We start from the raw sequence: 72,089 nt of genomic DNA on the forward strand, positions 1-72,089 counted from the left end.
ACCTCGACTAAAAATCAGGGGGCGCAAACCCGGACTCAAGAGACGAAAACGCGAATCGCCGATCGTCAGCGTTGCCGGCTCGACGCACTGACAAGGCCACCGTGAGCCTCTTCCACCAAACGTAGGAGAAGAATCATCACAGAAGCTGGAGGCGAGAGAAGCAAATACATAAATATCTCTCGCTCTCTCTCACAAAAAGACAAAGATCTCCCCACGTGTAGCCTGTAACAGATTGTTGGGGCAAGCGCTGTTAGCGAGCACTTATTAAGGCCAGAACGGCACACGAGCGGGTTGGGCGGCCAGCACCACGGCCGGTCGCCTTTGTCTCCCCAGTGGCGATGTTTACACACAGCACCAGGTACGCATTGGAGGCTGAGTCGACCTAGGGGAGGCCCAGGTGCCGGTTCAGATAATCGTCACTGATTTTGGCTGTGAGCGGGAATCGAACCCGGGTCGCCAGGATCGTAGCGCAGCGTAGCGCTAACCGCTACACCACCGCTCCTCGCACGCACACAGACAGACACAGACAGACAGACACACAGACACGTGTGCTCTGATGTACACAAACACACACACGCAGCAGTAACCACACTTGCGCTCCGAACCCGGCGAGCTGAGATTCGATTCGCAGCCACGGCTAACATCAGTGGCGAACGAAATCTGAACACGGTGCTGGACCCCCCCCCCCCCGTCACCAAACCTGCGCTGACCAGCGTGGTGAAGTATGGTCAAACACCCCCCACCCACCCCATCCTCACCCCCCACCCACCCCATCCTCACCCCCCACCCACCCCATCCTCACCCCCCACCCACCCCATTATCACCCCCCACCCACCCCATCCTCACCCCCCACCCACCCCATCCTCACCCCCCACCCATGACCGACACACAGCGTGGGGGGGGGGTACATTTTCATCCAGCAGTGAATTTTCGAAAAGGCTCTGTCTAACAAAGGCACATACCGATAGTCACGAACGCGTGAAGGCGCACGCACACACGCACACACGTGCAGTGGTGTCCCACAACAAGCGGCGCGTACGTTCGCGCAAGACGCTGCTGCCGCTGCTGCTGCTACGTGCGGGACTGTGGCTCCGAGACGAACCTCACAACAATCACCAGACGCCGTTGTGTCGAAGTGGTCCGCTCCTGCCAGCAGCCGCCACTGCCGCTATTGCTGGTGGTGCTGCTGGTGGTGGTGCTGGTGGTGGTGCTGCTGGTGGTGCTGGTGGTGGTGCTGGTGGTGGTGGTGGTTCTCCGTGGTAGGTGACGTGGGGTTGAGAGCGAACGAGCCGATCCGAGCACGCGCACGCGGCGCGCACGGCGTCGTGACATCGACCGCGCTTGTTAAAGGGGCCGCGCGCTGCTTCCGTGAGCGGCTCCACAGTGACGTCAGCACCAGGAGGCCCTCACCCCCCTCACCCCCCTACCCTCCCTCCACGCCATCGCAAATGGTCTCGTGAAATTTTTTTATGGAATTTGCCTTGCGACAAAAAAATGTAATCCACCGAACGTTGCAGGAACCTCCTGAAAGTGTATTAATTAATGAGAAAAAATAAACTTTGATTCGTATTTATGCACATATAACACCTCACCCACCCCTGCCCGCCGCCGCAACTTCGTTTTAAAAATACATTTGTTCAGTTGATATGTAATAATATATTTATACATATAGCGTCGTTAATGCGAAACTGCATCTCCCAGCGATGTACATCAAGAAAATAAAAAATAATATAAATAAATAAATAATAAATATTGCCCTTTGCAAAAAGCACAGCACACCCAAACCAAAGTCTGCGCAATTTAAGGTCATCGTCAACAAACCGGTTTTGAAATGTATAAATGTACGTCTACCTTCGTTCGCGCCGTACCTAGCCAAGCAATGGGACTTAAGTAGTCGAATAAACGTGGGTCTGGTGCCCACAATATTTGATGGGCACGTCGAACAAAGACGGCGGCCACCGGTGCTTTCAGATGCGCTTCTGCGGCCGTCTGGAACGCTCTTCTACTTCCCGATGTTAGGAATCCACTTGGAGCTACGCACTTTAAAATCATCATCATCATCATCTAGATTGAAAGCTCATTTCTTTCGAACTGCCTTTTTGCGTTTAGTTTGTTATCCTCCACCACCCAGCGCACCTCCGACGAGCAAGACTGGCTATGTGCGCTGTAAAAGAAGTTCAATATATACACATTCATAAAATGATAAAGATGATAATCTTTAGACTGCACAAATCCGATGAACTACGAAGCTCTTGTTACACAGGAGAGAACTCTTAACCTGATACATCAAGGCGACCCTGCAAAATGTGTTTGAACAGGATACACACACGCACACTGACTTGCATGGCTGATGAGACTGAAAATTGAAACCGCAGGTTTTATCGCATCAGCAAAACCCTGCTGGGGAAAGAAATGGTCCCAGAAAGCTGATAGAAGCCGATGGTTGTACAACACAGACTCTGTTGTCTCTTTCACTCTTACCTTTTGGCTTCGATCAACTTCATTCCGTTCACTTTGGTTCAAACCTTTCATTTTAATTCACTTGCTTTGAATTGCACTGCCTTAACCCGGAATCAGAATGTGTATTTATGCTGGAGGAATCCGATGAGCTATAAAGCTCTTTTTCACAGATGTGTGTCTTACAGAGAGTCACGCACAGTGTAGAGTTTGAGACAGTATATACCATTGACGGATACGCCTCTTACCTGAGCGAAATAAACGAGTGGCTGTACATAAATACATATACCCTTGCGTGTTGACAAGTAAAAGTTCACCATTAAACGCTCCGCGGTCTCGGCAAACATTCATTATGAACTCTCACTGGGTTTTTTTTTAAAATGTCGTCTCTGTTTTCAATTCGGGCATAAAACCTTTATGTACGGCTACAAAGCGTAGATTGTTTGGGGAGCTCACGCGGTTCAGGTTATAGTTTGTGCGAATCATTCCCAAAGCAATTGCAAGACTGGTGTGGCATTTCAAATCCAACGCCCTCTGTAAATAGAGAGGGGGAACCCGTTGGGGAAATGTATGCAGGCTGGAAACAAATACTAGATGTAACAGCACGCAAAGAGTTGCGCTGCTGCTCATAAACACAGCAGGAAGGCCACGACTCCCCCGAAATGTTAATTAAATCGCCCGGTATACAGGAGGACGTGGGTTCGATCTCGACCCTGACGCCTGCTGTATATTTGGAGTTTGGGTGTCTCTCTCCTCCGTGATCGCGTGGATTTTTCTCCGGGCCCTCCGGTTTTTGTTCCCCTCCGTTTATAGAAACGTGCGTTTAGAGTGTTTGGCTGCTAGAATTTCCCACGTGATAAGCCACTTCGCTGAGCTGTAAATGTGTGGCCAAGTCGCTTCTTAAAAATAGATATATAGGTCAGCGGACTTTATCTGGTAAAATCAAAATAGTAAAAAAAATATGCCTTGCGTGCGTGCGTGTCGCGTGACCACTGCAATGCGTGTACAGTATAGAGTTCTCAGCCTTGTCGAGACCACCAGCTCAGGAGAATCAACTGCATGCGGGAGTGTGCTGCTCACAAACAGCAGGGGACGCACGATTGCCATCGTGAAAAAGATCTTCATAGCTTATCGGATTCCTCCAGTATAAGTAAATGTTCCGGTTCTGATTCTGCCTGTCACGTGACCTCCACACTGCATTGTTGGCGGTATAAACAATTACAAAGCAATAATGTGCCCGATCATGCAGCTCTTTTGAGCTGTGGGTCTAGATAAGGCGAGCATCATTGTATATGCAGTGTGTGTGTTTGGTGTTTGTCACTGCTAATGTAGTCAAAAGGTGGTCACATCATGCTGAACAAAGTGCCTAGCGATCCATTATGAAACTTATAACGCGCACAAATTGAACTTTAAAGGGACATGAAGAGACGGCGGAAAGAGAGAAAGAGAGAGAGAGAAGTCGTGTGCTTCCGAATACAAGGCTGACATCGACGATGAGAGAACACACAGTACCGTGACTTCATTTGGAACGGCCCGCGGCCACAGCACCACAGCGATCATGGACTTTCACATAGAGACCCGTAAACTCACACAGAGTGCAGTGGTTTTACTACGACGCGGACTGAGAGACTCATGAGACTTACACAGGCACCATTAGATTCACATAAAGTGCCCAGTGGATCACCACTATGTCGTCTCACATACAGACGCACAGACTCAGACAGAGATTCATAGACTCTAGATTTGAAGCTTTCGTGACTGCAAAGATTCATACTCTTAGGTTTTTCGGTAAAGTCACGTAGGTAAAACAGTAAATAATAAATAATACAATTGAAAAATAATAGAAATAAAATAATAAATCACGACGTTTCGTTTTACCGTGACAGTAAATCTAGCTGTGACGGTCTCACCTGATGACGGAGACTTGTGTTGCCTCCGAAACGTCGTGATTTATTATTTTATTTCTATTGTTTTTTCAATTATATTAATTTTTTTACCTACGTGACTTTACCGAAAAACCTAAGAGTATTCATAGACTCCATCATCATCATCATGGCTTGGCTTCGCGAACGAAGATCTTGGAAGGACATCCACATCTTCTGCAAGCACGCTGGTGGCTGGCAAGGCCTATGCGGGACAAGCAGGTCCTGCCACAACGGCTGCAAGTATAGGTCTGATCTGGGATGGGTGCTGAGGGATCATGGTTCTTCCTCCTTCTCCTTTTGTCCTCCATACGGGCCCTGCGGGTATCTTCGAAGAAGGAGGTGGCCTGGTGGACTGTGTGCCGCCAGGAGTTGCGATCAGCTGCTTGTGTTGCCCACTGACGGTGATCGATGCAGCAAGTAGTGAGGGACTTCTTCAGGGAGTCTTTGTATCGCTTTTGTGGTGCCCCTATGTCGCGATGGCCAGAGGACAGTTCCCCATACAGCACAATCTTAGCTAAGCGGTGGTTCTCCATCCTGGCGATGTGCCCTGCCCAACGAAGCTGTATCTTGAGGACCATGGCCTCGATCTTGTTACACAGGAGAGAACTCTTAGACTCGTATAGATACCTACAGATGTATTGAGAGGCCACGGCGGTCCACTGCGACGTGGTCAACGGTCGGGATCGTGTTTCTTTAATCACTTGCAGGGATTTGTACAATTGTAGCAATGTAGCTGGGATCCTCTAGAGGGCGCATTTGCTTTTCCCACAACGGCCAGCCGGTCAAAACATTTTGTCTCATGTTTTCTCATGACATGTCCGAGAAATGCCACTTGCATCTCTCTAATAATTATTGTAGATTTTCTTTTTGTACCTGTTATCCGCATATTGTGTCTGTCCGTGCAATGTTTAACATTCTTATATATATATATATAAAAAATATTTCTGGTGCTTCAAGTTTTCTTTGTATAGGGTCTTTGAAATATTTGAGATTGGAATATTCCTCCAAAGTGCGTCACAGAGTTATTCACGTAACAATAGAAACGTTCCCGTTGCCGATGACCATGCATTAATGTGCAAGCAGCAATGGGAATTGTACAGTCCGTGGTAGCTGACTTGGCAATTGGGTTACAAATAATAACAATACATACTCTTTGTTTTTTTCGGTAAAGTCACGTAAGTAAAAAAGAAAAAGAAAATAAATTAAATCACGACGTTTCGGAGGCAACTACATTATTACAAAATTACTGTGGCGGTGCCACCTGAAGATGGAAGCTTGTGTTGCCTCCGAAACGTCGTGATTTAATTTATTTTTATTAAATTTTTACCTACGCAACTTTATCGAAAAAACCAAAGAGTATGGGACCCTTGCAGTCACGAAAACTTCAAATCTAGAAATAACAATACACTCACAATTCCTTTGCCAATCTACCGCAGGATCAAAGTCTGCCCGCAACTTCGCATCGGCTGGTTGGTCAGTGTGGGCTCGCAGGGACGGCAGTAGGGCGGGCTGCGGGTCAGATATCAGTCGCTACTGGTGCAGTCAACCGTGGCCTGGAATCAAATGGAGTTGGCCACTTAAACACTGCCCTCCGAGGGCAGTTTGCTCACCACTCGGGCCATCTGGCTTGCGTTATCCAGCCAGACTGCGAGTCTGAAAAAATGCGAGCGTTTAGACCGCGGCTGTTCCACGTGTGTGTTTATGTAATAATGTAGTCTACCCGGACTGTGAATTGATGTTTTTTTCTTCTGCGGCCTCGACCAGCCTAATTACGTCGGAGGCTTATGTAAGTAGAAGAGCTCGTAATCTATGGATTCGAGCCACTCCCCCGGCACTTGAAGCATACAAATTTGGCACGCGTTTACCAACAGAAACGCCACTGCCAAGGGCATTTTGTTTTATTCCATTGCAGACTTTCAAATAAACATCCTAGGAGGAGCATCGCGAGTTAGGTTCAAGGACATTTTCCCAAGGCAAACTAGTAAAAGTGGGTATATCAGGCCACACGTCCCCAAGGGCCTCTCTGACATCAGAGCAAGTGGCTTCACAACACAAAAAGGAAATCAACTCTGCCAATATCAGCTTAAAAGAAGGAGGGGGAAAAATGCTACTTGCATATGTTTCCTTTAAAAGGTTAAATTGTTCTTAAACAAATCTGGATATTGTAGAACTGCTATTATTGGAACATGCTCTCATTGAAATGCCTTCATTTGCCTCCACCGTAATTACTGCCAATTGCTCCTCTAAGGAATAACTAAATCGCCGACAGGCTAGAAAACACTTCGCATCACATGGAATGCTGCTAGGAGGAGGAGCTGGCCTGGTGATTCAGGCGTCAGAGCAGGGAGCTGGCACCTCGAGTAAGACCCAGAGGGTTCAAATCCAGGTGGCCACTTGTGATTAAATCTGCTTCTCACATTAAGTGAATCTGATCGTCTCAGCTTGGCCACCGATGACCACACAAAACACCACCCTATTGAACCGTCCTTACGTGGGATTAGCACGCTCGGCTACGTAGGGTGCGAAAAAAGTTCTACGTACACAAACCACGTGTTTCCACTGTGCTTCTTTTCCCAGGATCGCTTTTAGTGTGAAACCTCAACCTTTGACCTTTGCCGCCATGGGGTGACCCTAGCAGGAGCACGAGGCTCCCGACGGCTTTACTTTCGCGATGTTGGGTGCCACGGTGGCAGAGACGTTAACTACCTCGCCTGGTCGGGCTCGATCCCGACCCTGACGCCTGCTCTAGATTTGGAGTTTGCGTGTTCTCCCCGTGGTCACGTGAATTTAGTTTTCGCCTCCACATTGAGAACCGAGTATTTGGCTGCGATACATTTCCACGCTATTAGGGGCCGTCCATAAATGACGTCACGCACCTAGGGGGGGGGGGGTCAGACTTTTGTGACGATGTGTGACAAGGGGGGGGGGGGGGTGAGAAATGTGACGTCACATCAATAAATATAGACAACACGTTCTACTTAATTAGACTTTTAAATACACGTTTTCTCCTACAACATCAGAGTGCAGCGGCACATTAAATACGCACTACAATGACAATAGTTTAAAGCGATTTTAAGCATGTTTTATTTTTTTGGGGGGGGGGGGGGCAGAGCTTTGTGACGTCATATTTGAGGGGGGGGGTCTGACTTTTTGTGACGCCGTGTGACGATGGGGGGGGGGGTCAAAAATCGTCCAAAATCGCGTGACGTCATTTATGGACGGCCCCTTAGCCACTTCGTAGAGCTATCGCTTGTGGCCAGGTCGCTTCTGAAAAAGAGCGATGCGGTACTGTGTAGCTCAGCGTGCCTTACCTGGGTAAAATAAACATCATTAATAGTTAGTTCGTCTTCACCACGATAACGTCGGAGAGGAAGGCCTCTTCACCCGACAAAGCCTCGCGCTCGAGTCGCAAGGCTCTTGTTCAGTAAGGGCCCTGCCGGGCTTTAGCAGTAGGGGGCGACGTCGCTGTCGTGCCAATTGAATAATGTGCAGGTCGCGTTCGGGCGGTGGTCTTCACTCGTTTTTAGGGCCGTGGGGGAGTGTTGAGGGCCGCCACATATTTGAAGCCATTGGGGGTTGACAGCACGACGATGATTGGGGGGGGTCTTTTATTACATTTGTGTATTTGGTATTTATTGGGGGGGGGGGGGCGCACGAAAGGCCACCAGGGGCCGGCAGGGGCCCGCGGGCCTTGCAATGAAGACCGCTTTGTTACAGCATTGGGATGTTTTTGGCCAATACCAGGTGCATTGTTTTTTTAGCTATGAGAGGAAACCGGACAACCCGAAAGAAACCCACGCAGAACAGGAGAGAACGTATAAACTCCACACATCTTCTTGGTTCTTTCGGTAAAGTCACGTAGAACAGACTCTGTCTTCTCGACAGACCTGTTCTCCACCTGAGGACGGCTGCTTGCGTTGTGGCCGAAACGTCGTGAGAATTATTTTATTATGTTTTATTTTTATTATTTTATTATTTCCCTTCTACGTGACTTTACCGAAAGAACCAAGAAGATGAATCCCTGCAGTCACGAAAGATTTAAATCGAAACTCCACACAGCTCGGCGGCCTCGTCAGAAATCGACCTCAGGCCTTTTTGCTGTAATTGGTAATTATTATGTATAAATGACACACCTCAAAATAATAGGTAATTTTTTATCACGTAGGCTTTCGCGACCAATATTATTCATAATCAACGTTTTTGGGTTCGATCGCGTTATTTATAAATGTGTCGTAACCCTCCACCACCCGACACGGCCAATCAGCAAAAAAGTGTCACGTTGACAAAAGACAAATAGTTCACTGCTTTAGCAATTGTAAATGTTGTGGTTTCACGCTTCAACACACCGGTGGGCTAAAGCAGTGAACTATTTGTCTTTTGTCAACGTGACACTTTTTTGCTGATTGGCCGTATCGGGTGTTGGAGGGTCACGACACATTTATAAATAACGCGATCTAACCCAAAAAAGTTGAGTATGAAGGTAATTTTTACGTAACGCACACGAGACACGGTTAATCGGTCATTTGTATCTACATTACTTACGAACAGTATTTTTTGTTACGTGTTTTGCCCATCTCTGTACAGAAGCCTGATGTTTTAGGCACGAGTCACTGCTCGGGATATTTATATTGCACAAGCATCATTTCTCAGACATTTCCTGAAGACAACCCAACGTTTTACGCAACTCGCAGAGAGACTGAATTATTCTCGGAGTCACGGATATCGTTGAGGCGTGTGCGTGGGTGCGCGCCGTCTGCTTCACGTCACAATACGCGACACATCCCGTGACGTCGTTTGGAAAGACGAGGCCATTGTGTGCCACCGTCATGGAGTGGAATATGATGGCAGCCCTCACGCCGACCTACTCTGTTCAGTGTGAAAATCACGACGAATGCTATCAACGCGGGCGACCGAACATCGCTCATCGATCTCCCGGTCTCCAGAGCAACAACAACAACACAAGCCAACTTCTTGGTTCTTTCGGTAAAGTCACGCTGTCTCCCAGACAGACCTGGTCTTCACCTGAGGACGCTATCTCCCCGACAGACCTGGTCTTCACCTGAGGACGGCTGCTTGCGTTGTGGCCGAAACGTCGTGAGAATTAGTTTATTATGTTTTATTATTTTATTACTGCCCTTCTACGTGACTTTACCGAAAGAACCAAGAAGATGAATCCCTGCAGTCACGAAAGCTTTAAATCGAAATAAAATACAATTCTCACAATTTTATTTTATTATGTTTGAGAATTGTATTTTATTATGTTTTATTTTTGTATTTTATTATGATTTATTATTTTATTATTTTATTACTTCCCTTCTACGTGACTTTACCGAAAGAACCAAGAGGATGAATCCCTGCAGTCACGAAAGCTTTAAATCGAAACTCAAGCCAAGCCAACGGTCCTCTTCAGGACCAAACGGCAACGCGCCAGATAGGCCCTGGGACAAGGATCCTCCAATTGAACATTGAGGGACTCTCCCGAGGGGAATTGGTTATCTGGCTTAAGCACGAAAGAAGATGTTCCAAATTGGCCACATTTGAAAAATTATATACACAAATCACTCTATTGGATTTTAAATTTCGATTTAAAGCTTTCGTGACTGCAGGGATTCATATTCTTGGTTCTTTTGGTAAAGTCACGTAGAAGGGAAATAATAAAATAATAAAAATAAAACATGAGAAAATTCTCCCGATGGCTGCTTGCGTTGTGGCCGAAAGGTCGTGAGAATTGTATTGTTTTATTTTTATCACTCTATTGGAATTACGTGGAGCGATCATCACCCTCCACCCCCCCTCTCGCTACTGACAAACTAATGCCCACTTGCAGATCAGTGCTGAGGCATATTATGCCACACAGGGGCAGTTACCACTGGGGATTCCCCTTTCAATGGTTGAGATGAGATGTGATGTAAAGGGCTTTGAGTCACTGGGACATTTCAGAATAGTATTATGATTATGTTGCGAGAATTATCTGCGGGTCGTCCAACGTGCAGTTTATTGGATTTCTTTGTGAACTCACCATGAAATTGGCAACGCTGTACCACCGGCAGACCTCCGTACGAAAATATACGGCTCACGTGACTCGTTTGGCTAAACTGTCCAGATGGGATTTTGGGAAAATTACAAAAGTGTTCCAACAAGAACAGCCATAATTTTCATACAATGTACCGATGACAGCATGGAACGAAAACTACCATGATGCAACGGGCCGCATGGCACGGATTAAAACGACAGGGACAGCAGAGGGGCATTTCCAGGATCAGCTAATTATAGCGCTTCCCTCCGCCGTACGGGCTAGTGTTTCCTCTCGGCGACCCATCGTGGGTCAGCCTGCCCTCTCGGCGTCTCCAGCAGTCTGTTCTTCATTAGGACGCTAACTTACGGCAACCGGGGGGGTCTTGGCATCGGGCGAGTGGGTGCCACAAATTTGTTGTGAAAAACTTCTGGCGTTTTTTGTTGTTGCAAATGTGGATGTCTGAAAACGCTGGCACTCAATAATAACATGGGGCGTATGCCGGTCAGCGATGTTTCATGAGTGGCATGAAATCGGATAAAATAATTGAGAATAAGAGTGTTGAGGTCACCAATGACAGTACAACCCCCCCCCCCCCCCACCTTTTTTTGTTACTAATTAGGCAATAATTTGGCAAACATGCTGAGAGAAAACATTTATAAAACAAGTCTATTTAATTAAGTAGAACGCGTTGTCTATATTTATTTAAAGTTGCGCGTTTTGATGTGACGTCACATTTCTCACCCCCCCCCTTCCCTCGTCACACATCGTCACAAATGTCTGACCCCCCCCCCCCTAGGTGCGTGACGTCATTTATGGACGGCCCCAAAGAGGAAGTTCTACGATATATTCCTCTGCAGGCGACTCTCTAACACACAGGGTGATACATCGCTGACTGTGCAAACAATCGGAATCGTGCACCTTGTGACGTGCCACCGATATCACAGAAGGAATAAAGTTGAAGATAAGAACAGATGCAAAGACAGAAATATATTTCACACGTAGGCAGTGCATACCCATTGTCATTTATACGCATTCATTAATCCCCCCCCCCCCACACTTGGCTCAAGAAGGTCCCACAAGTGACGTCATCACATCTATCCCTCTATTTAAGGGACGAAACAGGAGGCGGATTTCTCCACAACTCTGTCTGCCGCCTGATGATGCCGGTTGTAATTACTGGTGAAACGTCGTGTTCAGATTGTAAATGTCGTGGATTTGATCTCCAACACACTACCGGTGTGCTGTACTAGTGACGAATTGGCATGTTTTGTCTACGTGACAAACCTTACTAGTTGGCTGTGTCGGGTGGTGGCAGGTTTAACGACACATTTATATATTTAAGCGATCCAACCCACAAAGAATTTCATGCGGGAGATAACATTAAGTGGCTTACATGAAATTCACCATTTTTGGTTAAAATTGACCAAGTAAAATAAAAAACTTGCAAGTTATTAAATTGCAGAAACCCCCCCCCCCCCCCAGAAACATCGCCCCTTACTGGCAGAAAAGTTCCCACTTGTAGGTCGGTGCTGTGTCCATCTTGTGCGCTGCACCATGGACAGCTGCCATCAGGGGGTCACCTACGCTAAATAAGTAAAAAAAGTAGTTTTAAACACGTTTTATTGAAATGTACCGTACGAGTTATGGCAGAACTCCACAACTCCAGGAAGTGGCCCCGCAGCTTGCCGTAACGTAAGGGAGCCGTGGCGATTTACAGCCAACGTGAGTTGAGCGTGGACAATTAGACCCAAGCCGAAAGATCATATATTAAAAATATTGTATAAAAATAAATATTTTATTTCTAATTATAGAATATAGTAATCACCATTATGACATACGTATACTAAGTTTGCAGTCGATAGCACATTGGGAAGTGGGTAAAAATTGAGTTACAAGATTTTTTGAGGATACTACGACAGACAGAGTGAGTTAAATAAAAGTGCGTATATAAAAAGAGAAAATCTCCGCACTCCGAGACGTGTGTTCCACACCTCCGATTAGCACGCTTGGCTACGTACGGTGCGAAAGAAGTTCGACACACGTACATGTTATGGGACGCAACATAAATATGAGTGGGCGATTAAATAATTTATTTGCTTAATCAGGATAAACCCTTGCGATTCCGGATCACGTCTCTGTGCGAGTCCTGGCGAGATGACAACGATGAACTAATTCCACCGAAGAAGAAACAAAAATAATGCCGACATTCTTTAAGACATAATGCTACCGCCACAATTTGTATGATATAATGTTGTTGTTATTGTTATTTGACGATGACAAACAAGCAAAGGCGACGACACGCTGGACCTTCATTAAAGGGAATTGGGGTCTTTGCTTTTTAGGGGAAGCTTCCCCCCCCAGCTCGGCAGGAAAGGGCTGCTGTTCATTTTCTGTAACAAAGTGGTGCATACACGGTCTCCCACTTATGGGAAGAGAAGAACACGTGGCGTTTCGGAACGAAAAAAAATATAACAACTCTGGCCACGTCTGGCTCGTCCCATTTTGTAATCAGCATTTCCTCCGCGTGCTTAAAAGTTCCCACACGGTGTCATAATTGTTCCTGCCCTCCGTGGCGTTCCTCACGTACTCGTCCAGATGCTCGAGGAGGGTGAGTCGCAGCTCACGTCACGCCGCGTTTCTGCAGCGTGATTTTATGAAGACGTTCTGCTCCACGTACGTACGTGGTACTTCTTTAGCACCGTACGTAGCCAACTGCGCTCATCGATTTTTTTTTCCGCAGATGAGACGATGTCACGAGACGAGGGGTCCATGCGGATGTCTCACAGAGCAGTCCCTCGCCCCGTGTTTTAGAGAACGGCCCACGGAAGTTGATGTGAAAGAAGTACTTCTGAGCCACCCCTCCCCCTCCCCCCAGTGACCTCTGATCCACACAATAGGGGGCAGAATTCTCCCACTCGCTCTGCCACCGAGAGAATTGTCCGGAGAAATTCTCCCCCACACTCCTTCGTTTAGCACGCTTGGCTACGTACGGTGTGAAAGAAGTCCAGCGTGCATACATACGGTATATTGAATTCACAGAGGTGAAATTTAGCTCTGAGAATTAGTGCAGAACCAACTTGAAGTGCCATCATTGGCAACTGGACTGAGACCATTAGCTTACTGCACTTCAGAACCCAGCTGTGTTTGTGCAACCCCATGTCTTTAAAGTGGCCTTTCCTCTTAAGTTTAGTCTGTTGCCCTGGTTGATGTTTTTTTTGTTTCCTGCTTTTCATGCATTGCGCATTCGGATCCCGGGATTGAATGCGCATGATACATGTTAACAATGATTAAGTTGACACCGCGACTGGGTGACCTTTACCCAGCAGCGGATCGGAATGACCGCATTCACCATGAGACCGGGCAAGATATTTGCCAACACGTGGTTTGTTTTTTTGTTTGCTATTAAGTCGGTCTTCATTTATTTTTGTTTTTAGACAGTTGCAGTGCCCTTTGTTTTGTTGTTTGGTAATGAAGGATGTCCATGCAAATGCCCATTTCGCCGCTTGTTTTGTCTAAGGCATCGTCCTTGATGCTCTTGCACACGCTTAGCTGTAGGTTTTTTATCCACTCGTTATTTACGTATTTACTAAATGCGAAACAAACAAGCAAGTCCAACTGTGTTCTCAATTGCTCTGAACTAAACTAGATATTTTTTTTTTTACCAGGTAACGACCACTGAGCTATATAACTCTTTTTCAGATGCGACCTGGCCACAAATGATAGCTCAAACCAAGTGGTTTATTACGTGGATATCTCTCACAGCCAAATGTTCTAAACGCACGAATCTAAATGTGGAGAGTAAAACCGGAGGCCCCGGAGAGAAATCCACGCGAACACCGGGAGAGAGAGAGAGAGACACGCAAGACTCCAAATATACAACAGGCGTCAGGGTCGAGATCGAACCCACGACCTCCTGCACACCGGGCGAGGTAGTTAACATCTCCTAGCCACCGCGGCGATCTTCATCTTCACCAGGAGCCATTGTCTTTGCACTGCTGGATGAAGCCTTCCAGACGCCGTGGCCGCTGCCACCGCCGTCACGCAAGATCCGTTCCCGCTCCTGCACCCGAGCGTTGATCTCGTCGCTCCATCTCCCCGGCCGGTCATTCCTGCCGGCCGCGTGCATTGCCTTCGGTTGCCATTCGTTGACCATGCGGTTAGTTTCGCCCACTGGCAACTCATCCATTCGCGCGGTCATGTCCAGCTCGAAGCCCACTCTGCGCAAACGAATGTGATGTCTCCGCGTTTCATTCGCTCCCCAAATCGATTGTCTTCTCCTCTTCCTTCTAGATTTGAAGCTTTCGTGACTGCAAGGATTCATATTCTTAGGTTTTTTCGGTAAAGTCACGTAGGTAAAAAATTAAAATTACACGCACCTTTACATCAGCCGCACCTAGTTTACACAACAAAGGCTCATTCCTAACAGCGTGCTTCAGCCGCACCGAACCTCACAAAAATAATATTCAGGGCCTACCTTGGCTCCTCCCACCCTCAACCAGTATATATACAAGGACTGTTTTCTTGGAATTTCTCTTACTTGATGCAGCTATCGTGCTGTGACGGTTCCACCTGAAGACGGAAGCTTGTGTTGCTTCCGAAACGTCGTGATTTTAATTTTTTATTTTACTTTCATTAATTTTTCTTTTTTACCTACGTGACTTTACCGAAACAACCTTAGAATATTCTCCTCTTCCTGTCTCTCGGTGTGATTTCAAGTGTGCATCTTCCGTCTGTGCTCCTTTAACGTTGTTTTTATTTATTTATACGTCAATGCCCACGTCTCTGATCCGTATGTCACAGCGGACAATTTCGTGACAATTTAAAGCAACTCTCTCTTGAACTCACTCCTGTCCACCGTAATCCGTTTGATTCAGTTCTACCTTTAATAGTCGACCCTGGTATGCAGTTTGGCTCTGTTGTGTTCGCAAGGCATCTCCCCTCCAACACTGATTTATCTTCAGTCCATCTTCATGGCCTTCTTTGTGAACTTAGCTATGAAGTGAACTTGTGTTTTTTTTTCTAGCTTAGCTGGGTGATGTTGCTGATTTAAAGGGGGTAGTTTGAGGACGTCTACTGAAGTATATATGAAATAAATATTCTGTCGTACACGTTCAAGGGTTTTAACGGGAAGCCAGGACGGCAATCTAGCACAGTTCATTTCAATAAGTAGGCAATGTATCGTGTGATTGATCTGAACACCAAACAAAAGCCTTTTCTTCCAGACCAAAGGCTGGCCTTCAATGAAAAAAGATTATTTCAATTAAAAGCTATTATTTAATTTCAAACAATTATTCGTTCAAGAAAAAAATTCTTTAAATGATTCTATTGACATCACCTCTGATTCCATTGGCTGTCAATGCAGTAATAAAATAAAATAAATTTAATTAAGTTTTTAAAATTATTCTATTGACATCGAGTCAATAACAGTATTGTTAAAGTTAGTCGAGATTTGTTACGTTAATAATATAAAAAAAAACATATATATTATGTTTACTTAAAATGTCTCTATGTTACCCAAAAGAAGCTCAACACATCCGTCAATAACATTGTCTTAAAATATATGTATGTGCTGTGAAAAAGGGCCATTGCCTGAAACGTCGCCTATTATACATATTTTTCCTTGAAGACCACAGAGTTATTGACGATTTTGTTGGATGTCTGTATATTCACTGTGCTTGTGCACCACTGCCAATGCAGCAGCAGCAGCGTCACCTACATAATTCGATTGATGCAATCCAGGTTGCGAAAGAGTCAATGATGTGTCACGTGTCACAATTAGGTTAAATTCACTTCATGGTTAAATGAAAGAGACCTACTGACTTACACCCAGGGCGGGCCAGTGAAGGGGCCATTCAGGAGATGTTTTAACATCACCCACCACTGACATTAGCTGTGGCTGGGAATCGAACTCAGGTGGGCGAGTTCATCGCGAAGTGAATGAATCAAGGTGACGACTGCTCCCCCTGTCCGCAGGCATCCACTGACAATAAAAGTACAGAACATCGTGTACAAGTATGCATTCACGAACACTGTGAACGTAGCCGTGGTGTCACGGATTGCATACTCCTGAGCTGAGCAGTTCGATCCTCCGGCGCGGCAGTTGAAACAATGGGCAGGTTTATTGACTCCCCCCCCCCCACAACGACTTTGCTGTTTTTTCCTGGATTTTTCTGTTTGCGCGTAGTCACTTTAAGATGTTTTCTTGTTCATGTTTTTGTTTGTTGCGGTTGCACCCGAGTCAAGAGCCGAATGGCTCACAGGGCTATACCTAATAAATGAAACTGAAAACTGAAAAAAAAAACCCGCCTCCGTCCACCCTGCAGTGCGAAACTGTTGCACCGCAGTTCACTGTGATCGGCAGGTCGCGCGCGGTGGGGTAAAGTGTGGGGACTCCCACCTCTTCCACGATGTCTTCTTGCCAGCAGGGAAGAGCAGGCCACGACACCCTATAGACGTGCTCTCTAGAGTTTCCTCTCGGTGGAGGTCCTGCCGTCAGCGGCACCTTTCCCTTCACCTTCGATATCATATTTAGGTTGAAATGCTTGTGAACATTTAAACAAGTCTTACATTTGCTGTTTCCTCAAAAAACAATTCCGCCCCCTGCCATCCGCCCACGCCCATCCACGATGGCAGAGAAAGAGAGACTGGCTGAGTGACCTCACCGATATCCTGCCGTTAATCTTATCTCAGAGTGCAAATATAGCCGCAAACAGCAAGCGGCCAGGCGGCGATTCATTATAAATAGTCTACAAAAATGGAATAGTATAAATATGTCAACGCGGGCTCGCATTGTGGATTGTTATACCCTGCTCAGAGCCAAGGACGGTTTCGTCTCTGCCAAATGCTCTGAGGTCTTGCTCATGCAGTGGCACGACAGGGTGGAATAGAGGGCCCACGTTTTTTTCAGCAAGGCAGTGGAATCAATCTTTGTCAATGACTGCACTGGCAAATTTCCCACGATTTTTTTCCCATTCCAAAATTTTTTGTTGTGAATTTTATTTGATTGAAAGGCAGTTTGAGGCTGTGTGTGGATGATTATAAGTTAATTAATGATAATGCTTTTTGGACGAAGACGATGATTAGGAAAGTCAGGTAGTGTTACTGATTTCATTGAAGATTCAAAATCTTGAATGGATTTTTCAACACGTTGCCATCTCACGTTTTTTTTTTTAAACACAATAGGAATATAATTTGGAGGATAAAACGACCGAGTAATAATAGCATTTAAAAGGTTGATATTTATGCATATTTAGCATAGTTTTATTTATTTAAAAAAATGCAAGCAGGTCAAATAGACGAATTAGTGCTGCAGGATTAAATTGTCACGAATTAAATAATCACATTGTCCAACTTCCAATATCGGCGGAGGCCATGAATTTCGAACAACAACAACAACAATCCCATTGAGTGACCCGTTCTAGTGCACTTTGCGCGATGGATGAGAAGTACCACACACTGTTGGTCTACGAAATAAATGAATTTAGGCTTTCACGGTGGGGGGGGGGCGACGACAGGATATCTGACGTGGAATTGGAACGGACACGCTTCCATCATCCACACCCTCCCGTAGGTGGCGTTTCAGACGCAACACCGAGTCTGCGTCAGCACAAGGGGGGAAGAGGAGGAGGAGGAGAGGGGGGGGGATAGCCGGGCCACTCTAAGATTTATCACGCGCACTCCTGACGTACAGTACGTGCTGGCCAGCCATGGGACAGGAAGCGTCAGCGCAGATCCACAAACAGCCGAGTGTGGGAAGAGCTGCGAGCGAGACCCACCGCTTGATGTCAACATCCTGGTTGGCTATAATCGCCTGCCCCCGCCACATCCCTCCGCGTCTCTCGCCGCCCGTCCTGCAGGCACACACACAGGGATGTCCAGCCGCCCCCCCCCCACGTCGAGCCATTGCAATGCCCCCCACCCACCACTTCGCTCCCGACAAATGTAGCAGCAACTCCTTGCCACATCCTCGGTCAGCCCCCCACCCCTCTCCAGCCAGCCAGCCAGCCACCGACCACCACCTCCACCTCCTCCCAACAGCTTCCTCCCATGCTTTGCTGTGCTCCTGCGGGGTGGGGTGATGAGGTTAGTGGTAGTGATGGTGGAGGATGGGAGTTGAGGGGAGGAGGAGTGGTGAGGTGGGTGGGGTAGGGGGGGGGAGAATTTGCTACCAAAACCCCCATTTTTCCTTCCACCCGATAGGAAACAGATCCTGTTTAAGCGGTGTTCGTGGGAGGCTACATATAAATAAATAAAAGTCACCGCCTTTCTATTCAGTCGCCGCGTGCGCAAATGTGCATCCACTTGGGCGGCAGGAGCCTCCTCTCGCATTGAACTGCCGTGCGCATCAGGAGTTTGAGGGAGGGAGGTGGGGTGGGTGGTGGGTGGGGACGGGAGAATCATTGGCCATTAGCAGACGCGGTTACCGGGGCCAGGTGAGCTGCTGCGAGGGAGATCCGCGCAACAACAAAAAAAAGAGGCTGACCGGGAGCGCATTGCACCGAGAGAAAGTCCAAGTCGTCGAGTGAAATTCAAAAGAGCCCCAAGGCGCTGCAGCTCCTGCCGGCGGGGTCGCCCGAACACTACGACGCGGGCATGGCCCAGCGCACATGGCCTCACCCCGCATGCGAGCGTGCACCGGCCATGGCCCATCGGAGTAAAGCGCTCGGCGGAGGGCAGCGATTGACGACGGCCTCGGCACCGGGAGCGGCGGGGGGGCGGGCGAAGTTTTGCCGTTGCCAGCGCGCACCTCAGCGATGGTTTTGAACGCCAAATTGGTGGCGCTGGCCGTGGCTGTGGCGCTGGTTTCCTTGGTCCTCAACAATGTGGCGGCGTTCACGGCCAACTGGGTCTACCAGAGTCTCGAGGAGGGTCGTCGGCGGAGCGTGGGACTCTGGCGCATGTGCTACGCCGGAACGGAGGCGAACGGCGGAGCGGCAACGCAGGGCGGCGAGACCCCCGGGGAAAGGCAGGAGCAGAGGGGGCCCAGCGTGCCGTGCGTGAACTTGGGGTGGGGGTCTGACCCTGCGGGATACCTGGAGTCGCATGCCACCGTCAAGCGTAAGGCGACTCTTTCGCACCTCCTCTTCCCGTACACGTGGCGACGGCGTTGCTTCACTCGGACGCGCGCAGATTTCGATTGACGCGGCGGTATTATCTCCGCAGCAGAATTGCCGCGGAATTGGTGGTCTCATTAAATGTGCGTACGTACGTATGTGGAATTTCTTTCGCGCCGTACGTAGCAAAACCGTTGCGAATCAGAGGTGCGTGGGTGGGACAACACACTGGACGCCAAAAAACGATTCTAAAGAATGTGTGTCCAATGGAATGTATTTGAGTTGTAATGACAATTCTGCAGGTGTGTGCGGATGAAATTCCGCCTTTCCGACGTGTGCGTTGGGTCGTACCGTTGTGTTCGCCCGCACAGTGCCCGACGTTTGCACTCGACGTGCCCGGGAGCTTCTCCATAGGAACCTGAATTGTTGCGTTGAAATGCATTCGTGAGATTTTGATGTACGCCTAAAGTGGGCTTGGCATTTCTTTTTTTGCTTGCCATGGAGCGAGCCATCAGTGTGTCAAAATTTCCAATCGCAAAATCTTTAACTTCCGTCGCCCTTTTAATTGCCGTGAGTATGTTCAAAGGGGAGCCCCCCAGCTCCCGTGCCATGTGGACGTGCGTCAATGGGCCTGCGTTGGCGAATGAAGTTACATCGGTTTTTAAATAAGTGGAACCATCGTGCGCACGTGTCGTTTGTTCAAACGCCACGCTTCAAACATCACTGCCGCTCAGTTTAAAGAACACATAACACTCCAGATGTGGTGTAGGATTAGTCGAGACCTTTTTGTGCGGCAGAAGGGATTATAACATGCCGTTAGACTCTCACCTGATCATATAATTATTAATGGACGCAATTGTACTAGAAACGCAAGTCTATAGATTGTCTTATAAGATTTAAAGCTTTCGTGACTGCAGGGATTCATCTTCTTGGTTCTTTCGGTAAAGTCACGTAGAAGGGAAATAATAAAAATAATAAAATAAAATTCTCACGACGTTTCGGCCACAACGCATTGCGTTATTATTTTATTATTTCCCTTCTACGTGACATTACCGAAAGAACCAAGAAGATGTCCTATAAGAGTATCGTTAAACTGCCATGGGAAAGACGTGAACTCCTGTTTTTGGCGTGTGGCAGTTTGTATTTAGATAATTCAGTTTAAGGATTATTGGGACCATCTTGTGAACACAGCATACACACTAAGGTGAACACAAAGACATCCATTGCCTTTAACTAGACGGAATTGTCATCGTAGATTCAGATGAGGGTGAAATGTGAATAGCAACACAAGACATTTGAAAACGTCGTAAAGGAAATAGGGCAATAATGATTGCGGAAAAAAACGTGTGCATCTCACAGCAAATTGATTTACGGGCAATAATATTCGTTAACTTAATCATAGAATGTGGTATTTCTGTTCTGCCAACCACCAGAATCGACATCTTTTGTTGAAAGTGAGTGGGAGTTTATTGCGATTAAAAGTCTCGAGGGAGTAAATTTGTTTTTTCAATTGCCCCCCCCTCCTCCTCCGCCCCCCACCACCCCCCTAAAAAAAGGTCTCCAGGGAGACCTGGGTAGCAGCACCAAGCTGTGCTCATTCACTGTGACAAAAAAATCCTTCATGCAAAATCATTTGCTGCAGGCTGTGTGATCACTTCAACTCTGATCGGTCATCGTTGAGATCTGAAATAGTACATTTTGTAAACAGACTAAGTAAAACGATGCGTCTATATTTTTAACAAGGTTCTTGAAAATATTATTTTGTTTCTTATAATCTTTTTTTTATTAAGCAAGCGCCTGGTACAGAGCGAGCGCCGCAGGGAGCTTGCAAAAACTTAAAAAAAATAGATACAGGCTACATCAAGGATATGCAGTGGTGTGCAATTATATCTATTTTTAATGACCTGTTACTGGAATCAAAACGTAGATTTTTTTTTTTAAAAGACAATTTGGCTGTGCATAGTATAGAAAATTGCAGGTTGATGAGAGATTGTGGTGAATTAGAGTGGACTTTATCCAGCAGTGGATTGACCACGGCTAACAATGATAGTCAAAACTTGATTTGAAGCTTTCGTGACTGCAGGAATTACTCTTTGGTTCTTTCGGTAAAGCCACGTAGGAAGAAAATAAATGAAATAACAGAATACGACGTTTCGATTGCAACACGAGCAACCATCAGCAGGTAAGAATGAATGAGAAAACAAAAATAGTAAACTTAGAAATATAATGCAATACAACACAGAGAGTCGGCTAACACAACAGTCAACACCCCACCTGGTTGATTACGTTCTTCCAAAGATCGCTACATTTCAGAGAGAGACAAAACACAGACACGGAGGCACATCGACAGACACACAAGCAGAGAGAGATTCACACAGAGACAAACAGAGAGAGACACACACGTAGACTGTATGTATTTGTTGTCCTTCCCCCGCACCTCCGATTCGCACGGTTGGCTATGTACGGCGCGAAATGAGTTAAACATACATACATATACACATACGGTGCATTATGTGTCACATTTTCCTGAATATTGGAATCGCTCGCATGGCCTGAGACAACGATGGAAGCCATAAAGTGGATGGACGCCAAATCCTGTATCCCAAAAGAGCCTCTTTAGGGTCCATTCAGGGCACCCTCGAGTGGAGGCCCTTCTACCAGCAGTGCCGTGGGCAAGACATTGCAGGGCTGCACCTTCACATTTTTACAGCACATGGGAAGCTTTGTGAATCTCTTGCAGAATTGGCACGTGGCTGTTGACAGAGATGCAATTGACTCTGCGCGAAAGTTGCTCAGGAGTGAGTGCGCTGACCAATATTGCCACCTTGTAAGCCGCCTGATGTGGGGACGAAGTGAAACGTGAGGTGGCCGGGTGAGTTCAGGGGTTGCCTGAGCCAGCACCGCTAAGATTCTGGGTTTGAATCTGGGTTCGAATCGTGGTCGCAGACAGGTCGCCAATCACGAAACAGTTTTGGTTTTATTTCGATTTAAAGCTTTCGTGACTGTAGGGATTCATCTTCTTGGTTCTTTCGGTAAAGTCACGTAGAAGGGAAGTAATAAAATAATAAAAATAAAACATTTTTATGTTTCGATTTAAAGCTTTCGTGACTGCAGGGATTCATCTTCTTGGTTCTTTCGGTAAAGTCACGTAGAAGGGAAGTAATAAAATAATAAAAATAAAACATTTTTATGTTTCGATTTAAAGCTTTCGTGACTGCAGGGATTCATCTTCTTGGTTCTTTCGGTAAAGTCACGTAGAAGGGAACTAATAAAATAATAAAAATAAAACATTTTTATGTTTCGATTTAAAGCTTTCGTGACTGCAGGGATTCATCTTCTTGGTTCTTTCGGTAAAGTCACATAGAAGGGAAGTAATCAAATAATAAAAATAAAACATTTTTATGTTTCGATTTAAAGCTTTCGTGACTGCAGGGATTCATCTTCTTGGTTCTTTCGGTAAAGTCACGTAGAAGGGAAATAATAACATAATAAAAATAAAACATAATAAAATGCCCTTCGTTTTGGGTTGAAATTCCATCCCTGAAAATTAAACATTACCACGGGCCATGTAATTCTGCGCCCTTGGGGGAAGGGGAACAAAATGTGAAATTTGCCTCGGGCCCGACACCAAGGTGGACCTCAACAATGGGCCAATTCTTTTGTCGCTAATGAAAAAGGAGGCGCCACGTGGCATTCTGCCCTGGGTCCTCGTTTCATGAAATGATGCCGAGAGCACGACTGGAATAAAAATTGGGAACAAAAAACTAAAAGAGAGAAAGTGAAAATTAGCAATGTGGCAGTTCTGGTTACCCAAGTTTGACGTCAGTGAAAAAGAGCACGCTTGCTCATCGGATTTCTCCAGGATAAATAACGATTCTGAGAGATTCTGAAGTTATAGGGCCAGGAGTACGGAACCTTTCCTTACTGAGGGCTGAGTAGGGCTTTCAGATATTTTTGGTTGGCAACCACACATTGACACAAACCGAGACCTCGGTCACTCCTGTCACAGCAAGACGCTCGTGCAACAACAGAAGTGACCGAGCATATTAAAATTAGAACGCGGTGTTTGGGAGGTAAAAAAAAAATTCCACTAAAGTTTGTGATTATTTCGACAAAGTGGCTTTAGAGTGACGGATACATTTTGGTTAAGAGGCATTTACATTTTTAGGCAGTGGTGGTGCTCACCCTATTCTTTTTAGGGACCCCTCGATGTCATGAATACAATTCGGGTGAGATGACGAGAGATATAGATAAGATATGTAGAGATGATGTGAGGTAATATACAATATCTACCGTTGTAAGATAAAAAATTAGAGATGCAGACAAGATAGAAATGATGGCATTGCCATTGTAAATATAATACGATCATTAGCCTTTGCATGTGCCGATGATTTGCTTACACATCTCTATTTTTTAAATCCTTTATATTAAGTTCGCTTGCTTTTTTAGGACCGTGCAAATCTTTCGGTCGTTTTTAACCCACTTCCCGTGATCCAATCGAGCTGACATTTTGCACACAGACTCGTTGTGCGTGACAATGCATTTTCGTGAAAAAGATTTTTCCAAAATTTTACACTGTTTAGGGAATTTTTTTTAAATATTTAATTACCAATTGTTTAATGCTGCCAGACAATCATCTGACCCATAGGTGGCAGCCATCTCAAGCCAGAGGACGAGAGGACTCTAGCCGCCCCGATGCCACGCATATAAAGGATTTATAGTGAAAAACTTTGTTTTTACGGGTTTACTTGTTCCCCGTGAATTTCAGGGCAACATTGAGCCTCCTTGCTGTGCCCTAAGCCTCCGCTCGCTTTCTCATTCGCAGTGCCACCACTGTTGGTCGGCCTCACGTGGGCCGGCTGTGACCCATGGGCCCCGTTTTGAGATTTTTGTTTTGCCGCTGTCACCAAACCCCCCACCCCCCCACAGTGCAATTCGACATGATGCGGGGGTGCAACCTGATTGCGAGTGCTGCCCTCTTCCTCGGCTTGCTGCTCTACGTGTTCGCGTGGGCCCGGTCGCCCTGCCTCAACCCCAACACCGACTGGTGGGAGGAGGCCATGGCGGGTACCTTCCAGCTGGCATGTGAGTGGTGGGCACCAAACTTAATTTGGAGCTTTCGTGACTGCAGGAATTATTCTCTGGTTCTTTCGATAAAGTCACGTATCAAGATAAAATAATAAATTAAATTAAATACTAGCATACGATGGGTCGATTGCAACACAAGCAATCATCATCAGGTGGGCACCACTCTGTAAACATACAAAACTATAAAAGATAAGAATAGGGGTTCTTTCCTTTTTTCTGGCAATAAAACTGAAACCTTTTACGGGGAAACATGTCTGCATTAACCACAATACTTGTGGTCAGATTCCCCCCCCAAAAAAACATACTCTGTCCTTGAAACTGAACACCGTTTGAGACTAGGCTCAAAAGAAAGCTGTCTCTGGTGTAGACCAATCAGTTTTAAGGACAATGCATATATTATCAGTGTGTTTTTTTGTTTGCATTCTGACCAAAAGTATTGTGGTTAATGCAGACATGATTCTTTGTAAAAAGTTTTCAGTTTTTTGGTATTGGCTAAAGAGGCCTCATGATTTAGTTTAAAAAATACATTCATGCTGTTGCCCTCCGCACGTTTGTCCGCGGTTATGGAGGCGTGCGGAGGAGGAGTGGTCAAATGGCTGTGGGATTTAAATAATAATAACAACAACAACAATAACAACAATAACAATATAATTTAATGGTCTACAAGCGAGTCACCCGGAATGCTCCCGTGCTCGTCGCATCTCGTCATCTTAGCAGCGGGAGTTTGAGTCTGCATAGCACTGGGAGGATGGGTGACCCACCATCAATGCACGACGGGCGCATGGGTGGTGGTCAGCAGATGACAGTGCAGACACATCCATTGCTATTCTGCACTTGTACACTCGAGAAAAGTGGAAACAAATTGCGAAATGTGCGGTGCACACCTACGGGCTACCTGCCCATGGATCGTGACCACGACGACGATGACGATGATGATGACACTAGCGCGTCTGTGCTCCCCCGGACCTTCAGCAACCCGCACTGGCCAGCATTGTATGTGGTGAAGTATGGTGAAGTATGGTGAAACACAGTAACTGCCACAACCCGCACGGCAGCACATGTACGTGCACACGCCGCATTGGTCAGTTCGAACTGGTGCAGTGTGTGTCCAGGACCGATTCAGAAATCACTCGCCGCTGATGTTAGCCGTGGCCAGGATTTAAACTCGAGTCACCGGGTTCATAGTGCGGTGTGCTAGCCACTGCCCAACCGCTGCACCCGTACGGGATTTAGATGTTAATCAAATCACACCCACCACAGTGGCGAGATGAACACTCCCTCGCCTGGTATGCAGCAGGTCATATGTTAAATTCCTGACCCTGACGCCTGTATATTTGTAGTTTGCATGTTCTCCCCGTGGTCACGTGGATTTTTCTCCGGGTCCTCCAGGGTTTTCCCTCCACATTTAGAAGCGTGCGTGAAGAGTGTTTGGCCGCTCGACATTTGCATGCGATGAGCCACTCCGTTGAGCTGTCATTTGTGGCCAGGTCACTTTTGAAAAAGAGCTACACAGCTCAGTGGGCTGTACCTGGTAAAATAAAGATAAAGAAAGAGAGTTATCAGTGTTTTGAAATAAAACAAAGCAACCAATTTATAGATTAAACAAAGAAACAATCAAAAATGCTGATAGGAACCTCCTGGTTACACCAGCCCACAGGGGATTATTGTGTCCGTCCGTCCATCGTGCAGGGAGGGGCTGGGTGGGGAGGGAGGGGCTGGGTGGGGAGGGGCTGGGTGGGGAGGGAGGGTCTGGGTGGGGAGGGGCTGGGTGGGGAGGGTGGAGCTTGGTGGGTAGGGGCTGGGTGGGGGCTGGGAGGGGTGGGGCTGGGTGGGGAGGGGCTGGTCACCCCGTGGTGCCCTTATAAAACTCAACGTTTAACCTACTCACGCCGGCTTGTGCCCGCCCTCACAGTCGGGCATATTTGCGGAATACACCACGCCGCCGTTGACCCTGTCCATTGACCAAGCAACCCAACGTTCCCACCAGCTCCCTCCGCAGGAATGTATTGTATGGCACACACCTTCGGCATCAGTGTTCTCTCCACCACTGGATGAAGTGCTCTTGACTAACGCTTCACGTACGGAGCGAGACGTCGGACATCGTGTACAGAGGAGCACGTGGTACAAACCCAAAAACGCATCGGAGAGCCGTACAACACATCCGCGGGGGGGGAAAAAAAACACCGCAGATTTCCTATCGCCTTGCTTAAAATAGACACAGCAATGATTCATACGAGGTACGTGCACAGATCAATGGTGAGTACCTATTACTGGTGCTTCCTTCACTTGATCATCATAAATAGCCACGGCCAATCCACTGCTGGTTCAAGGACTTCCCCCAAGCTGCCGCCGCCAACTCTCACGATCCCGCGATGTAAATAATCCACCCAGCAGCTGCACACGAACCAATTGAATCGCTCCATCTCCTCGGTGGCCTTGCACCTCGAGTGTGCGTTCCATCCCTTGGCCGCCGCTCCGTTATTACGCTTGCCCATCGTCCGTTAGGCCGTGTTGTGTCCTGCCCAAGCGCGCTCTTCTGTCTGAACGTCGTTCACGGACCTGCGTCGGTTCTCCAATCCACTCCCTCCTCCTTCTGTCTCAATGCAATTCCCAGCATGCAACTCTCAACGCTTCTCTGCGCACTTTTCTTGCTCCGTGAACGACGACCGCGCCTCGGAACCGTGTTGCGGCAGGCGGCACGAGCGGTCGCGTACGATGACCGTTATCAGTGGCTTGCTTGCAAAGGTCACGTGTCGGGAAACACGGGGGCCAGCAGCTGCAAGTACCTTTACTAGGGTTAGAGGGCTGCTATCAGATGGAGGGCGGTGTGGGTGGGGGGGGGAGAAACCAGGCCTGCCCCTTTCCTTCTCTCCCACCACCCCTCTCCTCTGCTTGCTCTGGGGCACTGCTACTGCAGTTTGCAGAATAAAAAAACAAACGTGCAGCAAATCTGGTTCATCTGTGCGAAAGGGGTGACTTGTCTCAGGGGGGGAGGCTGCGCACGCACGCACACACGCAGCGCACACACGCAGCGCACACACTCGCCCGCGCGCACGCACGTGGTGTGTGCGCGGGCGCGCTGACATGGATGAGCGTAAATAAAAGGCGGCCCACTCAGGAAGACACCTGGCTTCGTGCAGCTGCGCCGAAGGGCCAACCCCCCCCCCCCCCCCAGTGTGATTTTCTTCTTTGGCTGGTTATCGTGCAGTTCAAATTCTTCTCACTTGTTACATAACGCACATCGCACACCGAGCAATGTAAGACGGTGTTTTTTTTTATTGCACCAGAGCCTCCATAAAATGTACCATACGGGCACAAGCGGGCTTTGGTAGTTTCAAATCCGCGCTTGAAAAATATTCCCCCAAAGCGTGCCTTTTCATAATGCATTCCCTTTCATGTTGTTTTCGAATATTTGATTGCGTAATTTTGCTCGCAGACCATGCCCTGGTGGATTTCTTTTAGTTGTTATTAGGCTGTGCCACAACGTGAAAAATTGCCGAAATTCCTTTGCAAGCCTCACCAGGGCACATGTGTGGGTTATTTGCATGCCTCTCGTGTCTACCCTACACACCAGCCTAAAAAGGCAGAAAGCATTTTCATTTGAAATTCCACAGCGGCAAAACAGCAGCACGCCTCCAAGCCACCATATATTGGTCACATGATAGTATTCATTATCAGTGGTCAAACGTAAAGGAGAACTGACTAATCTTTTCCACTGGCACACCCGTGCCGTGATGGGGCCGTACCGAGCCCCCCTCCTTGTTTAACCACTGCAGAAGCTGAGCTGTCACGCTCGGGAAATCCACCGAGTCAGCTGGTGTTTTACCGCTTTCATATGTTAAGTGACGCATTCTGTGCGTCACATGCACCGAAAGCGTCACTAGACCCGCCCCTGGCCCTGCTTGGCCCAGAACCAGATTATGGCAAAGAATGACATTAATAGGAGAACATTAATAGGAGAACGACATTAATAGGAGCACGACGTTGAAAAGTTAGAGCAATTATAAATGAACCGTGTCAGTCTTCTGTATGTGTTACTCCCACCTCTTCGCCGTTTCAATGCAATGTTTATTTGTTATATGGAAAATCCCATTTAGCCAATTACTCAGCTTGCTTCGGTTTCAATGGCCCGCAGCCACTAACAACAACAGAGTTATTGTCGAGGTCGACAGGAGCCCAGCCATCAGCCAGCCAGGACATTCTAGACACAAATAATTTTTAGTGTTAGAATTCTTGAATTAAAAAAAAAATGTACGTGATTATTTTCTTACAGTTTTTATTTTGTTATTAGCGTGCGATTAGAGGGCACACGCATGTTGAATGCCACCATTCAAAACTGCTGAAGAAAAGTCGACCTGGGCGCAGGGCGTGTCGCGGCCAGAAGCGACGGTGTCTGATGGTCAAGAAGAATAATAATAACGACGGCAGTGGCAGCCAAGGAATGGAACGCATCTTAAAGAATCCGTCCATCGTGGAGATGGAGCGATAAAAAAAAAATCGGTTCATGCTCAGGCGCTCGGTGGATTATGACATCGCAGCAGCATTGCGGGAGGTGGCGGCGGTGTCAGCGGCGGTGGTGGCAGCGGCAGAAGCGACGGCGGCTACTTTTGGGAGGCTTTCATCCGGGCCAGGAGATTTGACCACGGCTGGAGATGATGACGACGATTCACGAACAGATACGACGTCGAGTTTGCAGGCGCAGATGCAGCACATGCGTCGTTAACGATCGCGGCTCGGTGTTTAGTGGCTGGGTTAGCGGGGCGGGGGAGGATGGGGGGGGGAGGGGAGAGGGGGCTTTTGTGAAAGAGAAGCTTGGCTTGTGCGTGGAAAGACGAATCGAGCTGCGCCGCGCTCTTGCAGCCTTTGTTTGCACGGCGGCCTCGTCCGAGGCGTCTGAATGCGGGTGGCCGTTGACTGCTAATATTAGTCCCACTGCGCCAGTTCGCGGGAAACAGCTAAAAATACAGCGACTCGGGGGCGTCAGGATATCCTCCGCTGCCGCCACAGGATGTAACTTGCTACGGCGTGGGGAGGGAGGAGGACGCTTGGACTTGGCACTGCCGCGGAGAAGCAGCGCACGCACGCAGCGCGCACGAGGCGCTCCAAAACCAATGCTCGTCCTTTTGTCGCGCCGGCCGCGGTTGCTATCCAGTGCCTCCGCTTTTCGCGAGAGATGCCAAGGAGCGCGAAGGTGGTGCGGGGGATGGCAGGACGATGTGTGTGGGGGGGGGGGTATGATAAAGAATGATTCCCCCGGTGGTTATTGCTTAAATTAGAGATAGGATCTGAAAAACTCGTCTCCCCACCACCACCACCACCACGAACCACCAGAGCCATCTCTAGGGTACGGCGGACCGGGGTGCAATACTTGCGGTTGAGTTTGAAGGCATCTGGGGGGCCCACACGGTGTGGTTTGCCCCGGGCCCCGCACCCCCCACCCCACTTTGGTAGGTCAGATAAGTGTTACTGTATTACAGGTGCAGTTAAAGGTGCAGCCCTGCAAATTGCTTGATCATGTCCCTGCCGGCGGAAGGGCCTTCACTAGAGGGAACTCGGGAGAGCCATTCTTGAGTGTATTTGGCCTGCTGTTCCACGCTGGCGGGATGTCGACAAGGAAGAGGTGGGGGTTGGGGGGGAGTTCCCACACTTTATTCCATCGCAGGCAATCCGTCGCCCAGACCTCTGCCTTACACCACATCGGCATCCCCCACTGTGCTGTTCATTGTAATTATGTGGGGTGCCACGGTGGCGAAATGTTAACTGCCTCGCCTGGTATACAGGAGGTTGTGGGTTCGATCCCGACCCTGACGCCTGCTGTATATTTGGAGTTTGCGTGTGTCTCTCCCCGTGGTCGCGTGGATTTTCCTCCGGGTCCTCCGATGTTTTCCTCCACATTTAAATTCAACTCGCGTTTAGAGTATTTGGCTGCTATGCATTTCCACATGATGAGCCACTTCGTTGAGCTATCGTATGTGGCCAGGTCGCTTCTGCAAAAAGAGCTATATAGCCCAGTGGGCCTTACATGGCAAATAAAACAAATGTGAATAGTTTGTTTATATTTCAATTATATATCACATTTTCAGATATACTTAGTGGCCGCTGATTCAGTGCTTGAGCCTCCTGTTCGTGCGCTAGCTCATGGGAATTTCAATGTTTCACCTTCGCCACAAGCAGCACTTACGTCACCTGGTGGAAGGCAAGAAGAGCGTGGCCCCAAAAATACAGTGCCGTGATTTTTGTCCAAATTTGTGTGTTAGATTTGAAGTTTTCGTGACTGCAAGGATTCATGTTTTTTTCGGTAAAGTCACGTAGGTATAAAAAAAAAATACGTTAAATCACGACGTTTCGGAGGAAACACAAGCTGCCTCCGAAACGTCGTGATTTCATTTATTTAAATGTTTTACCTACGTGACTTTACCGAAAAAACCAAAGAGTACAAATTTGTGTGGCCATCTCTCAGCCACATCCAAAACTACATTTCGGTGGGGGGAGGGTTGGTTATGGGAGAGGGGAGAGGGTGCAGTCACCCACAACACCCACAGCGCCTGCGCGCCTGGATCGTGAGCGCTAAATTTAATCCCTCCGTCGTAATGGGCCCGCTGGGATGCGTAAATAACACAACAGGAAAATCGTGAATGCCCGAGCTGAAGGCATTATTCATTTATTTATTTACCCAAGAAAGCCTCCTTTTCAGAAATGTCCCGCTAAAGTTGTGCAGTTGATGGGTCGACGTTTGCATGTGCGAACGCAGTTGAGTCACTTATGGGGTCATTTTTTTATTTTGACTGTGACGCCCTCGTACATTATGTGCTTCTGCGGCCGTGTGAAACGCTCCTCCTTGCGATATTAGGAAGACACTGGAGTTATGCACTTTTAAATCTAGATTGAAAAGTAATTTCTTTAGAACTGCTTTTTGGTGTTTTGTTGGTTGTCCTTCACTCGCACCTCCGATTATGACGGTTGGCTACGTATGGTGCGAATAAAGTCCAACATACATATATTACTACAGTATTTGTATTTTAGCAGGTAAGGCCCACTGAGCTGTATAGCTTTTTTTCAGAAGTGACCTGGCCACAAATGGTAGCTCAACGAAGTGGCTTGTCACGTGGAAATGTACAGCAGCCAAATTACTCTAAACGTGCGTTTCTAAATGTGGAGGGGAAAAAACCGGAGGACCCGGAGAAAAATCCATTTTACCACGTGGAGAACACGCAAACTCCAAATATACATACCTCAGGGTCGGGATCGAACCGACGTCCTCCTGTATACCAGGCGAGGCAGTCAACATATCGCCACCGTGGCATCCACGTACATACATGGCCCCATTTTTTTTATCCCACATGGCTCTATTGCGTTGTTTCGAATGAGGTCACGGGATCTCTGACATTCCACCGTGAAGCAGACGGTCCTCTCATTCGCGGTTAACTATTAACCAGGGCGGCCACGGGGCTCGGAACCGCGAGTCTCTTGCATCGAGCGGCACGCGCGAGCGCTCGGCCACATCACGCCGCCCCTCCCTTTACGCTTCATTCGAGACCGTCGTGTTTACAGCCCGAGCTACAACAAAACCCATATAGGGCTTCTTCATAAATAATTCGTGCCGGGAGTATTTCCAGCGAATTTACAGAAAAGGGGGGGGGGGGGGACATGAAAAAAAAAGACTAAAACTGGACGTCCAGTTTTTACGGGAGAAGACGAAACATTTTGAGAAGGAGCCAAGTTTGGAGGCTTTGGCGAAGCCGTGGATTTTATTGACTTGTAGGGGGAGACTGGCCAGGATGCTCAGGTTAGCACCTATGCCCCCGATGGAACCGAGCCACGGGCCACACACAATTCCTCTGTTTAAGGACCTCGACTGGAACAATCCACAGCGATCCGCGATCCAAGTCCAACGCTCCTCTGTGAACGCAAAGGAAACTCATCACAAGTGGAGAATACGGTTCACGGTTGGGAAACAAAATAGAATAAACGACACAGGACGGTGAGCTGCTGTTCACAAACAGCTGTTCACAAACAGCAGCTAGGCACTACCCTCATTCATGCCTTGCATGCATGTAATGTGACCACCACATTGCATGTACAATGCTCAGCCACCAAGCTCAACAAGAGCTGATGTCCGTGGCCTTTCTGGAATGACCACATTTTCACTCTTCTCGAGTTGGTAGCCTAAATAAGAATTTTTTTTATATAATACGTAACATCTTTCATACAAAATACGGTAGTATTAAAAAACATGATTGCGTTTTTTTTTTCTGATGGAGTTCATGCGTTATGGATTGTTTTTAGGTTTATTAGGCTGCGGCAAACGTGATGGGAAATTGCCACAATTCCTTTTCAGGCCTCACCAGGGCACATGCATCGGTAATTTGCATGCCGCTCATGTCTCCTCCGGTCACTAGCCTAAGAGGCTGAAAGTGTTTCCATTTGAAATCTCACAGCGGCAACATAGCGGCACGCCACCACCCCACCAACACATTGATTAGAGGTTTGAAATTGTTATTGCCGATCAACCGTATTGGATAGCAAGCATTTTTTGTTAGTAATTCGTTAAAACCAAAGAGAGCCGCGATGCGATGATGCTCCTCGATAAACAACGACATCAGGAAGCAGCAGTCCTTAGAGAGCCGCATGTGGCTACGGATCCGCAGGTATGGGAGAACTACCGCCCGTTTTCGACGGACACATCCGAGGCGCCGGCTCGTTCTTTGTTTGTTCCCCCGCTGCGGCAAAGCCAACCGACACCGTTCTCTCTCGCCTGCAGGCTTCGTGCTGGTGATCGGTCTGGCCACGTTCTTCCGCGTGGGGCCCTACACGCAGCTGGCGTGGTCCTGCTACGTGGAGGTGGTGGCGTGCCTCCTGGCCACCGCCGCCGCCGCCATGCTCATCTGGGACGTCATGCAGCTTCCCGACGAATGCCTGCCTCCGCGGCAGAACATCATCATCCGCCACCCGCTGCCATCGCCCTGCCCGCCCAGGCCCAACTTCCAGAACGAGTACGTGGAGACTCCCTGCTAGTGCCCGCTAGCCCCGCTGGCCCCTGCGAAGGGTCTCGGTAAGGAGAGGGGGTTGCCACCTCTGAGGTACACGCGCAAAACCTGGACATATCATGGGAAGAAGAATATTTCGCAACACCGGAAGAGGGGAGCGCTACGCGCAAACGCATTGTCTCGAGCGCTGCATGATTACGCGATGGACAAAAGCCGGGACTTTTCATGCACCGGGGAAGACTTGTAGATTTCCCAGGACGGTGACCTCGACAAGAAGACGATGCTGGAAAAAAACACCAGGACAGGTGGCAACCCTTGGTCTCGGCCGGAGGTGTTTTACATCAGAAGGGCAGAAACATTTCCCTTGCTCCCCCCGGCTGCCACCACCTTCCCCCCCCCCCCCCCCCGCCGACTTCACTGCTTCGACAGCTCCCGCGACGACGAGGGATTAGAGGAGCCAAGTTTGGTTGGTCCTACCGTGGTGGCAGGACTTGAAAGTGTTTCGGCGAGGGCCCGCGAGGAACGAAAACGAGCGATTCGATTGGACAGACTTCTCTGCCACCTGTCGCTTCGTGGCGATTTGACAGATCCCCGTGGTGGTTTGCCCGATGGGCCTTTATGCAAACTCGCATGAGGTTGTGGAGGGGGGAGGGGTGGGGGGCTCACGGTGTCTCACGCACGCGGAACGTCCACTGCGTGAGTGCGGCTCGCGTGGGAGAAATCTCATCGCGGGCTCGCCGTCCTGAGAGGCGCGCGTGCCCTCCGTGTATGCAATTATTTATGGTATAAAACACGCGCACACACGCACGCACGCACACGCGCGCACACGCGCGCACACGTCTGTTTGCCATTCAGAGGGTGCCATGTCCCACCGTTCAAAGTAAAGAACGCCATCGTTCTTTTCCGCGCTACGTATGGTGCGAAAGAGGTTCAGCGAACATACGTCGTTCAACAACTTCATGAATCTGTCGAGCTTTACAGACCTGGTCATTGGCTCATCCATTCTACCAAGTTTCTGGTCACAATCGGAAAGCAAATTCACTTGTGTTTTCTTCAATTATTATACCAAATAAGACGTATTGGCGGTACGCCGGCCCTCGTAAAACAATCTAAAATCTATATTTGCACCGACATTCAGTCTTCCGACTGCTTCGACATGACGAGAACTGATTTTGACGCACGACCCCGCAAGTTTTTTGGAACAGGCTTTGCGAATCGCGGGTAAAATAAATAATAATTGCGAAAAAAAATCGCTTTTTTTCTTTTACATATATACCACCCGCCACCGGTGTTCCGCCAATACGTTCAAATGTCAGCCCTTTGCTGGATGATGGCCTCCCCGTGCCACGTCCAGCACAGGTCTGGCTTGCTTTGTCGTCGTCACTTTCACCACGACGATCGTTGTCACGCCGCCGTGGTTGGGCAGGCAGAGCGGACGAGCTCGGAACGGCTTCGAAGTCCCACGCCACCGACGTCAGATCCCTGGCCGGGATTCGAACTCGGGTCGACGGGGCGCGGATCGTGATGCAGACCACGAAGCCGCCGCTTAAATTGAAGCTGGGCGGCAATGGGTTCTCAACTTTAAAGGAGAGGTTTGTGTTGTTGTCGTTGTTGTTGTTGTTTTTTTGTTTAACTCGTGGAGTAAACTCAATGGAAAAACAGTTCTCCGGTAGCTTTCGTACAATTAGATGAAACTGCGATCTTAATTGAAAATACGTTGACAAAGATCTCAAGGGGATGATGGTGCAGAGCAGCGCAGCGTCCGTGTGCTGCGATTCTGCTCGTACGTCAGACCCTCGAGTTTTGCTGCAACTGAACATCGAGCACATCCGTACGACGAAAAAAAACGCAACTAATATTGTGTTAAACAACTAATATTGCCAACGGATTTTCGTTACCTTTGTACCAACTGGGTCTGAATGAAAACGAATGAAAACAAATGAAAACTCGGAGGCTCGTGGCAGTTGAACTTTTTTTTAGCGAGGGAGGTGGTTGGCAGGGGGAGGGGGGGCAGGGGGGGGTCAAATGACGGCCCTTGCTGTCGGCGAACAATGGACTATGGATTACGGAAGTTTGGAGAAGCAACTTTTATACCCACGGGACTTGCCAGACAACAACCACAGCCCCCTTACCCACCTCCGCCTTACCCCCCCCGCTGCCGCCAGCCCACCAACCTTTACTTGCTGCAAGAGTTTGTCGAACGCACAGAGAATTATACGAGATGAGGTATCGTACGAGATTCTACGTAACCGCCAAGCACCCAATGAGGCGCCGCTGATGGCACGGTGATGCTATGGCCCCGGCCGGTTTTTCGCGCAACTGTTCAAACGGCGAGACCTGTCCCAATGATTCTGCCGCGCCTGTTGTGTGTGCATATCCCTGTGCATCTTCGTGAACGATAAAAAAACATTGTTTTTAATCAGGTAAGGTCCACTGAGCTTATACGGCTCTTTTTCATAAATGGTAGCCAAATGAAGTGCCCTTTCTCCGCACCTCCGATTCGCACGGTTGGCTACGTAAGGTTGGCTACGTATGATGCGTGAGAAAGAACATACGCACATGTGCATACATACAAGTGGCTTATCATGCGGAACGTCAATTCTGTACGAAGGTGCAATTTGAAACGAGCGTGCTTGCAGCCACATTTCCAGACACGTTCTGCATCAGGGGCGGACACTTTAGGTGGATAAACTCCAGCTCCGGAAATTAAAATATCGGGTTGACTGTCATGCAACGTATAGGTAGCACTTACCACAATGCAGCGGTAAGTGCTGCCCCTTTACCACGTGTCGACCAGAGGTGGCTTGAAGGGATCGCAGGGAGTAAGCCCGTGATATCTGCTTCCGTGGGCTGGGGTCACACTGCTCTGGGAAAGATCCGAAAGGATACTTTGACTTATGACGCCACCGCCAGCAGCACAATCGGGATAACATTTGGGGGGGGGGGCGGGGTGTGGAAGGGAAATGACAACAACAAAATCAGTACAGGGGCTGAGTGAGAGTTCAAAAGTTCATAAAATTGTTTGTCTTACAGTGTTAAAACGCACACTGCATTTGTGACCTACGTGTGTATGTTGAACTTCTTTCGCACCGTACGTAGATAACCACGCTAATTGGAGGTGCGGGCGAAGGACAACAAACTAAACACAAAAAAGCAGTTCTGAAGAAATTCGTTTTCAATATAAATAAAGAAAAAAAATGCATAGCCTCCTGTGGCTTCCTAATATCGGAAGGAAGAGCATTCCAGACGGCCACAAAAACGCATCTGAAAAAGCACGCGATGCGGCGACCGATAAAAAACGGCAAAGCAGCAAGCGTATGCACGAGATGCACAGCAGCGCACAGGCAACGCAGAGGGGACGGTTGAGAGTAGATTGATGTCGGAGCTGAAATCTGAGAATCACAATTAAGCGACATTCATCTGAGGAGCCGGGACAGCCACTGCATCTTTTACCGTCGGTCGAAAACAATCATTACCCCCCACCCCCCCCCCACCGTGTTCACTCTGAGCTTTGAGATACTGATTGAAGGAAAAAATGTACCTTTACTTTGCACAAGGATGAGGTGAAGTTAAGGTGTTCACACTTTATTTATTAACGTTATTATAAAGGCTACCTAACATTCAATAGTTTTGCTATCTCGCACTCTACGTATGTTGCCCACCTGCAGTAGAGTTGGACTCGCCTCCGGTTCAGCATCCTGGGAGGACAAGGAGCCGACAGACGTGGGCGGTTAGCAAACTTTGTAAAAATAGCAAAAAAAAAATAACCGTGTATTATAGTATTTAAATCGGTGGGCTGTTATAATCGTTGGACTGTTAATGTAACAATGGTTTAAAACTTTAAGCCGTTGGGCAATAAGCAGTTTTGAGAATGGCATATCAAGGGGTTAGCAAAGACAAATAAGACAAAGACTCCCCCCCCCCCCCGGTATAGCCTTAACAGGCTGTTGGGGGCAAGTGCTGTTAGCGAGCACCTATGAAGGCATCGACTCATTCAATGTCACCCGCAAGAGCAAGGCGCCATGTCACGACTGGTAGGCAAGTAATGACGCATCGATTCAAATATAAATTCGTACCCTCAAATCGATTACTTAAGGACAAATGCAGAAGTCACGCGAATTTTTATTTTGCGATACTGCGTTGGCAGTGCCTTCAAAGGAAAAGTATGTGACAGTTTTAGGAAATGGGGCCTATGAAAGAGGGCCTATTATATATTTGTTTCCTTTCAGGGCCACGCAGGGATGTGTTGAGATGTTGCAAACGTTACAGTTAGGATAATGGAGCCAAGGACAGAAAGCATGACGAGACAGAGCAACACGAGAGCACGGACGAGATGGTTAAAATTAAACAACGGCAATTGATGTTGAATCGAATCGTGATCCTGTATCGTTAGGAGTAAAGGGGGCGGGAGCGAGGGGTGCGGTGGATCGTGACACGACTGTTGATTATTAAACAACAACCGAGGCTTCGCGAAAAAATCAACAGTAGGTTGATTTGTTTCCAAATCCTTTCGGAGCCTTCGCAGAGCAGTGCATACGCAGTGTGCTCGGGGATGGGCGCGCGGAAAAAGACATCCAAGAACTACTTCCATTTTTTTTAAACACCATGTCAGAGAGGCACAAGTATCCACAATGGCTGCTGAGTGACCGTTTTGAAATCTCAGAGCTGGAATGTAGTCAAATTAGGTGAAAATTCAAATGCCATTTGAATTTAGTGTGCTATCATTGGTGACCAGGCTGAGAACCTCCATTCGCTACACCTGAGAAATCCGGTTGAATCACAAGTGGCTGAAATCCGGATTTGAACCGAGGCTCTTCGCAGTGGCGTCTCATTTCATTGCTTTGGCCTCTGAGCCACCCGGCCACTCAAAGTGTCCAAGACGTAGAATATTCTGATAAAACGCACACAGCTTGTTTTTTTTCAGAAAAAAAAAAACCATTAAAAGGATGATCATTCTAAATGCATACTATGTAACGAAGAGTTATTGTTGCCAATTTCGCAGACAGATATTCCGCTCTAACTATGAACTAAACTTGCACGGCCAAAACCACAATGTGCGTTGGGGGGCTTTTAGACTTGGTACACAATTATTTTTCGTACCACCGTGGAAAGCCATGAAAGTTGTTCTAAGCAAACGTGCAGCCCTGCGATAGTTTTCTCACACCACTGCTGGCAGAAAGGGCCTCGACTGAAGGGAGCCCTAGATTGGCCCTGTAGATGGCATTCGACCTAATCTTCCAGGCTGATCGACTGTCAAAGTGATTTGTGTATCATTCTTAGGCCCCAGTCAATGGATGTATAACACTGCGGCGTGGAAAAATGGCTCAGAGTCGTCGGTTGATTAGGCCAATGGGAGAGAAGTGTACATGCCACTGGGCCAGCTCGTATGCAGTCGTGATTGGCTCAATGGTCACAGCCGTGAGTCAATAATCTGTGGGACATTCCGAGAGCTGTAAAGGTGTGACACGACTCTCAAGAGCAGCCCACTGTGTGCTCGAGTCATAATCCAAGTCCCAACATATACATTTTACCCAAAGCTAAATTACAAAGTAATAATATTTATTATAACAATTAAAAACATATTAACGGTCACTGCATTGTACGTGTGCCCATGTCTCTCTCCCTTGCCCAAAAAAAGGCATATTGTATGTGAACGGGTGCTCGTACGGTTATAAATAAAACGCGAGTGATTGGCGTAAACCGGTGACGTGCATTCTTTAAGGGTGACGCCGAAAAATGTTACACGGCGGTGACTTACGTTCACCATCCTGACTCAGACGCATCCTGTCTGGAGTCATCCACTAACAGACAGCTTTTCGAAGACACGTGCGTTTTTTTATATTTCACATCAAGTAATAAGCATGCCAGCTTCTTAAAACATGAGAACGAGTCTAGGTGGTTTCCTGCTCGAATGAACATTGAGGCCGGTGCTCGTTTCCTGTTTACAGCCCTGAGGCAGTGGTGGAGATTCCCCAGTTCTGTGGCGGGGGCGAGGACATCTACAGGACAGCCACTGTTGACTTCCCTATAAAAGTGGCAAACGTTTTATCGACAACCGGTTGAATGTTAGGGGCCGTCCATAAATGACGTCACGCGATTTTGGACGATTTTTTTACCCCCCCCCCTTCGTCACACGGCGTCACAAAAAGTCAGACCCCCCCCCCTCAAATATGTCGTCACAAAGCTCTGCCCCCCCAAAAAAGCGATTTGAAGCATGTTTCATTTTCTTTGGGGGGGGGGGGGCAGAGCTTTGTGACGACATATTTGAGGGGGGGGGGGGTCTGACTTTTTGTGACGTCGTGTGACGAAGGGGGGGGGGGGGTCAAAAATCGTCCAAAATCGCGTGACGTCATTTATGGACGGCCCCTTATCCGTGACGGAGAAATCGCAAATCGGCCGCCGGGTTCATGGTGACGCAATGCGCCAAGCGCTCAACACCCCGGGATTTCTCATTGTTAATACGAACTACAAACGAGGTAAACAACACGACTGGTCGCCGACTTGTTTCCTGCAAGGTGCTTTGTTGTGTAACCACAAGGAATGTTGGTAAACGATGCAATCCCCCCCTCCACCCCCCACCGTTTGAGAATAATTGCTTACGGGCGGGCAGCCGCGACATCGTGTTTACATTTCATCACACGACGGTGAAATTGTAGTAAACAAATAACAACCCATACTCTTTGGTTCTTTCGGTAAAGTCACGTAGGTAGAAAAATAAAATAAAACAAATCACGACGTTTCGATCGCAACGCAAGCAATCGTCATCAGGTGGGACAACCACAGCAAAAGAATGCTGGTCCCCCCCCCCCCTTTCTCTCTCCCCCCTTGCCTCCCCTCTTTCTTACCGATATAACCTCTTGCCACGGCAACTCTCTCGCCGACTTCAGCAGTTCTTTGCTGTGGTTGTTCCACCTGATGAAGATTGCTTGTGTTGCGATCGAAACGTCGCGATATATTTTATTTAATTTCTACCTACGTGACTCTAACGAAAGAACCAAAGAGTATGGATTCCTGCAGTCACGAAAGCTTCAAATCAAGATTGACGGTTATATTTTTATTTAAAGCTTTCGTGACTGCAGGGATTCATATTCTTGGTTCTTTCGGTAAAGTCACGTAGAAGGGAAATAATAAAAGAATATAAATATAAAACAATAAAAATTCTCACGACGTTTCGACTGCAACACAAGCAATAATATATTATTTTATTATTTCCCTTCTACGTGACTTTACCGAAAGAACCAAGAATATGGTTATATTGTAATAAACAAAATAACAACCTATAATATAATAACAGTGCATGTTGGGGAAAACCGTGATTTTTTTTATTTTTTAACGAGAGCTAGAACACGTGCTAAAAGCACGCGTGCTGCCGGCCCTTTCAAAACCCATGCGCATTTTCTAGAGAAGTACCATTGTGGCCCTCTTGCCTTAAGGCAGGGGTGGGGAACGTCCGGCCCGCGGTCCGTATGAGGCCCGCGAAATCATTTGGGTCTGGCCCTGCCAAGGCAACCGCAGGCGGGACTCGAAATTCAATAAATCTAGGAGCAAACCTGGAAAAGTAGTTGCGAGTAGCAACAACATCATCAATACCAGCTAACATCACACGCCTCACCAAAGAGACGCAGTTCCAGCCATCGCATTAGGGGTGAGTTAATTAAATGTTTGACCAAATATAAACAGGCTAATTTTTAAGTTGATAATTTTGTATGGCCCGCGAATGATGTTCTAAATATCCAAATGGCCCTTGGCATAAAAAAGGTTCCCCACCCCTGCCTTAGGGGCACAATCACGGCACACTCTGAGTGAGTGTCACCGACCGACAGCAGCTGTGACGCACTGATGGACAAATGTGCGGGCAGCTTTCGTCATTCGGACGATTCTGTGCTGATGAGTCCTAATGGGGATGAAACCAGTCCACACGGGGCAGGGGGGGGGTCTATAATCACTGCATCACTGCTGCGGTGAGTCGGGCACAACCGTTGAGATTTATTTTGATGGTTACCTTAAACAACAGAGCTACGGTGCGATTCTTTAGGATCAGCTGATGGGATTTGTAGTTGCTGAAAAATGCACAACGGCCGTGTGGTTTTGACACATTTCTTTTGGTGAGTGGTCTTAACTTTGGAGTTGTTCTTCGCGTTTTCGTCGTGTTGCGTTTGTGCTCTGATGAAGTTCAAATGCAAAAAATAATTAGGTTCGCTATTCAACTGTACTTCACTCAACTCACCCCAGAGCTTGCCACGTGTCTTCTAACCGCTGTACACAGGGCGCCACGGTGGCGAGATGTAAACTACCTCGCCTGGTATACAGGAGGTCGTGGGTTCGACCCCGACTTTGACGCCTGCTGTATATCTGGAGTTTGCATGCTCTTTCCGTGGTCGCGTGGATTTTTGTCCGGGTGCTTCCGGGTTTTCACCTCCACGTTTAGAAACTTGCGTTTACAGTATCTGGCTGCGATAAACGTCCACGTGATACGCCACTTGGTTGAGCTATCATTTGTGATAACCAGGTCGTTTTTCAAAAACATATCTAAATAGCTCAGTGGGCCTTCCCTGGTACATAAATAAATAAAACTGTAACTTTACGCTCATGCCAACAATGCTCAACATCGATTGCTAAAAAAATCGTGTTACAACACTCATTGAACGGATAATACGGTCCTATGATCTTTTTTTTACTTTAATTCATATGATTAAAATTGTAGACTTATATTTTTGTGAATACTTCGTGGGGGAATGAAGGCTAACAAAAAAAATGCAAAAATTAAAGCAACAAAATTCACGAAACGACAATATTATTTCTGCCGCCATTCATTGCGGATCTTATCGTGCGATATATCGTAAGCGTGGCGTCCGCTCCAGTGGCACGGTTGCACAACGCCTGAAGTGACATTCCCCCCCCCCACCCCGGTCCCTCAATCTACACTTACTTCGGAAACTAAAATGTTCCCTAAAGTTGTTTTATACGCAACCAACTCCGGACCTCTAAACCAAGAGTCAACCAGCGGCGTCCCGTTATACGCCCTGGAAATGGTTTCCCATCGTGTGGTCCAAGCCCAAAATATCATCGAATTCCAGCCCAAAAAACAAACATCAAACATCGGACATCCTGGCATGAAAGAGGATCAACGCCCTTTGCTGTTTGCTCCTTTGAAAAACTTTTTTTTATGGGAACATTTCCAAGGATACGTGAATGGAAGCACGTTTCTTACATCAGCCCATCCCCCCCTCCCCCCGCGCTTTCAACACCACAGCGAATCAATTAATTACAAGCACCAACAAACAACGGATAACTAACACTACAACTACCGTATTCGCGTGTCGTACCATTATAAGACGCACCTCCCGCCTCTGTCTTCTAACGCAATGCGTAAGTTTTCCAGCCTGTACATTTTTTTTTAAAGCAAAAAAATCTTGCGGGCGCATCTTACAAATCCGGCAGCTGCGCGTCTGTTTTCGTGCGCGGGTTTGTGTACGTTCATTGACACCAGGCGCACGTTTTTTGGGGTGCGTCTTACTCTCCAGAGCGTCTTCTAATCCGGAGAACACTGTACGTTATGAGATCTCTTTTACCAGTGGCAAAATATAGTAGTAGGGTTTTACCCTTTTAAACTGGTACAAAACTGACACCTTTATTCAAGGCATCATGTTTGCAATAACCACAACACAAGTAGTCAAAAAAGCAAACAAAAAGAAGCAACTCTGATAATGATAATAATATGCACTGTCCTTGAAGTTGATTGGTTCACACCCGAGACGGCTTTCTTTAGAGCCTAGTCCCCATTGGTGTTGGACCAGATGACACCAGAAGGCGTACAACTCAAACACATCATTATCAGAGTTGCTTTTTTGACTACTTGTGTTGTGGTTATTGCAAACATGATGCCTTGAATAAAGGTGTCAGTTTTGTACCAGTTTAAAAGGGTAAAACCCTACTACTACAACACTGTACGTGTTACATGTCATGAGCACTGTGCATCCGTGTGAAGTACCCTGCTTTGAGGCGGCAGATGAGCAATGCGATGAGAGGTATGCTTGTTATTCCTTGGCAAGTTTTACTCGAAATATAAAACTGGGTTTATATGTTAATAGTGTAAATGCTTACCCCGAGCTCTCAATACTCTGATAGTGGCGCTGTTTTTGAGTTGTACGCCTTTTGGCGTCATCTGGTCCAACACCAATGGAGACTAGGCTCTAAGAAAAGCTGTCTCGGGTGTGGACCAATCAACTGCAATGACAGTGCATATCATTATCATTATCAGAGTTGTTTCTTTTTGTTTGCATTTTGACTGCTTGTGTTGTGGTTATTGCAAACATGATTCCTTGTATAAAGGTGTCAGTTTTTGTACCAGATGAAAGGGTAAAAACCTATTACTATATTTTGCCACTGGTAATGGATGTCTCATAGTTGGTTTATATGCCTTCATGAAACAGCATCGTTTGGAGGTAAGTTGCAGCTCATGCATTGTCCAACGAATCAGCCATCTCTGTTGATGACCTGGGTTCGAATCCGGGCAGCTCCTCCTGTCGGTATGTATATTTGTTGAACTTCTTTTGCACCATACGTAGCTAACCGTGCTAATCGGAGGTGCGGATTCGGAAGGAAAAAAACGCCTCATAGAAGTTGATGGGCTTAGTCCCGTCAGCAATAACTGTACAAAACTCCCATCGTGAGAAAACGTGGGGATTCACTTAATCTGGTCCATTCCAGTTCTGACAAATATCGATTGATATGCAACCACAAACATTATTCTCAAGGCACACAGAACGCGTGCCCGTCGTATCACACCTTTTGCCAACGAGACTTTCGGTCTCAAGGAATTCTCCAGGTGCAAATCGTTCTGATATTTATTTAACTGAAATATTTTTGCACGTAAATATTTTGTTGAATATTTAATAAATTTAAAGCGGCCAATCGAAGTGAATTTCGTTAGGCCATCTTTAGCAATTGCGTCCGTCGGACTCATGGAGGCGGACTGCCCGCTTGTCTAATTTGTAAATGGAAATGTCTGTTTCATGCCATGCTGCCTATAGCACAACCAGAATATGAATGGACTCGGTGGGCGGTAGATATGACACTCGTGTTTGTGATTATAAATGCATGCATGTATGTATGTTGAACTTCTTTCGAGCCGCCGTACGTAGCCGACCGTGTTAATCGGAGGCGCGGTTAAAAAAAAAATTATAAACACCAATATTTTATCCTGATTCTTACTCTCTTAAATTGTCAAGCCACCGTATCTGCGCAGAGCTCTCGTGAGGCTGTGTGTTTTTGTTTACAATGTTATCTGCAATGCGTACAACACCTGCTCGTAAATCTTTCAAATGTTACAAGCACATTTGTGGGTCTCTGTGAGACAGGGGGGGTGCGGGGGGTGTCACTGATATCTGTGAGACAGGAAAGTATCAATAGTGACCAAAAGTTCAAACATAACCAATATCATGGCTATAGCATAGGGCATTAACCGAATTTAAAAATTACCATTCCTTTTAAGCCACTTCATGGATCGTCCCAATTTGCTGCCAATGCCGATTCCCGCACCTCCAATTTTGCACGGTTGGCTACGTACGAAAGAAGTTCAACATACACACAATGAAATGATGCAATAATGTCAACTTGCAGCGCACTACGCAGTATACGCTCACTCTCTCGAAGGGAACGACTCAGAGGCACGGGGAGGAGGAACCAGCAGCAGCCACGCGGTGAACCGACGCTTTCAATTGTCCCTCGAGCTCTGCAGTTCTCTATCTATCACGGTGGTGGTATATACATTTATATATGTCGCCAAATTCATGGGTGTTTACATGTGGGAGGAAACTGTAGCACATGGAGAAAACCCACGCGTGAGTGGATGATATATAACACTCGATCCCATACAGATGGAACAGATAAAGTTCACTTTTTTTTTGCTGTAACATATTCTCCAGGCGAGTCGTGAGCATGGCACCTCCTCGACACGCAGATGTAGGCCTCGGCAAGGTAATTCATAATCAACGTTTTTGGGTTTAGATCGCGTTATTTATAAATGTGTCGTAACCCTCCACCACCCGACACGGCCAATCAGTAAAAAAGTGTCACGTTGACAAATAACAAATAGTTCACTGCTTTAGCCCACCGGTGTGTTGAAGCGTGAAACCCCAACATTTACAATTTGAGTACTGCGACGTTTCGCTGGTAATTGCATCCAGCATCATCAGGCAATTCGCCAGAATGGTGAGGCTCTGCTCTGTCTCCCGTTCTTATATAGAGCAGCAGCAGGTGACGTCATCATTAACTCATTAACTCATCAGGTGCAACGATTTTGAGGGCGGGGGGGGGGTATTGTAATAAGCCCCCGGCAAGGTAAGTTATCCTTTTTAACCGGGTAAAAGGGTAAAGGTGTCGACATGCCAAGGGGTAAGGTAAAGGGTAGGGTAAAGGTAGCGCCAAGTTTTACCCGGTAAATACCTTGTTTACCGCTCGCTAAAAGCTCCGTGGCGCAGTCCGTGGCCTCCATTTAAAATTGGAATCATCGAGAGTATTCTATGTGAATAAAGCGCTCTACCTTGTAGCATTTACCTGTTATAAACCTTTTTCATGTGTAGTAGTACCCCAGTAATTACCCTGTAATCGGGTAATTTGTATGGGGCAAGGGTAAAAGGTAGGGTAAAGGTAGGCTCGTTGCTTTTGACCTTTTACCTTACCTTGCTAAAGGGTAAAAGGTAAGGGTAGAGTGATTGTATTGTGGTAAGCTAAACGGTAGGGTAAAGGTAGGCTCGTTGCTTTTAACATTTTACCTTACCTTGCCGAGGCCTACGCAGATGGCAGGGAAATGTTTCACAACTACAGTGCCAGCACCGTAGAGACAGGAGGAGGAGGGGGATCTTTGCATAGGATTAAGGATTTAAATTCGTACACTCAGAGAGTCGCTGCACGCATCTAGAACAGCAGAGGGCAGGCACGTTCCAGCATTGGCCACTTTGTGTGTCTGCTGTGCGATTGCACAGCGCGGAAGCCCATAATAGCAGTGGCAAAATATTTAATGCCGGTGATGGGCACCCGCTAGATCGACTCAGCCTTAAACGAGTCCCTGGTGCGGTGTGTAAACATCAGCATTGGGGAGACAGAGGCACGGGGAATGTCCTTGAAGCGATCAATTTTAAAAGGTTTGAATGCCTACTAATTATAAGTAAGACACTCTGTGATATAAGACGCAGTCTAAACATTTGTGACCGGTGTTAATAAAGTCATACAAATCTGACCGTGCCCACATACATTCACACAAACGATTACCAGATTATGAGACTCACCCTCCCCCCCAAAATTTTGCTTTAGAATTCAGGGGGGAGATGTGTTCTCGTAAACCGGAGAACGCTGTAGGCGTGTAACGACGGGTCGAAGCGTCGACACACAATAAGACCGTTACGCTCACGGAAACCCAACAACAATTGTTCCGAACGATCTTCCGGGAGACGGTTCTCCCTCCAAAGTGCCGCAAACCTTCCAGATTGCGAAACACGCAGTGCCGGAATAAGCGAGTGCAGGGCCTGTAGAATATGTTATAAAGGGGCCCTAAATAAAAAAAAAACACGCAAATATTAAAACACTAATTTTTTTTATTTGCATTGTAAAGTAATCGTATTTTTTTCCATTTGCTATACAGCCAGATAAAGCGACAAATCGCTAACCTTAAACACCCGGTCGTTCGTAAAAGTTGAAGGCGATATAGTACTATAGTAATAGAGCAAGTGCAGAATCACTGAACCGGAATTGATGGCTTGAAAGCATTTGGCGCGGGGCCCTTGAAAGTGCGGGACCCGTAGCATTTGTAGCTACTTTTGCTACGAGGATAATCCGGCACTGGAAACACGCTCTTCCCAGAGTCTGCTCTGTGTAGTTTGTAACCGTACATCGCACATTCTTGTGCTGTCCCGCTATCGTGGGACGTCGTATATCCGAATAACAACAACAACAAAAACCACGCAGAAATGTTTTCGGTGCGTCTTACTTTCGAGAGCGTCTTTCGATCGGGAGACGACGGTAATCTGCACACAAAGGAAGCGAATTAAAGTTGCAATAAAACTGACAAAGAAATCGCAAACTCAACCAAAACCATTGAACGTTCTTAAAATGCATTGGTACTGTTATTTTGCAATTCTGATGAGAAAATTTGAAACCCAAAGGCGAGCTTGTCTGCAGACCCAATCAGTTAAACAAGCACTTGCGGCGAGATTATTTTATTGTGAATGCCTCAATGGGGCACACTGAAGGAGTCGAGATGTTACGATGTAAACTCATCCAGCGGATGGGAGAGACACGTGGTGGCGGGCCAGGTATCTGAATCAGAGTGGGCTTACTGAACTCACACGACACCGCAGGTCAATCACGCGGTGTAACTAAACCACCTCTTCTTCTTGGTTCTTTCGGTAAAGTCACGTAGAAGGGAAATAATAAAGTACTAAAAATTAAACATAATAAAATAATTCTCACGACGTTTCGGCCACAACGCAAGCAGCCGTCCTCAGGTGAAGAACAGGTCTGTCGGAAAGACAGCGTCGTGAGAATGATTTTGTTTTATTTTTATTCTTTTATTATTTCCCTTCTACGTGACTTTACCGAAAGAACCAAGAAGATGAATCCGTGCAGTCACGAAAGCTTTAAATCGAAATTTAAACCACCTCTGTTAGACAGGGGAGTCTCACTGGGTCTCTATGAGTCTCTATGGCATCGGTCTGTGAGACAGGGGAGTCTCACTGTTCGCATTATTATCATTGCTTCCACCCCACTCTAACCATATGATCAGAATTGTCTCGCTCTAAGCCTCTTGTGTTCAGAAGTAATCCCTGGGCAACACCCCAGTCCATTAGCGGCCCTCCGCAGTCACAAGATCCCCCTCCCCACCCCACTGCACGACCATCATTAAGGAAACAACCAAACGGTGCCTAACCCTGACGCAAACCGGGGACAGCCCCAGAGCACGAGGGTTCAAGTCGCGGGTTTGGTGTTTTTATTATTACACGCTTTTATTTAACTCGGTTGTTGTTGTTGTTGTTGCATCCTCAAATCTTGCAACTCAATTCTAACCCACTTCCCAATGTGGTATCGACTGCAAATTGGTATACTTATGTCATACTGATGACAATACTATATTCTATCATTAAAAATACAATAAAATATTTTAAACCATCTTTTGTATATGTTATGTTTCAGCATGGGTCTAATTGTGACGCTCAACTGACGTTGGCTGTAAATCACCACGGGTCCCTTACGTTACGGCAAGCTTCGGGGCCACTTCCTGGAGTCGTGGAGTTCTGCCATTACTCGTACGGTACATTTCATTAAAGCGTGCTTCAAAAAAAGTATTTTTTAATATTACTTATTATTTGTTTTGGGGCTGCGCCGCAGAAACTCCAATTTAAAACAGTGATCGCGTTGGCACAGAGGCGCGCCTTCTCCTTGTGGCACTCCCTACACCTTCCGCGCACCGGGCCAGACGGAGGAGGAGGGTTTTAAACCTCAAGGGCACAGATTATCGGCACAAAGGAGAGCGAGCACACACGCGGAGGGCCCGCTGTTTATCTTTATCGGGCCCACTGGGTTGTTGCTGATGGACGTCATCGATGTTTGCGGTCACCGAGGTCACGTGGTGGTGCTGGTGACAGTCTGCAGGCGAAAGTGCACGGCGATGATGGCGATGATGGCGAGCAATTAGTGCGGCGCCCTTCGCAGAACTACAGCCGTGAATGTTCAATCAGGCGGGGCGAAACCCCGAGGGCGTCGACGGCCAAGTTCCACCGCGGCGGAGTTTTCACGTTCGGAGCCCCATCGTGGGGGTCAGGCCGTTCGCGACGCGAGCACAGGAGCCGACTCACAGCGAACACCGCGCGGAGTGATTTGCCGCGTTAATCGCCGCGTTATTTAGGCGCCGTCCATAAATGACGTCACGCACCTGGGGGTGGGGGTTCAGATATTTGTGACGATGTGTGACGAGGGGGGGGGGGTGTTTGAGAAATGTGACGTCACATCAAAATGCGCAACTTTAAATAAATATGGACAACACGTTCTACTTAATGAAATAGACTTTTTGATAAATGTTTCTCCTACAACATCAGAGTGCAGCGAAACATTAAATACGCACTACAATGACAATAGTTTAAAGCGATTTGAAGCATGTTTGATTTTGAGCCTCGACCCAATTGGTGCTCGATCAGAGGACGCCAAAAGGCGTACAGCTGTACATATATTATCACAGTGCTATATACAGCAGTGCTGTACAATGCTCCAATGCCTTCACCAATCCCCAATGACCAGCACGGCGAGGTATGGTCAAATAACCCCGATGACCCACACGGTGTGAGGAGGCGCTGTTAATGTGTAGTTCAATTTACCCTTGGATACTGGGTAATTTATACATTTTTAAAAAGACCCCATGACATCACTGACAAAAGCAGGTCATTGTGTTTTCGTGCAGTACCCCCCAAATTCACAATAAGTCAAAGTCAATTGCAGCGAAGTGTCATATAAAACAAGCAACTGCAGTGTGCCTCTGTAAATACAGCATGAACTCCTTGAATATTCATTATAAATACAAATTCTGTCTCACCTGACGATAAAAATACAAAATCATTTCACGCAAAGGTAAAAAAAATGCCATGCCTGTCCGCGGATCACGTAAGTCGCGAGTGATTCCAGGACCGGTTCCTGGGAAACCGCCCTTCTTTCACCAACCCTGCACCGACTGGCGTGCGTGACAACATTTCGGTGACACAACCCCGATTGCTGCCACGGTAATGGGAGGCGTTTCCACGGCAGTGAACTGGCAAAGGGATGTGAATTACTTCTATACAGTTGCAGCAAAGCAGAGGAGGAGGAGGAATCCTCTCCTATCCCAGCAGAGAGAACAAGGGACAATGTGGGTCCTGGGTTTGTAAGCCGTGTGATTTGTTTTCGGATCGCCGGTGCAATCGCATCACAAGTTCACCCTTTGTTATATAAATTTCTAAATGAGCATTGGCAACTGGCGTTGCTTTATACAATCTACGACTGCGGTCTTCCGATGTAAACATATCACATGCGCACCATCGCACCCACCTGAAGAAGACACGATTTACTCTTCGCAACGATTTAAGTAGAAAAAAAACTGTTAAGATCTGCACTAAAAAATATATATATATCGATGGATACGACAACGAGCACGTGGCAATCTACACGCACAGTGCCGTCCATTCATGAGGGCACTGCACCTTCTTCTTCTGCCTGACCCTCAGAATTCTTGCCTCATCCCCACTGCATATCTCACACTCAGGTACCACATAGCTGCCCTTTCCCGAAATCAATCAGATTCAATAGACATTTTTTTTTGTTCACAGATGTCCAGTAGGGGCAGGTCAGAAGGTTACAACAACAAACAACACCAAAAAACACGATCGGATTGCAAAGTAGAGTAAAGGTAAACAAATCACTTGACACGTATACAACTTAACTATTATTTTTATCTTACCAGGTAAGGCCCACTAAGCTGTTACCTTCTTTTTCAGAAGGGACTTGGCCACAAATTGCATTTATTCCCCCCATTGATAGAACTGTATGGCCTGAAACCCAGCCCTCAAAGTCACTTTCTGCCACCCTGCTGCTGCCATCCATGTGTAGACGTAAGCGACATGAGGAATCGCCGTGTGAGAATAAGACGCCACCTCCAATTGACCACCGCAAAACTGCTTTCTGAAGACGCAGAACGCGTCTTCAGAAAGGGGGATTGGTTGGTGGTCTATGGTCTAGAACAGGGGTCGGCAACCTACGGCTCCGGAGCCGCATGCGGCTCTTTACGGGCTGCTTCTTGACAATATGTACGCGAGTACAGTATATGTACTCAGATGCATTGCGGCTCTTGAAATACTGAATTTTGTACCGAATTGGAAAGAAATGGCTCTTCTTGTTATTTTGGTTGCCGACCCCTGGTCTAGAATAAGCGACGGAGGTGGCAGCCATGAATTTCAATGCCTCCGTCTGAGTGGGTACGTCCACCCTGGGAGACGGAGCGATCAAATGAGCCCCGTGTGCAGGCGCCGAGTGGATTGCTACATCGCGGGATCGTGGGAAGACGTCAGCGGCCGGGGGGGGGGGGGGGCGGGTGATGCGTGTCTTCATCCAGCAGTGGATTGATCATGGCTGATGATGACGACGACGATGATAACGATGATATCGATGCCATACCTTAGCATGACAAGAAATGACTGTCCTTCCAATAGTTACCCGATTGGTCTGAGTCTCCACAACCAACAAAAGGTTGAAAGCCTCCCCCCCCCCATCCCCGCCCTACCCTCCAGCCCCCCACCCCACCAGCACCGGGCAGCATTGAAGGGGAAAGATTGAGGCCCTGAAACCTCCGCCCCGGTTTAATAACCTGTCGTAATCTGGCACAGCAAATCATTTCAGGCTTAAAGTATTTCAGAGTTTTGCAGTGGTTTTTTTTTATTCCACGCAGAGCTAGGAATTACCGCCAGCAAGGCTGGAATGCCCTTGTTTAACATTGTGACCAAGAAGGCATTGCCATATGTGTTTCTTAGTAAGTTGTTTTAGAGTTTTACACGTGAAACCAAATACAACATTTAAGCCATTGGGGCAGTTCTATTGAATTATAATAATATTATTATTGCTGCTATAAATGATGCTATTTAGACGCTCGTTATGTCACTTGTATGAAACAGATGTTAAGGTATGTATAATGGACGAGGGTTGTAATGATTATATTGACGATTGAGGTCCTGTATTAATGTTATGTTTAAGCTGACAGAGAATATGTAAACTACAGAGTTTTGCCTTTTTCCAACTCGGCTTCTGTTCAGACCACACACTGGTAGCTTCTATTGTATATGTCACACATATTTCTCTTTTTTACTGTGGCATTTCCCTTGATTCGCGTACAGTACCACTGAATAAACCCTTTTTGTTAAGACCTTGAAAAATGCTCACCCTTCACCATATGTTTAAATAATGCACACCATACACCACGCTGGAATGCTATTAATGAGTTTATAAGGCATCTGATTTTCCATAGGATCAGCAATCTAAGAGACTGGTTTAAACATTACAACAAAAACCTTTGTAGTGGCAGATTTTTTTTCTTCCACCAGGATGTAAAAAAAACCCAGAGCAAGAGCTAAAATGAAAACATACGACCATGCATTGGCAATTGTTACTAAGAGCAACGCAGGCCTGGTTAGGAGATTTAACAGAGTAAGCTAACTTTTTTTAGGAATGTGCTCCAGATATTCTGATGTGATCAGACGCAACTATCGATAAGGCCTCGATATGAAATATTGGATGATCCAAACAAAAACATGTCTTTGGATTTTTCCAAAAAAGTGAAGTGATATCACTTCCATTGTTTCCCCCCCTACTAAAGATAGTGAACCCGAAGACACGGTGAATATATGATGTAAAGTAAACCAATAGCAAATCAGAAAAAGATCCGACATTTTACCAAAAAATCCGATATTTTTAAATTCGACAAATGTCTTTTTTTAAACCTTTATATTAAGTTCACTTGCTTGCTTGCGTGCTTACGACCGTGCAAATCTTTCAGTCGTTTTTTAACCCACTTTTCGTGATCCAATCGAGCTGACATTTTGCACACAGACTCGTTGTGCGTGACAATTTCTTTTCGTGAAAATGTTTTCGAAAATTTTATACTTTTTAGGATAAAATTTTTTTTATATTTAATTACCAATTGCTTAATGGTGGCAGGCAATCATCTGACCCATAGGTGGCAGCCATCTCAAGCCAGAGGACGAGAGGACTCTAGCCGCCCGTTTCAAAGACCAATGTGGGCTGGGTTGTGGCCCATTGAACACGTACTGTAATTTAAAGGATCTATAGTGAAAAACTTTGTTTTTACGGGTTAATTTTTTTTATTATGATAATAGCCAAGTGTCGCAGTATTTTATACTTTTCGAGGATCCGATGAATGTGCACGTGTATAGAAAATCGTGGGGGGTAAAATATTATACACGTAAAAACAGCTTGCTCATTTGGTTGGTTAGCTTATAAAGTTTCCATATCTGCCCCCCCCCCTAAGGTCGACATGCACGCGATGGGAGAAGACTAATGGGTCTCGATGACTTCAATTTCAAATTGGAACGACTAAGGAGTTAAATTTCTATTCAAAGCTTTAGTGACTGCAGGGATTCATCGTCTTGGTTCTTTCGGTAAAGTCACGTAGAATGGAAATAATAAAATAATAAAAATAATAAAACATAATAAAATAATATAATATAATTTTATAATGTTTTATTTTTTATAACTTTGTTATTTCCATTCTACGTGACTTTACCGAAAGAACCAAGAAGACTAAGGAGTTATTCCATGAATGAGCTATTTAATGTATGCGCATACAGCGGAATTAGTAAATATATATTGCCATGTATCTTCTTGGTTCTTTCGGTAAAGTCACGTAGAAGGGAAATAATAGAATAATAAAAATAAAACATAATAAAATACAATTCTCACGACGTTTCGGCCACAACGCAAGCAGCCGTCCTCAGACGCTATCTGAAATTCAGACGCTGTCTTTCCGATAGACCTGTTCTTCGTCTGAATTTCAGAAGCTGTCTTTCCGACAGACCTGTTCTTCACCTGAGGACGGCTGCTTGCGTTGTGGCCGAAACGTCGTGAGAATTGTATTTTATTATGTTTAATTTTATTATTTTATTATTTCCCTTCTACGTGACTTTACCGAAAGAACCAAGAAGATGAATCCCTGCAGTCACGAAAGCTTTAAATCGAAAAATATTGCCATGTAGTTTTATTTTTCAGATAACGGGGCGAGGTGTGGGGGGGGGGGGGACACGCTATTACAGTTAACAGCTATTTCATGTTCGGTTGAAAAACACGAGCACTGAAACTCACGCATTTTATTCAAATGCCGCGCCAGGAGGTCGAATCAAAGCGGCGACCTCTGCGGTGTGTTGACCATCACGCCGCGGTAACATCTGTACAGGGAATTACTCAAGGCTGCCATATGAAACTAAATTAAACACATTTTTTAAGGCCCATTGAGCTATACAGCTCTTCTTCAGAAGCGACCTGGTCACAAATGATAGCTCAACGCAGTGGCTTATCGCGTGGAAATGTAACGCATGTTGATATTAAATGTGGAGGGAAAAAGCGGAGGACCCGGGCAAATAATCCAAGCGACCACGGGGAGAGAAAGACACGCAAAGTCCAAACAGACAACAGGCTTGCGGGTCAGGATCAAACCCACAACCTCCTGCATACCAGGCGAGGTAGTCAACATCTCGCCACCGCGGCGCCCGTTTAGTCTGAGCCTCAGCAAACAAACACACACTGGCCCAGTGCCTGTCACCAGACCCAGAGACACATTCTGTAAACAAGGCAGTGGAGGCAGGGGCCTCTATCCAAAACAAAGTCCCACGTGCGCATTCCTTTGGCAATCGGGGTTCAGTTAGCAGGATGCATTGAGCTGTCCGACAAGGGGCACAAAGAGGGCCGAGATGAGAATCGGTGGTGTTATTGGAGACAGCATGCTATTGTTGGTTACCATTATCGCCGCAGATTCACCAAAACTATTTGCGGTACACCTGGTCTGCACACCTGGTCATTAATTTTGGTTTAGGGGGCTTCTGAACAATAGCGCACATCTCATAACTCAATGTTGAATGTCCACACCGTGGAGATGTTGGCTTTGATTGATGATGATGATGATCATCAGAAATTGTTTATCCAGGGCTCGATGAAGGCCTCCCCACATTGTAGCCATCTCATACGGAACTTTGATGCCCATCTCGCTCCTGCGCATCAGCTTACGGCATCGCCCCGCATCTGCTTGTTCGCTCATTTGGATGCCCTTCCGACCCAAATCTCATCCATCGGCCATCATCCCTTCCAGCAAAAAAAAAATTGTCTTAACCCGAGCAACACTTCTTTTTTTTAACAATCAACATGAGATCTCTCATTTATGTTCGTTCTTTGATCTCCGTGCTCCTCTTTTCTATCTCTGAACGCAATCCCATCTTCGCGTACTTTGCAGCTTTTGTTCCACGGGCTTTTTTTTGTGTGTGTGTCAGAGTCGTGTTTCCGATCTGTATCTCAGGGTCAGGTAATATGCACTGATTGGAAACTTTCTTACTCTGGGCACAATGGCACGTTGTTTTCGTGATTAACTTCAATTGTCCGAAAGCATTCCCATCCTGATAATTGGTTTTTTACCCTTCTATCTGGCAACAAAACTGACACCTTTTTACAAGGAGTCATGTTTGCATAGACCACAATACCTGCAGTCATAATGCAAACAAAAAACATAATGTGCACTGTCCTTGAAGTTGATTGGTCCACACCCGAGACAGCTTTCCTTAGAGCCTAGTCTCACATGGGTTGGACCAGATGACGCCAAAAGGCGCCTTTTGGCGTCATCTGGTCCAACCCATGTGAGACTAGTTATGTTTTTTGTTTGCATCATGACTGCAGGTATTGTGGTCTATGCAAACATGACTCCTTGTAAACAGGTGTCAGTTTTGTTGCCAGATAGAAGGGTAAAAAACCAATTATCATATTTTTACTGGCAAATGAGGTTCCCATGGTGTAAATGCATTCCCATCCTGTTTTTTTTGCTCACCTCTTCATTCCATCAATTTGATCCTGGCCCTGCGGTTGTTTGCCTCCAATAATAATTTCCTCTTTGTAACAGTGAACTTGTCATTTAAGACTTAAGTTTTTTTTATCGCTCTCTCTCTCTCGTATTTTTCTTTAACTCCCCTTTTTTGCAATCGTTTCCCAAAGTTCATTTCCAGATGGGTTGTTATTGGCATGTGCTTTCAAAGTTCTGAGAATTTTTGCAGTTTTCTTTTCGCCACCGACCAAGTAAGAGCCGGTGTTGATTACAATAATAAACATTTGTTTTGGCTTCGTGTGACACCAGAGGGCTGACGCGCGCACGTCATAGTGCAGAGCTTGCCACTGCAATCTTGCTGGACTCAAGCCGAGAGTGGCCACCCACATGTAGCGCCGTACATATTGGAGTTATGGACTTTTTGAAATGCAGATTGAAACCTCATTTCTTTTAAACTGCTTTTTTAAGTTGAGTTCGTTGTCCTTCCCCCGCACCTCCGATTAGCACGGTGGGCTACGTACGGTGCGAAAGAAGTCCAACATACAGTACGTATATGGCACCTCGAGAATTGGGTCGGCGATTAGCGTACTCGAGCTATAGACCTGGCTACCCGAGTTCCATTTCCAGACACAGCTAACATCGATGGTAAGCGATATCAGAACATAACCAGTTCTGCCCCCCTCCACTACCCCCATTTCACCAACTTGCACTGACCAGAGTGGTGAAGTATGGTCGAATCCCCATGATCGACGCACAAGAGGTAAGCCCTCCATCTATCGGTGAAATTGACAGAGGGCTGCAAATGAAATAAATACAACTGTGAATCCTCACTTAAAACTGTAAGAGGTCAGCAATGCAAATAATACCGCCTATCAAGAGGTCTACTTGTGCATTAAACATGACCGCACCTCCGGCCAGCACGGTTGGCTACGTACGGTGCGAAAGAAGTTCAACATACACACATACACGACCCGCTTATCACTCTCTGCCTTTTTCGTTTCCACTACCACCACCTTCTTCTTCTAGTTTTGTCCACATAAACAGCCGCTAGCTAAATAGTTAACTGGAAATTCCCGGTATCGTTTTAAACGTGCAGTGTTTTTTGTATGAGTAACACACTTTTCACAAGGATGGCTGCGTGGCTACGGGAGGCCAATCCTGTTGCTCGTCGACTACCCAAGACAAAAAGGATGATGATTCGCACGTATAGGAAGGACCCTTGCCTGCGTGCATCTATGTTAAACTTCTTTCGCGCCGTACATAGCCAACCATGCTAATCGGAGGCGCTTAAAATGACTCAGCTCCTCAAAAGCGCCTTACATCATCATCATCACATCTCAATTCAACAATTCCTGCAATGCCCCTGCTGTTCTCTGTTCAGTGGCAGCTGTCCCTGTGCAGTTCAAGGGTGCACGCGGCAGCTGCAGCCGTGCAAATGGGTAAAATGACATCAGGGCACCACTTTGTAAACGGTGCCCTTTGCTGTTCGTGATGTGCACCACCTGCGCTGTGACATGCAGGCCAGGTCTGATGGTGCGCAGGTGGATTAAGTGAGTTTGCAGAGCGCGGAAAAAACACATTGGACAGGTATGAGATGCGCGGCGGCGATTGTGTGCACAAAGATCACAAAGTCCACGTCCGGACTGAAATGATCCTATCCGAGTTTTGGAAGTCATCCCCCGTGCCACAGATGTGGCCGATACAAAGGAAGTGTTCGCGTGCTATGTTGTATTTTCTATCAAATATCTATACTTTTTTTTCTGCCAGGTGACAATCCACTCCTGGATAACGGTTAAAAAAGGTTCATATTCTTGGTTCTTTCGGTAAAGTGTTTACGTAGAAGGGAAATAATAAAATAATAAAAATAAAACATAATAAAATACAATTCTCACGACGTATCGGCCACAACGCAAGCAGCCGTCCTCAGGTGAAGAAACAGAGCTGTCGGAACACTGCTAAGCTTGGCAGCGTATTTTAAGCTGGGTGGGAGGAGGAGAGAGCCTTGACAAAGGAGTTTGCATACTACCGAAAGAACCAATAATATGAATCCCTGCAGTCACGAAAGCTTTCAATCGAAATTTAATAAAGGTTAATTGTGGAAAAGTCAACAGTGGTTGTCCTCAGTATAAACTCACCCCCATCATCAAAATGAGTCATGTCCAACGCTGACTCAGACCTGTGAACGGATGAGCAACGGATCTGCCCCTCTTGAGTCACGTTAGCTGCAGTGCTGCCTGCAAAGGTTTAAGGTGCAGCCCTGCAATTGCTTGCTCACACCGCTGCTGGCTGAAAGGCCTCCACTAGAGGGTGCTCGAGAGAACCCCGCTGGCAGGCATTTGACCTCCGGTCATCCACGCAGCGGCTTTTTGGCTGACCATCGAAAAAATGCGGTGGTTCACTGCATCGCGCGGCGCTTTCAGATGCGCTTCTGCGGCCGTCTGGAACGCTCTTCCTTCCGATAACAGGACGCCGCTTATGCACTTCGAAATCGTCTAGATTCAAAACTCATTTCTTTAGAACTGCTATTCGCGTTAAGTTTGGTGTCCTTCACCCGCACCTCCGATGAGCACGGTTGGCTACGTACGGTGCGAAAGAAGCTCAACGTCGAGTACATACATGCCAAGCACACTCGGCCACCGTGGGCGTGCGCGCCAATACGAGAGGCCGGGCGCGAGTCGCGCTCCTCCGTAGCCACGTGTGCACACAGCGAGCATCCACGTGACCCCCATTCTCGGCGCAAGACTCAGCAGCGCGTGCTGGATTAGGGCTAATCTCGAAGCCCCCCATGAAGCTTGCCTTTGTGCTGAGATGGGCAGAGAGACAGTCGCCACTACCTCATTATATTGAGCGCCGGGGGATAAAGCCCTGTCTATATTCAGCGCCTTTGCTCACAGCCGCCGATTTTGATCTCTCTTAAACGCGACGTGCCTCGCTCGCTTTGTTTGGCGACGATGTCGCGACATGGAAATAGCCACGGAGATGGAAGGGTAGCCTTCAACCCGGTGACGTTCCGATATGCTAAACATATCCATTCGGCCTAATTTGGCTGTCACTTGGATGTAGATATGGCAATTGTATTTGACACTTAGGATCTTGAATGATACCGGCACACAATGCACAGCTATTTAGCCTGTGCTCAACATGATATGCCGAGTAAAGGGCGCCAAAGTGGCGAGATGTTAACTCCCTCGCCTGGTATGCAAAAGTTCGTGGGTTCGATCCCAACCCAGACGCCTGTATATTTGGAGATTTCAATGTCTCTCTCCCCTTGCTCGCGTGGATTCTTCACCGGGTCATTCGGTTTTTTTTCCTTCACATTTAGAAACGTGCGTTTAGAGTATTTTGGCTGCCGTAAATTTCCACACGACAAGCCACTTCGTCGGGCCATCATTTGTGGCCAGGTCACTTCTGAAAAAGGACTCCAGAGCTCAGTGGGCCTTACCTGGTAAAATACAAAATAGTAAAATAATAAAAACATTGTTTATAGTTTTATGAGGTTGTAACTGCGAGCGTGTGGCAGAGTTAACATATGTGAGCACTGTTGTACTATACGCTATAACCGCACTGTATTACCAACCCCCATGAACTAACGTGGTGAAGTATGGTCCCCATGGTCGAGGCCTTATCCCGCAGTGGCAAAGTTGCTACTGAAAAAGAGCTACATAGCTCAGTGGAACTTACCTGGTAACATAACATGTAGCTTAGTTTAGTTTAATATCGCACATCTGAGTAATTCCCTGTACAGATGTTACCGCGGTGTGATGGTCAACACACCGGACTTGACAATGCAGAGCTCGCCGCTTTCATTCGATCTCCTGGCGCGACACGGCCGAGATAATCGCGCAGGTCACGTGTGGTGGCTAAGCTGTGGCTACTCCCATCTCTTCCAAGACGTTTGGCCATCATGGAAGAGAAGGGCAAATGCATGTGTTTTATATATGTTGAACTTCTTTCGCGCCGTACGTAGCCAACCGTGCTAATCGGAGGTGTGGGTGGGGGGGAAGGACAACAAACGAAACACGTAAATAATTTCTAAAGAAATTGGTTTTCAATCGAGATCATTTAAAAGTGCATAGCTCCAGTGGCTTCCTAATATCTGAAGGAGGAGCATCTCAGACGGACGCAGAAGTACATCTGAAAGCGCGCGATGCAGTGTACGTATGAGCTGTATGTTGAACTTATTTTGCACCGTACGTGCTAATCGAAGGTGCCGGGGAAGGACAACAAACTGAACACAAAAAGAAGTTCTAAAAAAAAAGAGTGTTTAATCTTGATGGTTTAAAAGTGCATTGCTCCAGAGCGTTCCAGACGGCCGCACCAGATTGTGCACATGGCTAATAAAAGCGGACGATGTGATAATCGCCGAGTTAAGTTTCGCTGGCGACTTAAAAGATGCCATCTCAGGTGGTGCCAACGAGTAGAATATTTGGTCTGGGTCCATGGACTCCCTGTCGCCCCACCCCTCCCCCTCCCTGTAGCAAAGGGCCTGGGCCCCTTCCAGTTGCAGCTGCACAACCGGCTCGCTCCTCCTGGACATCAGTGAGAAAGATCTTTGCAGCTCATCGGATTCCTCTAGAAGCAATTCGCGCAGCATTCTGAGTCTGAATATCTACGCCACGTCACGTGCAGCCTTTTCAACAATTTCCTTAAAATGAGCGGCAAATCGTGCTCACTGTAGGGTTAGGGCTACTTTAGGGATTTTTGGGTTAAACAAGTGTGTCATGCAACGGTGTTGTTGTGAGGGATTTGAGTGGAAGAAGAGTGTTGGTGAGTTAACTGTGGTCGTGGGGGAAAAAAGGTTTCATCACCAGCAGCCTCCCTCAGCTTCACTGGAAAGTTCAATTGTATCGCTTGACAATCATCTCACCCATGAAATGATTAAAATAATCATCATCAACAACAACTACACCAACAAAACACCCTCCTTAATGATTTAGTTCGATGTGATTTTAGGAGTCAAATGAATCTGCCTAATTTGTCAAACTTTTTTTAAATATATATAATGCCATGGCAGTCATGTAGGCCATACTCTCCAACACAAGTGTGGTGTGCCGAACGAGTTATTAATTTGGCATGTTTTGTTTACGTGACAAACCTTACTAATTGGCTGTGGTCGGGTGGCGGCGGGTTTAACGACGCATTTATATTCATGCGATCTAAACCAAAAATAACCTCTATGATGGATAATATTTGGTCGCGAAAGGACACGTGTTCAACTGCTCTCATCTTGTGGACACACAACCAGAGTCAATGTGTCCCGAACCATCCCGTACGAGTTTACAACTTCGTCAAAGGTCCCACCAGCCGGTTGCTTTTGCCGACCAATATTATCTGGCAGCATTTTGTTTAAGCGAGTCTTAACTTCGGGACCAGTTTTGACCTTCTGGATATCATCAGCGGTCAAACTTGCTTTAAACAAACGCCGCTCGACGACTCTGGTCTGGAAGTCAACAAGAGGCTGAACAATATTTGTTATCTTATATTTAGAGAGAGAGAGAATGGGGGTGGTGCACCCTCACGTTTGCTCTAACCCATTGCCCTTTGTGCAGAGTTTCCTCCTCGTCCTCTTCATTGTAGCTGTTGCTGCTGTTGTCTTTGACCGTTAGCTTAGTTCCCGCTCACTGGCAGCGGACAAACGGGTCGTCGGAGAAAAGTAACATGCGGCGGGGGGGAGGGGGGTGGTTCAGCCATGCAAGGAGGCAGTGAGTTTTGTGCCTTCTGCCCTGTTTAGCTTTGGGCCTTGAGAGAGAGAGTGGAGGGCAGCCTGGCATGAAGGCTTGAAGCCTCGCACGGCGCTGAGAAGCCACGTGAGTGTCGGTGACTGAAAAAACTAACGTGGAGCACATTGTGCGGTGTGTGTTTTTTTTCCAACTAAGAAGTCAACTTAAACAGATAGGAAAATCTCTTGACGCGCCTGAGTTCGTGATAATGCACTGTGGTTGTTTTTACCGGCACCGCAAAATACACCGGAACGGCATTTTCGCGCAAAAGGTAAAAGGCGCGGCGCTGAAATTGCTCTGCTCACGCCGCTGCTGGCAGAACGGACCCCGCTCGAGAGAGCTCTACAGAGTATTTGGCCTACTCTTCCGCGCTGGCCAGATGTCCTCGAAGAGGTGGGGATAGCCCCAATATTGCGTCGCGCAAGCGGTTGTAAAAACTCGTTGCACACCTGTAGCCCTACTGAATGAATTACTCATTCGTCATAACCCTTCAAGGGCACGCAGATTCAAGCACCGCACACTTAGTCAGCGTGATTCCACATCACAGGACAACGTCGCATATGCCCCCCTGACCGATTGACCAGCGGCACTTCATGCAGTATTGTGTGCACGGTGTAACGGTTAAATATATATATGCGTGTGTGTACATTTCATAGATGTTCCAAAATACGACCACTTTCCCGCGTTTCCGATTAACCACGGTTGGTTGCGTACGGTGCGAAAGAAGTTCAACATCGTACATACATACATGCAGCGGTGCACAATCGCTCACTACCTGTTGCACAATAAACCATGATTTTAACTTGCCCGGATGGTTTACTTGCCCGCAACCAACCGTGGATAATCGGAGGCGCGGGAAAGTAGTCGTATTTTGGAACATCTTTGAAATGTACACACACGCATATATATTTAACTACAAATATTTTCCCCCTTATTTTAGCACATTTCAAGCAGCCACGCACTCGAAATGCGCGTTGATTCTCAACGTGGAGGGGGGGGGGGGAGACCGGAGGACCCGGAGAAAAATCCACGCGACCTCGGGGAGAACACGCAAAGCTGCAAATATACAACGGGCGTCAGGGTTTGGAATCGAACCCACGACCTCCTGCTATACGGGGCGAGGTAGTTAACATCTCGCCACCGTGGCGCCATTGGACATGGTGTATCCATCGTGTTCCACAGACGTGACGTGTCGCCATATCCGCCTGTACGTCTCCCCCCTCCCCCCCCAGCAAGTCGGACATGCGGCGTTGAGAGAGAGAGTCGTACGTACGAAAAGTATTTTTTTTGGTACATTTGAAACGCTGTAACTCTTCTTCTTGGTTCTTTCGGTAAAGTCACGTAGAAGGGAAATAATAAAATAATACAAATATAACGTAACTCTCTCGACCCGTCCTTACTGGGCATTTTGTGAACAAAAACAGCTTCGTGTCTCATGGGGTTCCTCCTGCAGTCGACTAAATCAAGATTCTGATTCTGAAATTACAACGCCCTCGACAAGAGCGCAACAGACTTCCCGTGGCTCGGGGCCATTCATTTCGACGATCTGTTTGCTTAAACACGTTAAAATCATGAATCCTTGATCGTTTCTGCGTGGATTAAATATTGGCCGTTCTATAGGATTCGGGGTGGGGGGGGGGTAAAAAGTATGCGTGCGTACAGGGAGGGGGGGGGGGGTAGGGTCAATAGGCCGTCCATAAATGACGTCACGCACCTGGGGGGGGGGGGGGTGGTCAGACATTTGGGACGATGTGTGACGAGGGGGGGGGGGAGGTTTGAGAAATGTGACATCACATCAAAATGCGCAACTTTAAATAAATATAGACAATACGTTCTACTTAATTAAATAGACTTTTTAATTAATGTGTTCTCCTACAACATCAGAGTGCAGCGCCACATTAAATACGCACTACAATGCCAATAGTTTAAAGCGATTCGAAGCATATTTTATTTGGGGGGGGGCAGAGCTTTGAGACGTCATATTTGAGGGGGGGGGGTCTGACTTTTTGTGACGCCGTGTGACGAGAGAGGGGGGGGGGTCATAAATCGTCCAAAATCGCGTGACGTCATTTATGGACGGCCCTCAAGTTTTGACAGATTTCTGCGTACGGACTAAATGGATGGCCCCTTACCTCGTGCAAGCAGCGATCTCTGTCACTATGCCCCCCCCCCTCTCCATTCCCCCCGGCTATGTGCGATCCATATCGAAATCTTAATAGATTTCCAATCTTCGTCCACAATGTTATGTAATGGCTTTGTCGCGTCCTGTTCGCATCCCTTGCAGAACCACCCTTGTCGCACTCCGGAAACCCGAACGGTTCACCTTATCGCGTTCCCTCTCTCCCGAAGACAGAGCGGCGCTATTGAGTCACCGTTGAACGCACGCGAACTTAAAATATCGTCGTGATATATTATTCTTTATTCTTTATTTTATTTTCGACCTACGTGACTTTGCCGAAAGAACCAAAGAGTATGGATCCCTGCAAGTCACGAAAGCTTCAAATCAAGATTCAAATATCAGTTCATATCACAGACCCTGCAATTTTTTTTGTCTCGAAAAAATAAATTAAAGTGTGTCCAGGGGTTATTTTTGTTGTTGTTGTTGTTGCAGTCGATGGGGCAGCAGGGTGGCGCAGTGCTAGAACACACGGCAAGATGGGCCTGGACTCGGTGTACATCTGCTGTGTGGAGTTTGTACGCTATCCTCCTCTTTTCCATGGGCTCTCTGCCAGGTTTTCAGGGTTTCTTCCCATAGCTAAACAAATAGATAATTTTCGATGTAAAGCTTTCGTGACTGCAGGGATTCATCTTCTTAGTTCTTTCGGTAAAGTCACGTAGAAGGAAAATAATAAAATAATTCTCACGACGTTTCGGCCACAACGCAAGCAGCCGTCTTCAGGTGGAGACCAGGTCTGACTCTGCCTTCTCGACAGACCTGTTCTCCACCTGAAGACGGCTGCTTGCGTTGTGGCCGAAACGTCGTGAGAATTATTTTATTATGTTTTATTTTTATTATTTTATTATTTTCCTTCTACGTGACTTTACCAAATAGATAATGTAACGTCTATTGAACAAACGTCCCCAATTGCTGAAAAATGTACCTGCAAATGTACTCGATTGGGATGAGACGTAGCAGCAGCAACATCGCCCCTATACTACGAACACGGGTAGGACCCTCCTGGAAAAAAAAACCCCCAACTCTTGAGACTCCGTGTAAGGCTTTCCTGGGTAAGCGCGTGTACAAGGATACATACATCGATGAAAAATGACCCCGCTGTTTTTGCCTGCTCGAATTATAATCTGACGATAGAACTGGCTACTGGGTTCGATGGCCCAAAGATAATCCCTTTTAACGGCACCGCGTGCATGTGAGTGTCGGTCAGAGACACTTCTCCCTTATAGATGATGGGCAGCGTCCTGGACTCTACACAAGGGGCATTCTTCGCCGCTGCCACCCCCCTCCCTCCATCCTCCATGCTCTTGAGTCTACGATCACCCACACACTGCTGCCACTGCGGGTGCCTGCAGACGTTGGTGTGGTGCCAACCCATGAAGCCCCATTGGGGGGATTCTCAGCAGCAAATTATCTTTGGGCGCATCAAGCGCCTTACAAACGTTATACGACGGTGGTGGTCGCTGCTCTGCATGGAGTGTTGTGGCAGAACGGCATTTAAAAATGTGCTTTAAAGATCTACATCGTGAAAAATATTTTTAAAAATGTTGACAAGTTGAACAAATGATTCAGAGAAGTAACTGATTTTCAGTCACTTTCTTCCGCTTTTTATGGCATTTTAAATCCATTCCGATAGAACTGTTGGGACGTCTTCGAATTATGGGGGCGCCCGGTTTGGCCGCCGCAGAATTTTTTTTTTATTTTCGGCATCTCATTGGCAGATTCAAACCACTCACACAGAGCCGCCAGCAATTGGACCCACCAGCCGCCGCTGTACGATGGACACACGAACACAACTTACTTACTTCGCCGTTGTGTGAAGGAAATAAGTAAAAATGTTTAAGAGGATCTGAGCTGAATTTAGTGCACGCGTGGGATGCGCTATTGAGTGTTGGGTGAATTCGAGAAAATGTTGTTAACAGGCCTGAATATGAAATTCGGGACGATCCAAATGTTTGCTTTATTTTGTAACGATCAGAAAACTGGATCTAAACATTACTTTACACGCTTTTCCAGCCAAACGTGTTCTCACGTTCAGTTTAATTTATTAGGTATAGCCCTGTGAGCCATTAGGCTCTTGACTCGGGTGCAATCGCAACAAACAAAAAACATGAACAAGAAACATCTTAAAGTGACTACGCGCAACAGAAGAATCCAGGAAAAAACTGCAAAGTCTTCCAGAAAAAGCACCGTTTATCAACGCTGTGTGCAAAAATCTCAGTGGGATGCAAGTCAAACAATAACAACCATAAGACAATTTAGATTAAAGTTATCAGTCTAACTCTGTACTACAACAAACAAATATGGCTAAATCAAAACGTTTTCGAAATCACCAAAATAAAGCTATAACAACAATGTAACAGTGATCATAGGAACTGTGATTCAAATGTAACAATAAACGAAAAACATAACATGTACGACCGAACTTTGACATCTGGTATCGTCATGGTTAGCGCAACGACAATTCCACAGTCGTCGTTCGCATTGGAAATGAGCCGAAAATCCGAAAAACATTCAAAACTGCGCTTACAAATTCCGAAATGTTTCATGAATCTGCCCAGTGGTGTTCGCTGGCTTAAATTGGGCCCTCGTGGGCGGGTTTCGCCGACGTCTCAGTTCGGCCCTGGGCTGTTCACGATGGAGGGAGAGTTGTTGGGAAGCCTGCTGTATGTGGGCCCCCTGATGAGTTGAGGCTAAGCCATGGCATACCTGGCTTAATCGATAATCTGAGCCTGCAGCCCTGGGTTTCGGATTACACAGCGACACACGGAACTGCATGACGCCAGCAGTAGTAATATGTCACGCCGGCGTGTGTGTCTGTCACGTGTTCCCCGTGCGGCAAGTGTTGTGGCATCTAGGACAACGCCACAATTATTGCGATGCGCGGCACCCCGCATTGTGTTTGCGCGTGCCAATATTTATAAATAGCGTGCGCGTTGTTTTGCTGCGGCTAATTATATGCAGCGCAGCACGAAAACGGCACGCACTTTATCAGCGGCCCAAGCCACTCACATTTTGGCAGTTAAACTGCAAACATGTTATACTTACCTTCCTCTGAGTTATGTCATCAAAACTAGAAAACAAACACGTCCAGGTAAAGGACATTGGTTCATAATAAAGACAGAGGTCTATCACTCCATGTCATGCACCGCCTTATGTATTCATCCAAGAGCCGATGGGATTTCCAGGCCAATGTCTTATATCGCCGTTTGTTCAGCACCCACTAAAATCGATCTTAGCCCAACAGGCCCGATCCTGCTGATGAGTCTGAGAAATCCATAATGGAAGTTTTTTTTAAGTTAGGTCGCGTAAATTTGAGTCGTTAACCCTGCCACCATCCGACACAGCCAATTCGTAAAGTTGCTCACGTACATAAAACGTACCAATTCGTTACTAGTTCAGCACAAGGGTATGTTGGAGAGTAAACCCACAGCATTTACAATTGGGGTACTGCTTCGGCCCTAAATAGAAAGCATAAATGTGAGACTGAGAGAGTGAAAGCAGTTTAGTATATGTACGCTCAAACATTGACCTGGAAAGCTCATACGCCGACAAAACTAATATGTATGCAGCACACGGTGTGCGTTAACGCATCATAATACGAATTTTAATTACAGCACACGAAGCATTTCGAACTGCGTGGTGGAATTAATTTGGGTTATTCGAACGATAAAACGGCTTGAGGCGGTCGTTAAGAAGCGGCATAGCAGAAGCATTGAACACAACCACAGCCGAGACGATGCCAAGCACGTGGGCCCCTCTGCCACGTCTCAAGGCGACGGGCGTTGCGAGCACCACGACGGATACGAGGGGACAGTCGTTTGTGCAACAACCAGAGGTCGCAACCGGGTACCCGATACCCGTACCCTACCCAATACCCGGCTACCCGTACCCGGCCGGGTACGGGTACAGGTACCCGCTTGCGACCCTGGTGCGGCTGGGTACGGGTACGGGTAGACCGTGAGTCACTGGTGAGTAACCGTTTGACACTAATTTCCCAACGTCTTGTGTCTCTTCTCACAATTCAAGTTCCTAGAATCAACCCACCCGCGCCTGCAACATAGCTTCATCCCAGAGGTCGCAATCAGGTACCCGATACCCGTACCCGGCCGGGTACGGGTAGGGTACGGGTACGGCCGGGTACGGGTACCCGTTTGCGACCCTGGTGCGGCCGGGTACGGGTACGGGTAAGGAATCAAAACCCGTTTGCGACCTCTGGCAACAACACCGTCACACCACAAGCAAGTGGACACGTGTGTGTGTGTTGGTCTTCGTTTCGTCGTTTTACGCATCTAGCTCAAGGGTCGGTAGTCTGCGGTTCTTCAAGGAACTGCTGCTTCGTGACGTCGTTCATCAAGGGGCCACTGTCTCTCGTGTTCACCACGTGCATTGCGTCTCTTGAAATATTGAGGGTTTTTTGTTGTTGCTGCTGTTGTTGTTACCAAATTCTACGTACAAGAAAATGGCTCTTCTTGTTAATTTGGATGCCCAACCCAGATCTAGCTGAGACTGCGAGTAATGAGAACTTCAGGATGAACATCTGGCGTTTCAAGTGGAGAGGCAGGCTCTTCTGAGTCGATCGTATAGCTCTTAATTTCTCCCGCAAGACACATTGCCTTCTTTGAGCGCTCACCAGGTGCTAAATCACGAGGCCGAAGAATGGGAGAGAGAGAAAAAAATGTCAGTGGGGGGGGGGGCTTTAGCATTGACGAAGTGGGACTGGGATTAAAAAATCATCCGCGGCTCGACAGAAGCGACCAGTCCAGCTGTCGAGCTCACTCTCTCCGTGGCATCCTTGCTCCTACAAGCAGATGCATCGCCAACTGTGTGAGGTTTTTGCAAATTTGTTTCGCACACGGACACGGCTCCCACACGTTCTAGCCCGGTGCAGAGTCACGTAGACTCCATCCAAGAAACGCTCAACTCCCAGCGAAATCCATTCCGCTGCTATTTGTTGCACCGCCTCTCTCCCCCGGAGTTTATTTATCAGGCTCGCAAATAAGTGTAAAGCCCTGGGAATGCAAGGAATTTGTTTCTGGATTAGTGGCTTAACACACTTGGGTCTGCGAGACGGGGAGACCAGGCTTTCTCATGGAGCATACTTAAGTCTCGTGATTGCCAGAGTGCCTTAACGACGTCACAATGTCTTGACGCTAACGACGTCGCACGTCAGGTGACAGAATAATCGTTGAGCATCGTTGTGGAGAATATAAAATAAAAATGAACAGACATTAAGCAAAGGCTTCCATATTTGTTTGGCCAGAAAAAAAGCCCGAAAGCATTTGTCGAAAACTAAACACATTCCTGCGGAGGGAGCTGGTAGGAACGTTGGGTTACTCGGTCAATGGCCAGGGTCAACGGTGGCGTGGTGTATTCCGCAAATTTGGCCGACTGTGAGGGCGGGCACAAGCCGGCGTGAGTAGGTTAAACGTTGAGTTTTATAAGGGCACCACGGGGTGACCAGCCCCTCCCCACCCAGCCCCACCCCACCCAGCCCCACCCCTCCCACCCAGCCCCACTCTCTCCACCCAGCCCCTCCCCACCCTCCCTACCCAGCCCCTCCCCACCCTCCCCACCCAGCCCCTCCCCACCCTCCCCTTCCCACCCAAACCCACCCTCCTCACCCAGCCCCTCCCCACCCTCCCCTCCCCACCCAGCCCCTCCCTGCACGACGGACGGACACAATAATCCCCTGTGGGCTGGTGGAACCAGGTGGTTCTTACCAGTATTATATCTGGCATCTCCAGTTATTCATAAAAATTCATTTCTCAGAGATGATCGATTTGATTGCTCAGATAGCACGAGAACACATGGCGGGGGGTGGGTGGGGTGATATCACCTCACCCCTTGTTCCCACGTGTGCCGCTGCACAGGTGTTGGGTGTGGCTTTGTGACATCATCGGCCTCATCAGCCACGTCACGCTGGGTGTGAGCGGACCGAAGTAATCGACCACGCAGAAATAAAAATAAACCCGTAAAAACAAAGTTTTTCACTCTAAATCCTTTATATGCGTGGCGGCTAGAGTCCTCTCGTCCTCTGGCTTGAGATGGCTGCCACCTATGGGTCAGATGATTGTCTGCCACCATTAAGCAATTGGTAATTAAATATTTAATTTGTTTTCCCTAAACAGTGTAAAATTTTGGAATTTTTTTTACGAAAATTAATTGTCACACACAACGAGTCTAAGTGGAAAATGTCAGCTTGATTGGATCACGGGAAGTGGGATAAAAAACGAGCGAAAGATTTGCACGGTCCTAAGCAAGCAAGCGAACTTAATATAAAGAATTTAAAAATATATTCGCCTGTGGAGGACGCGGGGATCGATCCCGTGACCTTTGACATGGGAAGCGAGGGCGCTACCAACTGCGCTACTCTGCCACGGCCTGTAGAGGGGTTACGCTCTGGGCTCTTACACTGTGACGTTCAGCCAAAGCCATGAATGAGTTCTATTTGAATATATGTAAAATAAATTGTTTTTGCCTAAAAAGTGTAAAATCTTGGGAATTTTTTTTCTCGAACATTAATTGTCTCGCACAACGAGTCTGTGTGGAAAATGTCAGCTCGATTGGATCACGGGAAGTGGGTTAAAAAACGACCGAAAGATTTGCACGGTCGTAAGCAAGCAAGCACGCAAGCAAGCAAGTAAGCGAACTTAATATAAAGGATGTAATAAAGGATTTAAAAATGACATACAAGTGATTGCAATTATACTTCACCGACTCATCGTGCCAACTGCTTTTTTTTACAAATTAATCACCTTTCACTCTGTCACAAGGTTGGGATGTGGGGGGATAAAATACAATTGGGTATTAGCAGAAGTTGTGCTCTTTTCCATTGTTTCCATTTTCACAATGGCCTATTTTCCATTTGCACCCAAGCAGTGGCCCTTAACGCATGGCTCACTGGCCCCATGCATCAAGGGGAGTGCCCTTCATACGAGTGAATAAACCCAGGGCTTATAGATTTGAAGCTTTCGTGACTGCAAGGATTCATACTCTTTGTTTTTTTCGGTAAAGTCACGTAGGTAAAAAAAATAATGAAACCAACTAAATTAAATCACGACGTTTGAAGACGGAAGCTTGTGTTGCCACCGAAACGTCGTGATTTAATTTAGTTGTTTTTTTACGTGACTTACCGAAAAAACCAAACAGTATAAACCCAGGGCTCTCTATTTTCACAGCTCAAAGAGGGCGGCTGTCTCTGCTGCCTCCTTTCGCTACTTCGTCACGGACTCGCGGCCTGGCTCCTCACTTCGCCGCGCTCATCTTTCCCTGTTAGATCCCACTCAACTTCCCTGTTTGGCTCCTCTCACATCCACCCCATAGAATGTTGGTACAATATTTTACAACAGTTGCACATCAACCGTTGCGCATTTCAGCCGTTCCACGTATACTTTGGGTAGGGGGTAGGGATGAGTTCAGATTTTTTTTTTATGTCAGATCCTCCCCCCCCCTGATCGTCCGCGAGGCTACTCCAGGGGTTCCGCGGATAAGAAGAAAAATAATACCATCCCCACCACGGAAATGTACAATTTTAGATAGAACACTTAATTTGGAGCTTTCGTGACTGCATGAATTACTCTTTGGTTCTTTCGGTAAAGTCACGTATAAAGAGAAACTAATAAATTAAATAAGAGCATACATTATTATTACTTAATTTATTATTTTCTCTTTATACGTGACTTTACCGAAAGAACCAAAGAGTAATTTTAGATAGTGGTGGTCGTGCGAAAAGTTTGGAGGTTTTAAAGGGGTCCTGCACATTCGAGAAGGTTGGGGAACCGCCGTGTCACATAGAAGCAGTTCCAGCCACCGGCGAACCCTGTGGATACAGGGGACACCATCCATAACCACCGTGCGTGCGTTGACACTGCAAGTTTAATTGTACATTGAACAGTTTGTTGAACGTCTTCTTTCGCACATACGTAGTCAACCGTACGGACCACCTTCCCGTGGCGGTCACCCAAGCAAGCACTATCCAGGCTCAACTCTGCTTTTAGCTTCCCAGATCTCATGAAATTCCAGGTGATATTGGTCATAGGTGGTGGTCATCACCGGTGATTA

The 72,089-nt window shown here is 47.0% G+C and overlaps 2 protein-coding genes and 1 long non-coding RNA gene across 4 annotated transcripts in view; 1 reads left to right on the top strand and 2 right to left on the bottom strand.

The window, feature by feature from the left end:
* Nucleotides 1–1,376, bottom strand: part of FOXRED2 (FAD dependent oxidoreductase domain containing 2) — a 22,477-nt gene extending 21,101 nt beyond the window's left edge. For both annotated transcript variants that reach the window (XM_078867057.1, XM_078867059.1), the window contains exon 1: nucleotides 1,103–1,376. The gene's annotated coding sequence lies outside the window, so the exon portion shown is untranslated. The remainder of the gene's footprint in view (nucleotides 1–1,102) is intronic.
* Nucleotides 1,377–18,793: 17,417 nt separating this feature from the next.
* TMEM204 (transmembrane protein 204) lies at nucleotides 18,794–35,187 on the top strand. Its single transcript, XM_078867060.1, has 3 exons — nucleotides 18,794–19,455; nucleotides 24,381–24,536; nucleotides 33,301–35,187. Exons 1-3 carry the CDS (start codon nucleotides 19,152–19,154, stop codon nucleotides 33,552–33,554), a joined length of 714 nt encoding a protein of 237 aa, XP_078723186.1. The 5' UTR covers nucleotides 18,794–19,151; the 3' UTR covers nucleotides 33,555–35,187.
* On the bottom strand, nucleotides 32,398–47,536 carry LOC144940712 (uncharacterized). Its single transcript, XR_013639162.1, has 3 exons — nucleotides 47,514–47,536; nucleotides 37,189–37,224; nucleotides 32,398–32,438 (listed from the first exon to the last, which is right to left on the bottom strand). It is a non-coding gene; the product is annotated as an uncharacterized LOC144940712 (long non-coding RNA).
* Nucleotides 47,537–72,089: the final 24,553 nt, after the last annotated feature.

The sequence above is a fragment of the Lampetra fluviatilis genome, chromosome 23, assembly GCF_964198595.1.
Source record: "Lampetra fluviatilis chromosome 23, kcLamFluv1.1, whole genome shotgun sequence".
Classification (NCBI taxonomy): Eukaryota; Metazoa; Chordata; class Hyperoartia; order Petromyzontiformes; family Petromyzontidae; genus Lampetra; species Lampetra fluviatilis.

Excerpts from the sequence above, each read along its gene's own strand:
- TMEM204 (XM_078867060.1), top strand. The coding sequence starts at position 19,152 with ATGGTTTTGAACGCCAAATTGGTGGCGCTGGCCGTGGCTGTGGCGCTG. Across the intron at positions 19,456-24,380 it reads GTCGCATGCCACCGTCAAGC|TGCAATTCGACATGATGCGG; the intron begins GTAAGGCGACTC and ends ACCCCCCCACAG. Across the intron at positions 24,537-33,300 it reads GGGTACCTTCCAGCTGGCAT|GCTTCGTGCTGGTGATCGGT; the intron begins GTGAGTGGTGGG and ends TCTCGCCTGCAG.